Below are 72,089 nucleotides of genomic sequence, written 5' to 3'. Positions count from 1 at the left end.
TTATAACAAATACTACTCATTGGTTAGATGAGTAAAAGTATTTCTGAAAGTAACGGATAATTACATTTTTGACACTACTTGTCGCCAAGAAATTTATTTGTTAAGATTCTGTCACTTCCGATTTACTCTAACGCCTGTACTGAAGATAAACTAAAACGACTATACAGAACCACTCTATACTCGACGCGATATAACACAGACACACGTGACTGTTAAAGCTACGTGTGCTGTATTATAGGTCGCAGACAACACGCCCTTCCCTGTTCACTGGTCAATCGTCTAGGAGTGGGAGACTTTAGGTTACTTATAGTTCACGACACTATAGTATAGATACCGTGCAACCTAGACTCAGTCACTGTTCAAGCCCTGAATCTTGCTCACCTTATCACCCTTCAGTTAAGTCGTTCAGTACTATTTGTCACCGCTACCTAATTTAATTTGTTCTTACCTAAATCACTCAAAGCTGCCGTTGTCTATATGCAAGTTTCCTCGAAATTGTTCACGTCCGCTAGCAATTGCAATTTATGAAACATTTACATTCATAAATTATTAAATTTTATTTAGATTTCATCTGTATTTTTGTGTAACAAAAAAAAATATTTAAGTTTTTTTTTAATTTTCATACAAAGGTTTTACTTATACGTAATAATTACCAAATTTTCAAATTTTTCTCGTTTTATTTCTATTGTTTTAAATAAAATATTTAAAGTTTTTACAAATTTTCATACAGGGATTAATGTTTGAGTTTTGAGTTTAATATAAACAATAGATTTTTTGTAACAGTCGGGTGGACATATCTCAAAAAAGCCAATATTATGGCTAGTAATGACATGTATTTCCTTAATCTTGGTTCTACTATACCAAACGGTATAGCCTAAACAAGACTTTTTGGTGCAATATGTGTTGCGCACATATATATAAACTAACAGCACTTTAACTCAGATGGACTAAACTTACCCCACTTTGTTAAAAATAAATAAACTATTGCAAGGCTGGTTCACCACAAATAACACCTGTACTAGCTCCTTTTAAATGAACACAAATATATTAGTTTAAAATAAATAAATAAAATAAAAATAAAAATAGTTATAATTATATATTGCTGTCAAAACAAACGTTTATATTATAGAGAAATACTATAAGATTTCTTAAATAGAAACAAAAGTCACCGTCCACTGTCAGTTTCCACTGACGCACGTTTCGTCTGGTAACTACCCTGACTCATCAGAGTGGCTTGAAAATTATGTATGTATTGTCAGTTAATAAAAGTCAGTTTTAACGTAAGAAAAAATAAATAAACTTATTGTATATATGAATTATAATATTCTTCTGTTGTCTAAACTTTTTTATTTTTTAAAAAACACACACTCACATATACTATTTCACTGCACTACGTCGAAGAAAACAAGAGTTTTTCTTTTTGTTAATTCACTGCGTTTGCTTAGCGTCGAGGCAACCAAAAGAAAAATATAATTTTTTTACTGTAGCTTCTGCACTGCACTGCTTAGTGTTAACAAGAGAGCTTTTTCTTGGTGCACCCACTTTTAATACCGTCAACGATTAACGGTGCTAGCTGTAAATGACCGTTGATCGAAACTCGTTATCTGATCCCTTTGCAATGCACCATCGAACGTTCAGCTTTAGGGCGAATTTTGCTTCTTACTCATGTGGATGCTGCACGTTATTTTTTCCTAAGCTTTGCTCTAGTTCCACATCAGTTGTACGAAAGCTTTTCTCGTTTGACAGTTCGTTCTGTTGTTTTGTTTTGATCTTGCGTTTTTTTAACAAAATATGTTGTGCCCGTGAAAACATTTTTAATTATTAAATAAATTATATTATAATCACATATTTATAATTATATTTTATAAATTAATCAACAAACTATATGTTGAAAACCCTGGTGCCGAGTAAAAATGAAATGTAAATTATTATTTACTCTCTGGATTTTTCTATATTTGTGTTACACGCTGAACACCAAAGTTCTATATCATAAGTCAAAATTGGCTTTAATATTGATTTGTAAATTAACAATCTATTGTCTAGACTAAGTTTAGAGTAGCGATTTAAAAGCCTATACAATTCCTTACATTCAAGATTCAGTTGACATCTTTTGGTTTCAATATGACTTGTCCACTGCACCTTCTATCTAGATGAATTCCCAGATATTTCACAGAATGTGATTGAGCGATATCCACATTATTAATTTAAACTGCAGGGCATGTTTCTCTTCATAGAGTAAAAGTTACTTGAACGCATTTAGTTTCATTCACCTTGATTCTCCATTTTGCGAACCACTCTTCAATCAAACCAAGATGCCTGGATAAATTTTGTGATGCTATAGTGCGGTCACGGTCGGTACTGACTATAGCAGTGTTGTCAGCGAACGTTGTCAGCAAATTGTGTGGGTATTGTGGGATGTCAGCTGTATAAATTAAGTATAGAAGCGGCCCAAGGACTCCGGCCTTGATGTCGTACTCTTGCGAAGTAAAAAATTTGTGTCTAACCCTATATTTTCGGTGAGTCACGTAGGATTTTAGAAGTTTATGAACATTTTTTGGAAGCGAGTGCGTTATTTTAAATAAAAATCCTTCAAGCCACACTTTATCAAATGGCTACGCTGCGCAAAAAAAATTGCCGTACATTACTGTTTTGAATGTAAAGCTAAATGTATTTCGTTAGCTATTCTAAGTAACTGTTCAATTGTTCCATGCTCTTTGCGAAAACCAAATTGATGGTCCTTATATTTATTTTAGTTGTCGATTTATCTATAGGTTGTAGGTTGATCTTTTATTTTAATATCTTCAGTATTTAACATCACTCATAGAATATACATTTCTTGCTCTATTTTGTTCCTGTCTTCGAGCCTTAAAATTAGAATTCTGCTGAATCCCTGTCACTGCTGATTGACAAACTGCAGCAATATGACCTTGCTTTGTACATAACCGACACTTTGTTTTGTTCTTGTAATGATAACATTGATTTCTTTGATGTGCTTTCCCACAACCTGGCCACGATTGTCCTCCCTTCACTGAATTTCGGAACTTAATATTACCTCGATTCTGTTTAACTTTTTTACTTGAACTGTGATTAACTTCATTAACTCTAATTTCCTTACATGTTTTAACCGTTGCTTCATATACTGCAGCTATCTGCAGTACTTCCTCTAGCGATGGGTTTATTTTCTTCAACGCGGCACTACGGACTTTATCATGTGGTGTGTGTATCACAATCATATCTCGTATACAATTATCTATAAACGATTGCTGGCAAGTCTCACTTGTACATAGGAACATGCACTCTTTAGCCGCACCACGCAGTTCTGCCACCCACTCAGCATATGATTGATTTGCTTTCATTCGTATTGAATGAAATTTAAAACGTGCTGCTAATATATGCTGTTTTTCCGCAAAATGATTATCCAATTTTGCTAATAGTTCACCAAAAGACTTACTCTCAATATTGTTGTCACATAGCTTTTGAATAAGTTCAAAGGTCTCTGTACCTATCTACGAAAGGAAACATGCGCGTTTTAATACATCTTCTTTCACTTGACGTGCCACAAAATGCTGATGCATCTGCTGAATGTACACCGACCACTTTTCAACATTTTTCTCAAACCGTCGATAGGTTGGAGTTGAATTAGCGGATTTTTTCTCGTTAATCACGCTTCTCAATACTTCTTCATTTTTATTTAATATTTTTTCAAAAAATTCTTGATTTGCTAATGAAAATTCTTTTAGAACTGTCGCCAACCATTTTCTCGTCGGCAACTGTTAATTTGTGTTTTAATCAACTTGACATTATTCTTATCGGAAGTTAAAAGTGAATTAATTTTCTAAATTTTTACAAATGTTAAATACAATTAATCAAATAAGGATAGCCTACTATTCGATTATGATTATACATTTCCAACAATATGCATATAAATATACAATACACAAAGTATTACTATTATTTGCAATACAAACATTAAAATAAACAAATTTCTTACTGAATAAATACTTACAATATTGCAATTTTAATAGCTTCTATTTATGAACAAACCAATCAATATATATATTTAAATATATATAAGTATGTATTATACAAAATATAACTTTTTAATACTAAAGTATTAAGCACAACTTTATACAATTTTCCGTAAAAAATTCCACAAAATCTATGGATATTTAAGCAAAAGCGATACGCACAGCAAAAACACGTCTGCTCTCTACGAAAGTTCAAATGAACCACTCTAGATTGACAGTTGAACCTTGTACATTAACAAATCTTTTCACCAAAATTGTCCTTTATCATTACTAAACCCGTAGCCAAAAAAAACCTCAGTTTCAACCATTACGTTCATCACTGATGACCGAGCTGAAACCAGTGCTGACGTAGATGGCAAATCCTGAATATGTTTTTTAAAATAATAATTTAAGAAGGAATGCATTTACGTGATTAGTACTCACTGGAAATAGGATGCGCAACTGAAACTACTATATCTACAGTTTTTACTACAGTTTTTCTTTTTCTTTATTGACATAAATGTCTAAAATGTCCGGTTACGATATGTTTTATATTGATAAAAGAAGATATATTAATATATTAATCTATGATATATTAATCGCAATTAAATGCATTTCTGTCACATACAGGTTTCCAAGTTAAACCCCCAATCTTTTCTGAAATGGATTTTAATCACAAATTACTTTCAAATACATTTTAAAAGTTATCGGTCGAGACACACCTATTAAATACACAACCATATGCAAACGGTGCTATCCAATAATTTATTTGAGTACACCCATCTATAATAACAATGTTGAATTTCGATAATTTTCTTTTAGAGCCCTTGACTTAAAGAAGGACTTAGATGAAACTTAACTCCATGTTCTTTTAATAAACATTGTTGATTTAAATATTAAAAATGATCATTCGAATTTCAAATTCTGTACAATGCGGGTTCATAATAAGTGTTTTTTTATTATATGTGTGTGAAACACTGCGTGGTGGTTTTTGAAATAAAGTGACATATATTAGTTGAAAATTCAGTAATAACATTACAATCTAAATAATTTGTATGTATCGTTACTTTTGTCGAAATTCGTGTAATAATTGTAGGGAATAAAGCAGTCTCCTAACACTTTCATATAGTGTCATTATTGCATTGGTCGTGTCGGTACCAGTACCTGGTAATACTTTTGTGTCTACATTGTAGCGCCGATGCCTATTTTGCAAACTGCTTTTGAGTGATGAGGATGACATTTGAGGAGATGTGTGGGGTAGTACTGTTGACAGTTGCGATGCCGATACATCGTAGTATGCGTGCAGTAATTGCGATTGTGGTGATGCATCTATAAAGCTCCTTTGCATTTTTCGTTCTACAGTTTTATAAAGCTTTTTTCTTGCATTTTAATATCTGAAAAAAGTTCCGAATCACACACTTTGACTAACGACTAATTTTGATATATTTTTCTTCAAACTTACCATTTGTACTTAAATAACATAAATGTTAATAATTTATGGCATTGTGCTTAAAATTAGCAAATAACAGCTAGATTATAGATTTTTTTGCTTCATAATTCCATTTTACATTCAAATGTTTATATTTAAATAGGTTCGACACTGAAGCACGACATTTATAAAACCAAATTTCTTCTTTGCCACCATAACGACTTACATTTATTGTAAATATCGATACGTATTTATATAAAAATATACGACCTATTTATGTTTTGGATTGTAGTGTCACCTAAACCAATCGATATTTATTATTTAGTAATTAAAAAATTATTTGAAACATTTACATATGAATATTAATTATTTACTTATGCATTTATGCAATTACAGTAATTGAATCAATTACTGTAATTAACATACAAATCCCTCACATAAACCCTTGAATAACACAATTAATTTATTATTAATTAAAAGCGTAATAATTAAAACTATGCCATTTTAATTGTGTCTAATGTCTACCTTAATTTGAAAGAGTAAGGAAAAAAAGAGGTTAATAGTTTTAATATTCAAATACTTGTATCTAACTTTTGTAAGTTAAAAAACAAGGAATATTATATTCGTATTGAGTAAAATAATCAAAGTAGTAGCCTGGGTGGGATTTCTGACATATGTAAGAATACAATTTATCCAGAAAAACGATGACATAGAATATAAAAATTTCTTGAAACTTCAAATTAAAATCTTAAAATTATCTTTGCTTTGCATTGCTTTCATCACAGTTAATGTTATTTAAAGAAGTTGCAATGTTCATTTTTATGGAAAATTCGTCCATATTACGGTGAAAATGAAAAATATTTTTGTAATACATTAGTTAACTTTTTCAATAATTTTTGAGGAAAAAATTAATGTTATGTGTAAAGTGTTTATATTATTCTTTGAAATGGGTTTCTACATTATATATTTATTTATTTTTTTTTTTTTTCAACTTTATTTTATTATAAACAATCTATTCTATTATAAACAATCTATGAATAATAAGTACTAGTTATGGCAATAACAATATTTGATAGACTTGTACGGGACTACCCAATGGTGATCACCGCCCTATGAAGTATTACAATTTCTGCATAGCGTTGTGTTTTAATTAAGTAGAAGTAAGCAGCTAGACTGTATTAGACTACGATTATTATGTTGTATTGTGAAATCTACTCGGCAAATCAGAAGTGACGAAGCGTATTAGTCTACGAATGTAATAAGAATCCCTCATTAGTCCTGCGGCAAGGAGGTTAGAGATTTATTATTTCAACTTTAATTTGATTTATTATTTTAATTTAATTTTAATAATTTAATTTTACAATTACATTAACTTTTATTTTTTCTTACGTGTGACTTTAACTTCAACAGATTCATCAAAGTGACCGTCGAGATCTATATCAAATTTAAAGTTTGTTTTTTTTATTTTTATTTGCACGGTAATAACAAACTGCTTCTTTACGTTACGACATATCCGTATTCTCGTCATTTGATTTGATTACACCAGCTAGCAAAAGAAACTGGATTAACGCTTTTAATTCTATGTCAGTTACAATATTCCACATTCTCTTCTTTGCATTAGGGTTTCTTTCATTCCACATTTGAAAAGTTTTCCTGGATTTTTCGTTTGTTCCTATCAAAATTTGTTCAAGCATCGTAGGAGTGAATATCTGATCGAAAACGGCGGACTAAATGAGCCCTTTAGTCGCTCGAATTAGAGCAACAATAGTGCCATAAAACACATTGTGAGCACTAGTGCGTGCGATCTACTTGATAAGGTATAGTTTTGAACCAGACAGTATGTATCAAGATGCTGCACAACCACCGGCATCTTTTTGACATTCAACACACAATCAAAATTTATTTCGAATAATACAGCTTATTCTTGCTCATCGTTTTGAATCACCTACTTCAATAATTATTTCATTATCGGCGTCAAATTCTTCAAAATGGAAACCAATCGCAACACTTATAGCACCAAAAGTAACATTAGTTGAGCTGGAACTTGTATGGTCAGGTGGGACATGGTCATTAAATGATTCAACACAAAAAACATGTTCCTGTTCCTCCTCATCAACCTCGCTCAATAATTTGTCAACATGTTACTGAAGCGGTTCATCATTTAACCTACATAAAATATATCGCTATTATTCTTTCATAAGCCACTTCTAAAAAAAAGGAAATCTGAAAACACACTTACTTTTTAACAACTTCTTGTGGCTGTGTTAAAGCAATCAATCATATCTTCCAATATTCTCGTCTTATTTTACTGCTCTATTTTTCGAATAAAACTATTTCATGTCTTTATTCAAGCAGATAGTGCATAAACAGAAAACTGTTCACAGCCGTAAGAACTGCGCCATCCTAATACTCTTGCGATCTAAATAATAAACTAATGCATATAAGCACAAATATGAACGCAAGCATGTACGAATAAACATAGAATAAAATAAATTACAAAGAAACATATTTTATTCATTTTTAAAAAAACCCTTTTATTGCATCATCTTAGAACTAACTTAAAAACTAACAAAAAATAGATAAAAAAGAGAGATAATATGTACACAATATATAACAATTTACAAATTATTAAATAATAAAACAAAAAAAGAAAAAATTGAATTAAAAATTAAATTAAAAAATTACATTAAATTAAATTAAAATTAAAAAAAATAACAATTAAAGAAAAATAACAATTAAAAAAAAATAGAAAATACGGGCGGATGGTGTCAAGATCATTCATTAATCAGCAGTTTCTTAAAAGGTCCTACTCTTGCTGTATTTCTGGTTTCACATGAAAGCAAATTCCATACTCTGATAGAATGGATAAAGAAAAAACTTGCTGTGGAAGCGAAGTTAAATCTTGGAATAATAAATAAAAGAGATCTATTAGATCGTGTTTGTTGCAGACCTTTGAAAAGGTATTCAAGTGATTTAGCATTTATCAATTTAAATAGAAAATAATATGTTGAATATATCTTTTTGCATTCTTTGGCCAACATATAATATATCGTTTAAGCTATTTGTATTCCTGATTTTCGCCGAAGTATTACAGGTGTAACGACCAAAATTTTATTAATTAAAAATTTAATCGTTACAACGCCATCTGCCAAACGTACCACCAAATCTACTTTGTTGTGTTTGCCATATAAACGTTTTGCTATGCCCGGATGAATAAAACATTTACTGGCCCCTGTATCAATCATGGCTGTCATCTGTTGATCTTGGATGAGTATTTTGACAAGGAGACGATTATTTTCGATTAGTAATGGTTCTGGGCCGGTGTTGGAATTTCGGTGACGCCCCTTGCTTATAGACGGCGTGACCGCTGGAAGTGACCCCGGAACTTTTCGGCAGCAATCAATTATTCGTACATCGCGTATACCGCACTGCTAACAGAATAGAATACGAGGGTTCTGACATCCCCGCGCTTGGTGTCCTTGTCGTCCACATCAAAAACAAGCTGAAGCTAAGTTTATTGGTTCAACCGCTGCAAGTACCATCGGTTTGTCTCGTCGTTCTGGTGTAGTAAAAGATTCCCTTCCTTTTTTTGCTCTTTCCTTCATCTCGGACTGCTTCGTAGTCGTTAGCAAGTAATATAAGTTCTCGTAACGTGTTAAACTCGCGTCGCTTTATATGCATCCTGTATTCTGTTAAACTGTTGCGATAGAATCGTTCAAGTTTTTCCCCATCGTCCATTTTCAACTGTTGCATCAAGTTTTGTAATTCTAACACGTATGTTTTAAACGATTCACCAGGTTTCTGCATTCGATTTCTTAACTCGTCTTCTAAGCGCTCGAAGTAACGATGAGGTAGGAAAAATTCTAGGAAATCAGATTTAAACTCCTCCCAGTGGTCCCAGTCCCCTTTATTGTGACGAAACCATACTAAGGCCTGCCCTTTCAGTAATTCTGGCATCGCACGAGCTAGCATATCCTTAACAAGGTCACAAACGCTAATGGATCGCTATTCTCATCAAATCGGACCGCCCATTTTATAGCCTGATCGATGACTGTTGCTTGCGTGGTTCTAGGTAGTGTGTATGCTACGTGTAATGTATGTTGAGTGTACTGCTGCTGATGTAAAGGGAGAGTCAATTGTGGGATATTATCTTGGCGTCGCTCCGTTGTCTGTTCTGGAGGTTGCAATGGTATTTCACCAACGACGTAATCGTTTTCTACTTCACCTACGAACACTGCTATGTTTGTCTTCGAGTTCTTTTAATCGCGTGATTATCTGAGGTTTGTGCAATAAAGTTTGTGCAATAAAGTTTGCCAATCGCCGGCGCAACTCATCGACGGCACCAGTTGAATCTTGTTCGAACTCTTCTAAATAAGCGACTAACTCTTCTTTCCGTAGATTCCTTACCCAACTGTGACCCATATTACCTGATACGAGATGTTATGTGATATCTGAAATTAAAATGACCTAGCTGTGCTTCGACGTATTTTGTTGAACCTTAGTCGAGGGTCCCTGCGCGGGCGCCACTTGTAATGAACCTAATTTTTGTATCCGGGGTAGTTCTCAGCCCAGTCCAAGGTCTTACAAGAAATTTATATTCGCAGAGACCCAAACATTCAACCAACGTAGCTTCCCCCGTTGCGATGTAATAGGTAATAATGGGCAACAAATAAAATTCTTCTTTTCTTCTTTTCTTTTCTTCTTTTTTCTTAGTGATACTAATATCTCTTACTAGGGCTTGGTGAGATAGATAATATTTTCATTGTCTTTTTGAACTCAGTTCTTCTATATGCCCATCAGCCATTTGACGTATTCCCTTTATAATGATGAATTACCCATCCAGTAATTTTTTTTTCAAGTTCATGAATCATGCCATAGCCATTTTAAATAGCCGAGCTGATGTTTCATCTAAAAAACTTCCGCCCTCATTCGTGATAGTTATTGTAGCACAGTTTTTCATGCAATATCCGTCATCCGAAGTATTTTCATCTTCTGGAATTTCTTCCATATCCCATATTTCTGCTGTGCTCATATTCATTATTACTGTTAATGCGTTAGTATTTTGTTCTGAATTAATATGCAAAAGAGTATTATGCTATTTGCTACAATTTTGACATTTAGCTTTACTATTGGTTTTTTTTTTTGTGTAATTTTAGGCATCAGACAAATGCGTCAAATTTTTTTTATATTGTTTTTTATTTTATTAACGATTCTTAAAATATAGACAGAAATCGTTTTAGTATTGCACCTAGTACAAATAAGAAATAAGAGATTTAAGAAAGAAGTTTATTGAAATATTTAAGGTGAAAACGAAGCTATTTTGCTTCTCGCTGTCCATTAGGTCTGCCACTGTTTTTTTTAGCCGTCTTGGTAGTGTACTGCCTGGAGAAGACTAGATGGTGTGACGTTAACATGGGTTTTCGGACGCTGTTTGTGAGCAACGGCACACTTTTTAGCCACGTCTTCGACTGTTGGCATGCTCAGGTCACGGTGGAGATCACTGTTTCTAATGTGTCGTAGAACTTTATTTTGAAAGCGCTGGATAGTTTCTAAGGATGTAAATTTACACTAAATTTCCACCTACATAAACATACACTAAAGACAATAACAACACAAACTAAAATACGCCAACAGAACACCGATGTTTTATAAAACAACACATGTTTTTTTTATATTTACATTTAAATTGAAAAAAAAACACTCACTAAAGGTTGCAAACATCATGAATTTAATAAATTATTGTTAAAAAAACTAAAAAATGTACCAACATACTAAAACCCACCCCGTACGCGCATATTTGCAATACACTCACTGAATTAATTTAGTATATAAATATTGAAATGAATTAATTAAATAAATAATAGATAAACAAAATATGTGCCACATTTTCTTTATTTTCATTTTGTTTTATTAAACATATTTAAATATTTTTATATTCTAAATTAAAAAAAATTACAAAACTACACGAGATGACAAAGCACATTGATGGAAATCAAAACAAAAGACAGAAACAACCAAACCAGAATTGTCAAAGATTTCGTGGAAGCTATTCGAAGCTATTCGCCGTGGAAGCTATTCGAAAATAGAAAGAAGAGAGTACAAAGAAATAAAATATGCATTTGAGTCACGCATGCAAGATGAGACAGCAAATTACGAAACAAAGAAATAAACAAAAGATCAGCAAAATCAGCTGTAAACAAAAAAGATGCGCTACACAAAAGCTCGGTCGAACGTGTATATAAGACGCGCATTTTGTAAGGACAGAAATTTTTATGAATTTCTATCCTATATAAAACACAATGTTGAAAACTGTATATCACATGTAACACTGAAAATAAAAGAAACAATGAAGAATGTATCACTGAAATTATGAATAAATGAATTAATACCTATTCACTGGTAGCACAACAATTGAATTAATATGTTTCCTTCTGTTTATAAAATTTATATCAAATATATATTTTATTTCACTTTTTATTTAGTAATTTTCACTTTTACTCGACATGGTAAACAAATCCACGTTTACGCAAATGTCAAACGAAATCACACATGGCAACCGCAAAGAGAAAAATGCATACGCATATAAAATAGCAAATAAACGCGGCGAAAAATGCAAACCAGCTGTAAAGAAAACAAATGAGAGGAGAATGCGAATGCACACTCATATAACAGCGACAAAACACAAGTTCAAGCGGGAAATAGAACAATTGCGCTACATTGCTGGCCGGCCTGATGCGTATACCATATAAGACGACGCACTTGTTCAAGACAGGCACTTAGTGATCAACATCCCAAGTCACCGTAGGCACCCAGAGAACTTCGACAGCTAAGTTGTTTATTTTTATATTATCTTATATAAATTTTTATATAAAAATTATATATATATAGGTATATATTGCAGTCCCAACCTATTATAAGCGTGTATACGTTTATATCTGTCCCAACCTATTATAAGCGTGTATACGTTTATATCTGTCCTAACCTATTATAAGCGTGTATACGTTTATATCTGTCCAAATCTATTATAAGCGTGTATACGTTTATATCTATCCAAACCTATTATAAGCGTGTATACGTTTATAGCCAATCCCATATAAAATCTAATACACTAGCTTAAAAATATTTTTATATTCTAACCATTGTTAGCTTTAAGAAACAAAAATCGAATAAATATACTTTTGAAAATTAATAACTAAAACACTGTGTCCTCATTTTATATAAATTTATTGCAATAACCCAGGACCAACCACTGAGTTTACCCCAGCAAACAGGGACGACCGAAACGTGTCGTTACATTTTAGTTGTGCGAACAAATGGTTTATAATTTCTAAGGCACATACACCTGAGAATAACAAGTCAAACTAAAGAATTACAAAGGCACGACAGGCGGTATAACGTCGACTGAGTCTAAAGTAATTCCGTATAAATTTCTTAATTGATACCATGATGTATATCAAGCTGTATTATATATTTATATGTATATGCAGATTGGGATACAAGGTGTAGGCATTTAATAATTGGTATGGATAGTTATAGTTATATTTATTATGTGATCATTAAATTTAGAGTCAAGAATAATTATAGATAAATTAAAGAATTAAGTTTGTTTTATAAAGATATATTTAAAAATAGATAAAAAGACTATGTTATTATAAACATACAGATATTACACTAAGGTCTTATACAATTGACTAATTTTCATAATTTGTTATAGCACAAATTTGTAGAATATTTACGATGTTCAATCTGATTTATTTTATTTTTAAAAGATTTTTATATATTTATTTAAGAATTTATTTATTTATTTGTAATTTATATTATATAATTTTATTTGAATTTGATATATTTAGATATAGTAGGATGTTAATTATTAATATGTGAAATTGGAAATTTTGAGGTGTACATATGTTGTGGCCTTATCAGATTAGTGGTGGAGCCCATGAAATGATATACATAAAGGGAACAACATGTGGAATCCGTATAAATTTCTTAATTGATACCATGATGTATAACCGGCTGTATTATATTTATATGTATATGCAGATTGGGATACAAGGTGTAGGCACTTAATAATTTGTATATATAGTTACATTTATTATGCGATCATTAGTTTTAGATTCAAGAATAATTATAGAAAAAATAAAAAATTAAAAAGTTAGGTTTGTTTTATAGAGATATATTTATAAATAGATATATATATATATATAAAACTATACTATTATATACATACAGATATTACATAGGTCATATACAATTGATGAATTATTTTAATTATTTAATTATTTAATGAGTTATAGTTATTAAATTTTCTAAATTTAACAATATTTCTAGGAACAATAATTTACTTAATATTTATTACATAGAATGTATATTTAATATACTATACATTGTGACCGAAAAGTTTCCGGAAATTTTAAATAAAACGCAAAATTCTTAATCTTCATCAATATTTATTTTATCTCCTCAAAATATGCTCCATTAGAAGCGATACACAATGCCAACGTTTCTTCCAATCATCAAAACATTTTATAGGCGCTTTCCGGTATGGCTTTGAGTTCCCTCTGCGAATTCTGTTTTACGTCTTCTATGGATTCAAAACGCGTTCCTCTGAGTGGTAATTTGAGGTTGGGAAACAGGAAAAAGTCACACGGTGCAAGATCAGGTGAATACGGTGGCTGTTCGATGGTATTTATTGAATGTTTGGCCTTAAAATCGTTGATAATGTTGAACAAATTGAGGTGAATCGGAACAAGCCGGGCGTTGACACGTCGCATACACAAATTGTCCACCAAAATCAAACGAGCCATCTCACGACCGATGCCTAGCTCTCGTGCTATCTCTCTAACACTCACATGAGGATTTTTGAACACGATTTCCTTTGCCTTTTCAATGTTTTCGTCGGTGGTAGAGGTCGAAGGTCGTCCAGAACGCGGCATGTCTTCGACGGTCGTACGACAGTCCTGAAAGGCTTTGTACCACTCATAAACTTGAGTTTTCGATAAAACTGATTCCCCATAAGCCTTTTGTAGCATTCGCAACGATTCTGCACACGAAATTTCGTTCGAAAAACAAAATTTGATGCAAACTCTTTGTTCAATATTTTTTTCCATTGTTTTTTTCGCAACGCACTACTGAGGTGAACTGGTTTCAACAGCTGCCGTAAACGAACTGTCTGACAGATCGCGCTCATTTTTGGCATAGTAATTAAGGACAGTGCTGCCAAACTACATAAACTTAAAATATCGAAAAATATACAGCGCGCGAATTTTAAATGAGAATTTCCGAAAACTTTTCGGACTTAATGTATATTAGATATATCGATAGAGTTATTTGAACTTATTTACAATATATTTATATTTATATATAATTATATATAACTTTATAATTTGTAGGAATATAATAACAAGTCATAATTTTAATATTAATTGAAGATAATTCAATAAGCTAAGATTATTTATATACAATTTAATAGATTATAATTATATCTATTAGTTATTCCTTATTTATAATTTAGATATTATATTTGATCTGTGATTTACATTTAAGTTATAATTTAATGTACAACTTATTCAATATATTCGGTAGATAATTTATTTACAATATAATTCTGTTTATTTTTTTATTTATAGAATAATTTATTTATGGAATGAATTATTCATAGACTATTTGTTTTTAATTCTTTTAATTCTTATTAAATAATTTAATATATGTACTAATTAAATTTAGATCTTTTGATAATTTATCATTTATTAAGTTATGAATTAAGGATTTATATCCTGTTTATGGATATAAATTTATATGTTTAAGTATTTAAGGATTAATTTATTACGGCGTGCCCTCCGTATTTTTATAAAGGATTAATTTAGAATTAATTTAATATTTAAAATATTTAAATGATATTTAAATTATTTAATTCAGTTAATGTATGAATACAATTGTATTTATAATTAGTAATGATGTATAAAAGTTATACAATTCTCATAATGTCAATTAGTATTATGTGATATTTAGAAAGCATATGATAAATATATATTTATACATATGTTAAGATGCTTAGAAGATTTATTGTTTGTTTTGACGTTTACGTTGTTTAAGGCGTTGGATTGGTAAAGTGGTTGGTACCTTTTCAAGACATGTGCATAACCCATGCACCATAAAACGAGAAATTATATTATATCTCTGAGAAGAACTCCACTCTACTCCCATTGTTCTATATATTTGTTGGTATACATATAATTGTTCATGCACACTAATATTAGAATGAATAGGTAACTCTACATAACGAGTTAGACCTTTATGTTGATATGAATCCATATGTGCAGATATGGGTGAATTTAGATCTTGTTGTATATCTTCGATTATATCATTTGGATTCCCTTTTCCAGTACAAAAGAAGCCAATTCCACAGATCTGGCAGCTAACCATTAATATATGATGTCGAGATGTTAATTGAGAAGTTGATGAAATAGAACGTAAAGACATATTTAACATAGTGTACAAAGTCTCAGATCGAGAAAATAGTTAAATGTCATTTTGGAAGATGTTAGTTGTTTGTGTAAGGGCCTTTGATATTTCGTCACAACTATATATGATAGTCCTACGATAACGACGAGGTCGAGGTTGTATATCGTGTATTCCTGGATAGTTTAATGGACGTAGATATTTTGTCAATAGCAAAAAACGAGCATATGTAGGTTTTTGAATGTCTTTGGAATTTTGATGCATATATGTTGAGGATATATGATGCATCACTTCTTGTACCATTGAATATGGATACCCATTAACTAGAATTTGAGTGATACAATTGCACAAATCTTTTTCTAAATATTCAAAACTGGTCCTATAAATAACACGGCGCAAATAATATAACAAAGTTGATCTCTTAACTTGTTTAGAAATATGTGATGTATAATGCAGCATTCGCATTGATTGTTGATTCTTTTTATATATATATAATTGATAACCTGTTGGTGCATGAATAATGTTATAGTCCAAATATGATATACAAGGATAGTTATTATATGCGGGATTTTCAGTCTCAATTTCATAAGTGACTTCGTAGCCAATTAGCTCTTGAAATGTCTCCACGAAAGATGGAATATCATGATGTTGAAATGTCTCCACGAAAGATGGAATATCATGATGAGATATATAAATAAGAACATCATCAACATACTTCCACCATGCATGCACTTTATGGCGATGGAATAAAGCTGGAGTATGTATTTCAATTTGTGAATCGAAATAAATGGTTGCTAGCAATCCTGATGCCGCACTAACCAATTCAATTCTAATAACATTTCTCTAGATAGCCCAGAAGAAGGATCCCGGAAGAAAGCAAGCAAGCTCTTACAAAGAATTCGTATCGAAGACATCTAAGACATCTCTACCGTCATAAGTAAATTCTTTTAAATACACCTTTCTGTTCTAAATTTTCCTACATAAATATTCTGTATTAAATTGTAATTAACTATACTTAATGAACTGTACTTAATAAAGTATTTAAATAAAACCCAATTCTGGAGAGGGTGAGGATACCCCAGCAAATCAAAATGACCCCATGGAAGAGTCGTTACAAGTTGCAAAGTGTTTCTTGCTGGTACAACCCCATAATTGTATGCCATAAGTCCAAGCCGACTTCAGTATTTGTTTATAGACCATTAGTTTGTTGTAGATTGCCAGTTTTAAGCGCTTGCCGATGAGGTGGTAAAATTTGTTTAGTTTTAGGTCAAGCTCTTTTCTTTTTTTCTTAACATGTGCTTTCCATCGCTTGGGGTCAAGCGTAATGCCCTGGTATTTGGCTTTGTTGGCGTGTGGAATCCTGATATACATTGGTATATAGTTATAATTTATCAATGAGAAGACTATATGTACAGATTTTTCCTTGTTTAGCTTAATTCGCAGTTTTTCTCCCCATGAAGCAATTTTGTTCACTGTGTGCTGTAGATTAGCCGTCGCGTCTTCTATATCGTTTTCGATCGCTAGAACCGCAGTATCATCTGCAAATGTTGCTATAACCACTTGATTTGCCGAAGTAGGTCATGTGTATGCAGGACATATAGTATGAGTCCAAGAATGCTCCCTGCGGGATGCCTGCGTTTATCTGTTTAAGTGATGAATGGGCTTTTTCGTATTCAACACTAAAGTACCTGTCGTTTAGATACGATAATAGCAGTTCACAGTATTGTATAGCCAATAATGACTTAAGTTTTTGAAGTAATCCTGCATGCCAAACCTTACAGATTTAAACTGTCATACTTTTGTTTAGTTTATTTTTTTTTTTAATCGTTTCTTTCGATTTTTATTATTTTTTATTATAAAAACAAAAAATTCTCAATATTAATTTTAATCTGTTACACTTTTTATAATTTCTATCGTCTCTTTCGATTTTTTTTTAATAATTCAAATTTTTTAATACCTCTTTTACAGCTATACACAACAGTTCAACTTTTTTTTTACTTTTTACCGCTTTTGCAGGTATTCACTACACAGCATTATACTTATCAGTAGGTATAACTTGTATGTAAAATTTATTTTCAAATTATTTTAGGATCTTTTTTCTTTATGATATATATTATTACACTATTGTATTTTTTTTATTGCGCTTGATTTTTAGGTGAATCTTTCACGTTCGAACTCAAATACTGAATGTTGAACTGCTTGTTGCTTGTTGAATTGAGTTTCAGTCGGTGAGAATTGACACCTTGACTCGATTATAACGGTGAACATTTCTTGAGTATGTCCACTTGGATAATGGCGAGTGTTTATATAATTATATTTAATTAATTTAGTTTATAACAGTACGGATGTCAGCGTATCTTCCTGTAGTATGAGTTGCTTGTTGTTGTAGATTTTGTAATGCGATGTTCGTATGTGCATCTATTGTTTTGAATAGTTTGAGAGCTCTGTCTTTGATGTATAGTTTAATGGGTTAATGGGATATTTAAATCCCTTTGAATATCGGCATTCCTAATGTACCAAGGAGAGTGAAAAATTTTTTTAATGGCTAAATTTAACAGGTTTGAAGTTTCTTAAAGTTAGTTTCGGATGTTTTGGAGAAAGCAATGTAGCCATATGTTAAAACCGGACGCATTATCTGAGTGTAAAGCAACTTTTTGTTTTTGAGACTTAGAGCATTGTTGTTGTAGAGCGACCGTAAATGGTTTAGCAGCATGTTAATTTTATTTCTTTAGGTGTTAATGTGCGTGTTCCATTGGAATTTTTTGTCAAAGGTAATCCCCAGGTATTTGATGCGATTCTCCCAGTCTATTACGGTGTCATTTACTTTTAATTTTGGTTGATTTTGCTGATGTTTTCTGGTTATGAATATTGCCTTGATTTTATCGTTGTTAATTTTAATTTTCCATTTTTGGAAGTAGCAAGTCAACATGTTCCTATAAGGTGTTACTGACGTTCAATGCATTTTTGTCAGCGTAGAATATACAGGTATCATCTGCATATAGGGCTAGTTTCGACGGTTCTAGCTTTGGAATGTCGGATGTGGAGACAATGGAGAGCCTTGAGGCACCCCTGTTTCAATAAATCAGGGGGTTGATAGGTGATTATTGATTTTGAATCTGAATTTAGGAATTCCAGTTAAATTCCTGAAATAAAATTATTTTATAAATTGAATAAATGAATTTCACTTGAATATAAACTCACAACGTTCTTATTTTTATCTCGCTGTTGTTGTAAAATAAGCCGCACACAAATTGAAATAAGCCGCACAGAAATCGAAGCCGACACCAACAATTATTAATATATAGAATAGCACAACGTAAATTAGTTGCCATGAATATTTTTATAAAATTAATTTATATAGTAAATTAAATATTATTTTTAAAACCACTCGAATTATTTTTAAAATATGGAAAAAATTACAACGTGTTTGTAAACAAGTACGCGAATGTCAAAACATAATTCTCACAGCGAATTAAAAACCGGTAGCAAAAGTTGAGGAGAAGGTGAGAATAGGAAACAAGTGACACAAAGAGATAAACTAACACATGTGTGATATCAAATAAATCAGCAGGGCGAATTCTAAAACGGCAATCAAAACAAATAACAGCTGAAGCAATGTATGCGCTACAAGAAAAGCTTCGGTCGATTTAGTATAAATAAGCGTACGTGTTAGAAGAAAAATCACTTGTTGGAAAACTCTCGAAGGCAGTTATACGTCTTTGCGAAAACAAGGCATTAGAAATTTGTAGCTTTGTGTAAACGTCAAGGTAGTTCATACGTCTTGACTAGTAGTGTTGTATAAACGTCAAGGTAGTTCATACGTCTTGACTAGTAGTTTTGTATAAACGTCAAGGTAGTTCATACGTCTTGACTGGTAGTATCGTCTTGACGAGTAGTGAGTAATAAGTCAAGGTAGCTTGATGTTCTGTAATCCGAAATAAAATTCCAAGTTTGAATTCCAAGTAGAGCGGCATCTGTCCGGAAATACTATACAACGCCGAAAATTCCATAGAAGAACATTTCATTTCTTTTTCTTTCTTTTTTTTTTTGAATTATAATTATAAATAAATCAGTAAATTACATATATTAAATTGTCTTTGATTTGGAAAAAAAAATAAATTTTATTGCAACGACCCCTGGACGAAGACTGAGTATACCTCAGCATCATCAGCGACAGAAAGTGTGTCGTTACAGTTTCAGTCTGCAGTCTATTTAGGATGACTCTTTCAGCTAGTTTTCCCATAGCTGGAAGTAGGCTGATAGGGCGGTAGTTTTGCGGGAATGTGTGGTTCTTGTTAGGTTTCGGGAGCACAGTTACTATTGCTTCTTTTCATTTGTCTAGAAATTTACCCAACTGGAGCATGGCGTTGATGATATTATTAATTATGCTGATTGTTGCTTCAGGCAGAGTTTTTGATGCAACTGTTACCAATTTTATCAGCACCTGGAGCCAATTTTGTTTTGACTGAGGAGATAATAGTTTACAGTTCGTCGATGCTGCACGGCGAGATAGGTAAATCAAAGATCCTGCTCAGAATGGCTTCCACTCTTTCTGCAATTAATTCTTCTTCATCTACATCATCTAAAATATCATAGTTATCTAGGAATTGCGACTCGAGGGAGTCTGCGAATTCTTCGGCTTTATCCTCATCAGGGAATTTAAGCCCGTTGGGGCCGTGTATTGGTGGAATTTGAATCTTGCTTTTCAGTCTGAAATATTTACTGATATTCCAGAAGGCTTTATCGCCAGTTTCGCAGCTCGTTAGAAATTCGTTCCATTTGTGGTTTTTGAATTCACGCACCAGTTTTCTTACGACATTGGTTTGATGGTTTGCTGCTCTCTTTAGTGAGGGGTCGTTTGTTAGAAGGGCTCTTTTTCGTAGTCTATTTTTGTTTTTAATTAAGTTTCTAATGAACCTTGGGAGAATAAAATAGTTCTTGGCGCTGATGGTTTTTAAGAATGAGTTATTGGAAATTGTATCTTGGATTTTTGACGTGATTATTTCTATAGTGTTGTTTAGGTCTTCTATGGAATTTATTGGGAGTAGCTTTCCATTTCGTGTCGGAATTGTGTCCAGTTTGTCATAGTTATCACTGGGGGTGGAGATTCCAAAAGCGTGTTTTCAATAACGAACAATACCGGCATGTGGTCCGAGTTTAACTCCTCCAGTACTTCGATGTGACAGTTGGCATCTAAAGATTTTGAAATACCGATGTCAAGTATTCGACAGGCCCCGTGGCAAAAGTGTGTTGGCTCTGTTGGGCAATGTAATGTTTGTGCCTGTTCTGTGATCAAATGGTCTATCTCTCTTCCTGCTCTGTTTGTGCTTCTTTCTCCCCAACCTCTATTGTAAGCGTTGAGGCCGCCCACAACAAACGTCCACATCTAGTAGTAAGGTTAGATCGTTTAGGTACATGTTGTTGCTTGGTGCTTTATAAACAGAAGATAATTTTAAATGAAAGCTATCTGAAATTATCTTGATAGTGGTAGCTTCGAGAAAGTTAAGATTATAGCTTATGAGATGATGTTTGATAGAGTTTTTAATGATTATCGCGGTGCCACCACCATGCCTATTTGGTCTGTCCTCCCTGTGTGTTATTTAATTTAGGATTTTAAATCTGATTCCTGGTTTTAAAAACGTTTCTTCGACCAGGAGAACGTCGATCTTGTGCTCTGGATCATGTTTTGCATCATGTAATTAATTTGTTACTGCATATTAGCAAAAAATTTCTCGAATTGGGCAGCTGGGGGCATTGAGTTTGATGTTTTTGGTTATGAAGATTCTTTGGGCTTAGCAACGCTTGAGTATGAAGCCGCTTGAGCGGGGTGATTTGTTCCTTGATTGTGGTCTTCTTGGAGATGTTCCGAAGATTTCGAGGACAACTTTGTAATTGTTTATTTTATAATGTAATTGTTTCACTTTATAAAAATGAAAGACATGTCGTGTAGAGTGTTCTTAGGAAAACTGACTTTATTAAATTTTTATTCTTATCTCTAACATAATTTCTTACAACTAATTTCCAATAGAATCTTATGTATCGATTCTATTGGTTGATACTTAAATTTACTTACGTCTAATTGGTTAATCCAAATTAGACGTACATAATATTTTACAAATATAATTTATTTACATACTGGTCATTTTAGTCATATATATTTCACAGTGGCACACATCTGGTGACCAACTGTATTGAGGACAAATCATATTGCATGCACTATCGCTTGCAATATGATCTGTGAAATACTTAACACAAATTCATGTGTTGAGCATGCCACTATCCAAATTGTCAAATGCATATTGGAATAATTAAATATGCATACAAATGTTTTGTCATATAGAAATGACAAAACAGACGAGTCAAATTTCTGACTCCTAAATTATTTCATTACTGACAATTTTTTGGGTTTCTCGGTTATGCTTGATATTTGAGAGTTTTGGGTTGGCGTGACACATTAAATACCGCACACAACGTATTGTGTGTGGTCATGGTTAATATGCCACTACAACCCCCATAGCTGGCCGGATGGTCTCCTTTACAGTTAACGCATTTTGGAGTCGCCTCTTTTGAATTTTTGCACTGTGAATGATGGTGCGAACTATCACATTTGACACGCTTAGGGGTAGCTTTGTAATTGGCCGCCACATGACCGAATGGCTGACAATTCTGGCATTGAGGAGGGCCCTTCAGCGGGCGCTGCCCTTCAATAGTGACTCTCAAGTGGCAGATGGTACTAAGATTGAAAATTCTTGATTGTTTCTTTGGCAAATGTATTTTTATGAGTTTGTAATTGTTTTGCCTGGTTCGCGGATAGTAGCATTCGAGAATATTGTATCCTTGAAGTTCCAAATCTTCTTGGATATCTGATGGACTTATTCCTTCTAGGCCCTTTATAATTATATATAAATTTTTTTCTTCAGAGAGGAATTGCGTGTGGTATTGTGTGTCGTTATTGTTGAATAACCGTGTCATATTTCTATGGTCGTCGATGGTTTCGGGAGTAATTTGGATTCTCAGATAGATTTTGCCTCTGTGCAGTAAATTTTACGAACTTTAAGTTCCTTACGGATTGTGTTCCATTTACTGGGTTCACGTATGGTAATTGGTACTACTGTCGGGATTTTATTGTCGGACTTCTTAACTGAATCTTGTTGAAGTTGTTCTTGTTAATATTTTGGTTGATGTTGGTGTTGTTTTAGATGGGGGTTCGTCTGCTGATGAGGCTGTTGATGATATTGTTGTTATGGCAGTTTGAGTTGCTGCTGTTGTATTGAGAGTTGTTGTTGTTGTTTTAATTGTTTTATTTGACGTTTGGATTTTACGTCAGTATAGTCATCATTAATCTCTTGGTCACACTCCAAATCTGGAGAGCTGGAGTCCTCCGGAGGAAGAACTATCTCCACGTCGTTTATTGGGGTGGCAATTTCCATTTAATCAGATTCTGAAGAAGATGAAGGAGCACTTCGCATCTGTTTAACCTTTTTTACTTTTTTTCTGCGGCGTTTAACACCATACGCTCATTTTCTGCATTATGATAATTTACTAAAATGTCATTTTTTTCCTTTAATTTATTAATTTCACTTATTATAGTGTTAGTTTGACCTTTTAGCTCCTCGTTTTCTTTTTTCAGCTCATCAATTTATTTTTTGAGCTGATCCATTTTGAATTATTAATACTTCTTAATAATTAAATTTAATTCCAGTTTAGTTAAGTCTTTGTCTCGAAGGATTTAATTTCAAAATTGAGTCTTTTATCTTACACTTTTAACTTGATCACATCGATTAACTACAGAGTCACCTTTTTAGAAAAAATTTATATTAAAAACTTTCACTTTTTAGTGTTTTAATTTTGTTCACTTTTCACTGTTTTGTTATATTAATCTCTTTTTAGTTGTTAGCCGTTAGAACGACTGTGGACTGTGGTGCCGTGGCACACGTATATACATTTTTCAAACGAGACTTTTAAGCGAATTTGCTTGAAGGTTTCGCTACAACACTTTTCATTTTAACATATATTTACTTTTGCTTCTAAACGTAAAGTTGTAACAGAAAAAGGTTTGTTGTTTACTTATAGCTAGGTTTAAAAGATAAGCGATAAAAAAAAAGTTTGTAAATAGTAGGAAAATATATGTAGGTGTCGATTCACAAATTTGATTTCTTTTGTTTTTTGCACTCTCACAACGATTGACTGTCATTTTAATTCAATTTGCGCTGTTCTGTTAGTCTACTTTTGCATATATATTTAACATCGTACGTGCAATAACTTGAATTATATATAAGTTCTATCATTTTACAATCAACTTAAACTCAATGTACGCACCGCACACGTTCACTTCTTACTTACTTCTCACGCATTCGCAAACTCGGCTAGGGTTGCCTTGCGCCCCAAAAGAGATAAAACCTTGATGTTACTACTACTGCTTTTTCGTATCCTACATATATGTAACTATGAGAACAATTTCAAGGAAAAGCAAATCTTATTCGTTTATAATAAATTCGAACCAATTTCAGATAAAAATCCTTGAGCATCCTCCTCTCTGCACCTACTGTAGCGTTGAAGTCTCCACCTATTATTAAGGGAATACCAGCATATTTTTTGATTAATTCATCTATTAAAGGTTGATACGATTTTAAGGCAATAATTGTATCATATTGTGATATGATGTACAATGAACCTTAAATAAACTTGAAAACATTAATACAGTAAAAGCTAAAAATTCACAAATTTGTTTTTTCTATTTTAATACTGTTTGCTACATATTTTTAAACTAGAGATACAATACCATTAGCTTTACCAGTCAGCGCATCATAGTTGCACCAAGGACTAAGGCTAGTGTTTAAGAGTATTGTTGATCAGGTTTCATAAATAGAGATGACCTGCGAGTCAACAATTCTTGGTTCATTGAAAAGGTTTGTAATTCCGTGTACATTCCAAAATGTTATTTATAGTTTAAAAAGACTGTGTATAGATGCTGTATTTGCTAATGTTGATGGAATGTCATCTGTAATTGTTGTTAATGTGTTGTTTTTTGCTATTGGGTTGTTATGCTCTAGCTCATTGATGATGCTCAATAAGTTAAGAATAAAGTTGGTAAGTTTGTTGCCATACATAGTTTGAAGAGCACTATTTGCCTCTTTATTGCCGCAGTTTAGGATTCCGTTTTTGTTCCATAGCACTGTAATAACACGTTTTATGACGTTTTTATGATTTTTGACTTTGGCAGCATCTCCTAATTAGTACTTTACCTAAAATTTGCGCTGCAAAAACTGCAAAAGCTGTTACAGGTCAGATTGCAGGTCATCTTTGTCAGGTAACACCTCTGATAGAGTACGTTTTGCTGATGAACTAGACATTGTATCGTACACAATTTCAGAAGATTTGGATTCTTGGCAAAATCTTTTAGATTATTAGATAGATGCGATTGAGAAAACAAAAACTATATAGCTTCTGAATAAGTTTTATTTTCCAATATTTAGTTGTTATTGTTATTGAGAAGAAGCTTCATTATTTATATGAAATATTATTCATTGTTATTCTTTCATTGCATGCGTTGTTATTATTGTTCCTTTCGTTGACATTCTTTATTTTTATATTGTAATGAACCCCTTTACGTGGTGCTGTCTATAGCTGGGATAGTTTAGCAGTGTCCAGGGTTCTTACAAGACAATTTGTATTTTTGGCCTCGACTCCGATTCACAGCGTAATTTCTTATATTTCATCCGTCCCTAGTCTCTGTTCTTATTCAAAACCTTTTATATTCACTTCTTCTTTATTGTTATTATATATATTATTCTAATTCAATAGCGTTTTCAATAAATTAAATTTTCTTAAATAAAGAGAGTTTATCTTACTTTACTTTTGTTACAATTCAATTTTATAAAAATAATGTTTATCCAAAAAAAAAATACATAATTGTAGTAATAAAACACAACCGCTTCATTTAGTTTCTTATTACACACTGCTTGATTCTTTATTTGTTATTCTTTATATTCGTTAGTCATCAATAGGGTTGCCAGCCATTTATATTTATTCTTTAATTCTACTACAGCTCGGCCAACCTGACTAGATATGATCGACCTCGATCACATTAACATAATTTGAATATTTCTAACAAGTTAATTACATCTAAATTAAAATTACTTATAGTATATTTACAAGTTTACTTATGTGTATTAATTTTATTGGACAGTGTTGCCCGCATTACCAATTGCATTACCTTTAGCTTTCCATAACTTTATATTACAAGCTTCTATTATACCCTCATAAGGGATTTGTGTTATTTGGGCGTTTTCTATATCTCTTACTACGTAGCGGTCATTTTGAAGTTTCTTATGAACAACATATGGGCAGAGTTACGGATAAGTTCCAAATCCCTCCCCTCCAGGCCTGAAATGCATTCGTCTAAATATTCTGTCAGCTTATCGACAGTTTCACCCCTTTGGTTTATGCCAAATAAAGCTTGGCTTGGAGTTAGTCCTATTGATCTATTAACTGAATTATTTATTGCGAATTCAATTTTTAGAAGTTGTTTTACCCAATCAGCATGTTCTAAAGGATCGCTTAATTTTGCTAACATTCCTACGAGGCTTCTGTTAATTCTTTCAACTTGTCCATTCGCTTGTGGCGAATGCACAGCTACTTTAACATGGGTAATATTTTTGTTATTTAAATAATTTTCAAATTCTTTAGAGGTAAAACAAGTTCCTCTATCTGTTATGCATCTATTTGGTCTACTATAGTATTCAAAATATTTATTTAATGCGGCTGTAACCTCTTTTGTACTGGTTGTTAGTACTGGATATAATTTAACATACTTCGTAAAGGCATCAACAATTACCAAAATATGCTTGCGTTTTGACTGAAGTGATGGTAGTGGGCCTAAATGATCTAGATGTATGGTATGAAATGGTTTGGGGTGTTTAGGTATGTTATATAAGTTTCTATTCGTTTTTTCTGGAGCAGAATACATGATACATTTTATGCAATTTTTCTTAACATTGTCAATTTTTCTTTTCATATCTGGAAACCAATAATTTCTTCTTATTTTATGATAGCATTTTTCCACGCCTTGATGCCCTAATTGTTCATGTATAGATCTAATTATTTCTTTTTCCAATTCTTCAGGTACATATAGAAGTAAATTTTTTTTTTCTTTCCTAAAAACCACACCATTCTCCATTACGAACTTTTCTAGTTCTTCGTTTTGTAATCGGTTCTTCAAACCCATAATATCTTCATCTCTGTTTTGCATTACTTGCAACTGAAAGTCTAAGTCTTCGCTGTCAATAACAGCAACTAAATTTTCATTTACCATTTCGCTTCTGCTAAGAGCATCTACGTGTGGCATTTTCTTGCCAGCACGGTGAGCTATTGAATAATTATAGTTTTCTAACTCTAAGGCCCATCTAACAATTCTATTATTTACTAATTTCTTATTTAATGTTAGTGTTAATGAATTGCAGTCGGTTATAATCTTAAATTCTGTTCCTTCTAGATATACATGGAACCTACGGAGTGCGTAAATCACTGCTAAAGTTTCTAATTCAAAGCTATGGTACCTGCTTTCTGCGTCAGAAGTTCGTTTTGAGAAGTATGCAACTGGATGAAACTGTTTATCATCTTGTTTTTGAAATAAAATGGCACCAAAGCCATGAGAGCTGGCATCGCAATGTAACTGTGTCTCTCTATTGCTGTTGTAAATTGATAGTACCGGACTTGTTATTAATTCTTTCTTTAAGTTATTAAACGATTGCCTACATTCCTCATTAAAATCAAATTTGGAATTTTTCTTAAGCAGGTCATATAGTGGTCGAGCTATTATTGAAAAGGATTGCACAAATTTTCTGAAATATGAACATAAACCGACAAATGACTGAAGTTGTCGTTGATTTTTTGGGTCAGGAAAATTTCTTATAGCTTCGACATGGCTCTCTGAGGGTTTGATTCCTTGTGATGAAACAATATACCCGAGGTATTCTATTTTGCTGTGCACAAATTTACATTTACTTAGTTTTATCTGAAGTCCGAATTCTGCTAATCTGTTTAAAACTTTGCTTACAATTATGAAATGTTCCTCTATTGTTTTGCTTCCAATTACAATATCGTCTAAATAAACTATAATTTCTGAATTCTCAATAAAATCTCTTAGGATTTTTGTAATAAATCTTTTGAAAAACAGCTGGGCCATTTTTTAGACCGAAAGGCATTTTTAAATATTCATATTGGCCATTAGGTACCACAAACGAGGTATATTTTATGGATTCTTTTGCCATTTTTACATGGAAAAATCCCGATTTTAAATCCATTAATGTAAATATGTTCTTACCCCTTAAGTATTCTAAACAATCTTCAATTAGTGGCAGTGGGTGATTATCTCTAAAAATATGTTTGTTCAGGTTTCTGTAATCTATACACATTCTAGTTTCTCCCGATTTTTTCTTAACAAGAACTATTGGTGATGCATACGGAGTCGCTATGTCTAATGATTTTCTTATCGAGCCAGTCTTTAATTATATCATTTACTTCATTCTTTTCGGCAAAAGACAACCGTCGTGGTGAACAGAAAATTGGTGTGTCTGTTTTTATTTCTATTTTTGCCTCATAATCAGTGTCCAAAAAATTTGCTAACGGTTTTTGTATGTAATTATTTTTTATCATTGTTTCCCATTTTGTTATCCAATCGCGGGATAAGTTTGGGTTAATATCTAAGGAATCACCATCACTTTTTGTGATATTACACATTTCTCTAAATGCTCTACCTACAATGTCATCTGCCTTTGTCTTTTCCAATATATTTAAATTATGCCTGTTTTTTAATTGACTTTCTGAAAAGTCATTTTTATTTGTGTGTTTAATACACAGAGAAATATTGAATTTTTGTAAAAAATCTCTGCCAAATATAATTGAATATGATAAGTAATTGTCTGGTACAATTAAAAAATTTAAGGTAATTATCTTATTTTTATATTGAACTTTTGCATTTGTAGTTCCGCAATACATTATATTTTTACGTCCCAGAGTTACATACTGCGACATTTTATTATCATGTAATTGGATCTTAGGATTAGCAGATAATATTGCCGACCGCTTTACAAAATTAATAAGGCTACCCGTATCCAGCAGACATAGAAAACAGTCAAATTTAAGTTCAGGTTCGCAATCGGTATTAAAAGCAACACTTACCTTTTCTTCAAATTCTACTTTTTCATAATCGTCATCATTATTAGCAGCAAAGTTTACAGATTTTTTCGGACAGTCACTGTGCACGTGATCGAATTTGCCGCAGGTGAAACAGGACCCTCTTCCACGTTTTTCCTTTTTACAGTCAACAGCATAGTGGCCATATCCCGAACAATTGAAACAGCGTACAGGCTTGTTTTGCACGTTTGAATGATTTTCATTAGTAGCATTATTGTTAACCACAGGAAAATCTCGTTTAGCCTGTGATTTCTGAAACGGTCGACTTATCATGTTTTTTGCATTAGTAACTTCCGTAATTTTTTCATATTTTAGTAGCAGTTTTTTAAGCTCTACTATTGATGTAGCTCCATAAAGCATAACTACATTTGTTGATCTGTCTTTAAGGCCATTTATGATGTATTCAATTAGTTCTTCCTCCGACACAGGTGCTTTGCTCGCAATGTTCTGCATCGTTATCACATAACGCAGTAGCGATTCATTTCCTTTATCCCAGGCGCGTGTTTATGTTAATTGATATGTGATTTTGCATCTCCATGATTCTTATTTGATTTTCCAGCAGTTTAACACGTAACTTAAGTTCATCTGTGTCAACTGAAGTGTCTACATTGCCGGTGTTTACAGCATGTTTGATTTTAGCTGTGGTTTCACTGCACTGATTTTCATTGGCATCACTTTTATCGAGTTTTGTATATGTCACAATAGCGGCATTATTATTGTATGTATTGGTGGCGTCACTTTTGTCATCTGAAGTCGCATTTGCTATTACTATTTCTGAAGTTGCATTTGCTAATATTGTTGAATCGGACCGCTCGTCCACTTCATCAATAACACCAGCAACTAATTTTTTAAGTTGACTTAATGTTGCCGTGTCTGGAAATGAAATATTCATATTTCGCAATGTCTCGATTATTGCAGCTCTTGAGCCATCAGCCATTATTTTATTATTATTTTTTTTTTTTTTTTTTTTAAACTGATTAATATATATATTGTAGATTTGCGCAATTTAACGCGAACTTAATTCTTATTTGTACGCACGCTATTGTCGCTAGAATAATTTATTTATCTCCACGTGAATTTTACCCCACACCTGATATTGTAGTAATAAAACACAACCGCTTCATTTAGTTTCTTATTACACACTGCTTGATTCTTTATTTGTTATTCTTTATATTCGTTAGTCATCAATAGGGTTGCCAGCCATTTATATTTATTCTTTAATTCTACTACATAATTCAATTTTCTAAATAAAATAGAATTTATCTGGTTCGCTATATGCAAATACCGGATTTAATACTCGTAGACTATGGTTTTTTTTTGAATGAAGCGAAGCACAGACCTTTTCAATTACCGCGGACTACGCAGTAGACGCAGGAATATGGAGTATTAATTACGATCCCCCAGCGTATTTAATTTACTAAAAAGCAAGCCGCAGACGCAGGAATATGGAGTATTAATTATGATTCCCCAGCGTATTTAATTTACTAAAACACAAGCCGCAGACGCAGGAATATGGAGTATTAATTATGATTCCCAGCGTATTTAATTTACTAAAACACAAGCCGCAGACGCAGGAATATGGAGTATTAATTATGATTCCCCAACGTATTTAATTTACTAAAACACAAGCCGCAGACGCAGGAATATGGAGTATTAATTACGATTCCCCAGCGTATTTAATTTACTAAAACACAAGCCGCAGACGCAGGAATATGGAGTATTAATTATGATACGAACTTACCAATATTTTATTACTTCCTCTGTTACTCAGGTCTTCAGTGTTTCCGCTCCTACTAGTATCCGTCAAAGCCACGTGCCAGTTAATACCTTCGACGGAGATTTCTCATAGGGTACTTTTGAAGCCTTCTATGAGATGTCTCTATCTGGCAACTTTTAAAGCTCCCAGACCGGTATCCTGTGCGTGCAATGGCTCCACAACTGTTATCAATTATCGGCTGCAAGTCTGCTCTAACCTCGGTCGCTTCAGCAAAAAAACTCGTCCACTCTGCTCGCAGGTGATATTCAAAAAGAGGCCGATTTCACATTTTTGTCCCCTTTTATTCGATCTTGTCGACGCTTTTAGTCCCGCTAACTGGCTTGTTTATTTCACTTGTGTATTTTTCATCTAAGAATTGTTTTTGCATGTTTTGCAAAATTGCATTAAGTTCTCGGTTGCTTGCTGGTTTACTCCCATTGTGTGTTTTTTCATTAGATTTATTTTTGCATGTCTACGTGACCATTCCATGCTTGTAAAAAAAATATGTTAGTTTTGTCTTTACTTGTTTACTTCACTTGTGTATTTTCTTCATCTAAGAATTGTTTTTGGGTCGTCTAAGAAAATTGGGTCGTTACAATATTAATAATACACACTTTTGCGTCTATTACTTCTAAATTTGCGTGCTAGGTACTTCGTCATTTTGAGCAATTGATTCGAAACGTCACAGTACTCTTTCTTTCACGGCTCCTACTTCGTTAGTATTCACATTAATATTTCGTTGAAAACGCGCATTGAAAAATATTGCTTCTCTTAAGAATAGCATTAAAAATGTAATATTCTATAATCTAAATACAGCAATTTCCCTATTTATTTAGCTTTTGTAATTATCCTGACATCTTTTCGTCTTTTTATTTTCGTTTACATACATTAAGACCGAAAAGCTTTCGGAAATTCTCATTTAAAATTCGCGCGCTGTATATTTTCCGATATTTTAAGTTTATGTAGTTTGGCAGCACTGTCCTTAATTACTATGCCAAAAATGAGCGCGATCTGTCAGACAGTTCGTTTACGGCAGCTGTTGAAACCAGTTCACCTCAGTAGGGCGTTGCGAAAAAAACAATGGAAAAAAATATTGAACAAAGAGTTTGCATCAAATTTTGTGTTTCGAACGAAATTTCGTGTGCAGAATCGTTGCGAATGCTACAAAAGGCTTATGGGGAATCAGTTTTATCGAAAACTCAAGTTTATGAGTGGTACAAAGCCTTCCAGGACGGTCGTACGACCGTCGAAGACATTTCGCAACGCACTACTGAGGTGAACTGGTTTCAACAGCTGCCGTAAACGAACTGTCTGACAGATCGAGCTCATTTTTGGCATAGTAATTAAGGACAGTGCTGCCAAACTACATAAACTTAAAATATCGAAAAATATACAGCGCGCGAATTTTAAATGAGAATTTCCGAAAAACTTTTCAGTCTTAATGTATATATATGATATATAATAAATCTTAAGATCTGATAAACCACCGTTAAATTAAATATATAAGTATGTTTTGTATTAGAAAGGTAATAACATCCATTTAAGTTTCTGGTAGATACACACTTTTCCCATTTTCAAAACATTTTGCTTAAAAAACGTTTAGTATATTTGAAAATGCATCACTAATGGTAAATGAATGATATATATACCTATTCACTCACTTAAGAAAGTGTGTTTACTTGAGGTCAATGACTCTAGAATCAAGAGCATATAAGACTGGACAAGAGAGAAAAAAATGGCTTTTTGGATGTGAATGACAGTTTCTAAAAAATTTAGCCAAGTTAAGATAAAATTCCAAATGAGATAAAAGCAAACTTTTTGGAGATGAGATGATATACATATTTCATACTAATATGAATACGAATCTAGAAACAATTCATAATATATATACGCGTCAAAATATATTGTTAACCTTATACGAGTATATAATTCAAGCCTCGATGAAAATACATCTCACCAAATTAGAATCTATATTTCGACTTGAATGTATATGTATAGGCATGGACTCTTTGTAAGGGCTATAAGGCTTTTAAATTACATACATTGAGTTCTTATATATGAAACATATAAATAAGTGTGACTAAATCGTATTTCTATTTTTTATTTGACCGATAGATTGACTTTATCGTCATTAATTGAGTTTTTTGTTTATATATCTCCTGAGGTGTCATAAACGCTTTCATGATAAAATGGGTTTGTCTTCAAATAATATATTTTTTATCTCTGTACCGATGTGGTACGAAATATTAATAAATAAATAATGTTTAGAATAATATATTATGTATTTTTACAAATTAGTACATACCTTACATGAGTTTTGTGAATGTTACAATATTTCCAATATCCAATGTAATCGTATCATTTTCAAATCGTATCATAGTCATCATTTCTTAAGAATTCTTTATTAATTCCATTGAATAGACTGATTTGAAATAAATGTCACAAAATAATGTGTATGAAAAGTTACATCTGAAGTTAAATTCGAGAGTAGATAAATAGAATATCTGATGGAAAGGGATCATTTTCACGTATAGTTTTTTTAATACATGATCTTTTGTAAGAAACAAAAATGTATAAAGCAACAATCGATGTGTTTCTACCTCTTTTAATGTCAGCCATTAATCACTTTCTTTACCCAACGAATTTAGAAGATGACTGTAAGGTGTTTACACCGATTATCATAAACCAATTTGTATTGCAGTTATGGATGCATTTGCTATACGAGTGGGAAGAATTTAAGTCTGTTGTAATTATTTTTTTATTAGCAGTTGAAATTGGTTTTATGGAAGAATAATTGGTGAGTATCTTGTCGATAAAAAAGCACTATATTGTAGAAAAGGTTCAAACTTCTCCTGCAGGCTTTACTCTCGTTTAAGGTAAGGTCTTAAAAAAAATTTTTATCATGATCAGATACATTCAGTTTTTTATCTTTATATTTAACTTCTCATGTGAAATATATGTGCATAACTTTTAATTCTAATGTTTTATTCTAGTTTTGTTGTACATCTACTGAGTTCTATTTAATTTTTTTAGAAACACTAGTGTAGTGTCTCTCACAAGGTAATATTTATCCAAGGACTATCCTCAAAAAAAATATTTGTTATCTCTTTCATATTTTAAGATAATAAGAAAGAGAAGATATTGAGAATTTTTTTTCCCTGTTTTTATGTAGTTATTGGGAAATTATTGGTTTGTCTTTGTCACTTGTTTTTTGGTCCTTTTAGCTAGAATGAGGACTTTTGCATATATCGTACTTACAGCTATATAAAAACTATAATCAACATTCCCGAAATCAGTACAATTAAAAGGCTTAGGAACTCTTATATTTATATATATATATATATACATATACTCAAGAAAAAACTTATTAATACTAATGAGGGTTTGCATTGCAGAACCTACTTTTAAGAAAAAATTTTGTCTAACTGATTGTAATTAAGAATACAAATTTAATTGAATTATTGAATGGAGTTCAAAATCAGGAATTAAGTCTTGGGGTTCATCTGATAGGCAGTTTATAAAGAAGATGTCTTTCGGATTACTTTTAAATTTATTTTCTGCCATAATCATGTTTTACTTGTAAAAATGAAAAATTTTGTCCGATTCCAATTGAAACTTCTTCCTAATAAGTATTTGTATAAGTATTTCTTTGAAAGAAGAATTGATATGTATCAGATGGAACACTATCTGAAGCATTCGTTGGATGAGAAAACATGTTAATTGATTGTGATTGTGTTGTTTAGATAAAAGAAACGTTGTTCGACAGATTGTTTTCATGTGGTGATTATGTATAAAACATATCATTCAACCTCGAGTTAACGAAGTCGCAATCAAACTCGTTACAATTATGTTTGGGTTTTGCAATTTCAAGAAATTGGTTTTCACCACCCGAAACTGGTAGGGGGATGCACTTTTGTTTTGATAATCCATATCGAATATCGTGATGAATAGTTATAAGTTTCGCAAGTTAAGTTTTGTTGTTTACCGAAAACAACTTTGAAGTCACCAAAAAGTCAACTCGAACACATATCGATTTGAAATAGCAAAACGTGTTGTGTAGTACCTTTTAAAATAACTAAAAAGATTATTTAATGAAAAAAAAAATTGAATAATTATTTTTAAACACAAAGCAAACATAGCTTAAAAACAAAAAGGAAAATTTGATCAACAAAATGTAATAATGAAATCGTTCTATTCTTTGGCAAAACAATTACCATTTTCCATTTTCGTTCCAAAAGATATTTGCAAAATTATGCCGTTGCACAAATTATAGTGAATATAATCAATAACTGAACGAAAATCAATTAGGAAATAAGTCTGGAAAGATGCCAAGGGACATTAGCGCCAAATCACTTACTAAAAAGGAGTTGCCGAAGAAGGTAGGGAATAATGTTTATAGCACTGAGTGAAGATAACTTCAACTAATTTCGTTTAAAATTTATATTCTTCAAAGACTCCATCACCAACAGGTTTAGTAACTAACAAAACCACATTGAAAGCTAATAAAACCATTAGTAAGAGAAAAACATCAAGGAAAGACATTGATGGCGCGAGTACTACTCATCACGGCAATACTGGAAGTAATAAAAACGTCATTCGAAAACTTCAGATTGCAACACCAAATTTAAAAGATATTGGATATAAAATAGAAAATATACAGAGTCGTCTGCATCAAGCAGGGGAAGAGATGTTGGAAATAAGAAAAGTTCAGCAATTCGCAATAAACGAAGTAAGATTTTACAACAACAGACTTAAACGTCTTGCGTCCTATGAAAAAGAGAAACACCGAAACATCGTAGAAGATAATGGAATTGTAGTACAATCTAATACCAATTGCTCTGAACTCCCAGCATCATCAAACAAATTACTTGAAAATGTGATTAAGTCATCCAAATCCAACTCCTCAACTAAAATTTAAGAGAAAGCATAGTGAAAAAGTTGTATCGTAAGTGAACTCAGACAATACATGGGTTGTGTGAGTATTGTGATTACCTCAGTCTGTTTCTATAACACTACAGAAATTATCCATATGTTTGTCTGTTGAGAGGAATTCGAGGTTTAGCCATGGATAGACAGCTACATTTCGATGGTTGATGGTTAGATTCTGATGATTATACTGATTATGTCAGTAGCTTCAGTATTCGACACACTTTTTTCCGAGATTCAGATTTTTACAAGACGTTTTAAACCTCTCTGAATATCAAGAAAATTATCACCTGGGTCTAGATTAAGTGAGTTACGTTCATAGTCTAATAGTACGAAAGAAACTTCAATTAACTGTCAGTTGAAAAATATCAAATATTTCTTTACCAACCGCTTCATTTGAAAGAGTAAATCATTTGGCTTTATCTAGACAAACATTTAATTTATTGTTCATTCGATCCAATTCATGATATAGTTTTTGGGTAAATTTTTCTAAAATATCCGGAACTACTAAAATAAATAACAATAATACTTTTATTTGAAAATAACAAATTTGCGTATGGGAAACATTTATTTTCAGGAACAGTGTAATAAGCGATTTAAAAAGTACCTTCTATATATCAGAAAAAGATATATTCGCTGACCAAACGATAAGAGTGTTCTGAATCACAAACTTTACATGGTTTTTTAGTGTAAATTTAAATCTGTTCAACAAAATCTGTAATTCAGTTTATTTTATTTTCTAATAAAACTGTAGCAAAATTATGATGTTAGACAAATTTTGATAAAACGATAAATAAATCGAACCTAAGTACATTTGTTATATGGTTGTCTTGATATGTGTAAGAATATTCTCAGAATACTGTTATCGAAAAAGGTAAGCAGTGAAATTCAAACTGATAGAAGTTCAGTTTAAAACGTATATTCGTAATGCATAGAACTTCTCAGAGGGCTTCATATTGATAAGTTTCAAAAATACTGTATTGTCAAAAATTTATTCTACTATTAGTGCATCTGAACCACCAGAGAAGAAGGTTGATGCTGTCTCATGTTTTCATTTGCATAAAAATATCTGTGGTGTTAGTATAAGTACGTGTTTATCCATTGATGAGGATTAAAGGAAAAATGAAGTCCTAGAAAAATTTTAATATATAAATTGACGGGTATTCAGAACATTCAGGATATTCAAATAAATGTTCAAAAGTTGTGTTTAATAAAATAGAAGAAGGAATAATGAGGATGGAAGTAGTGCAACAAAATGAACTTGAAAAAGAAGACTGCCTAAAGTACAAACCGAATAATATCCGTGTGGAACTATTTCACTAAACTTTCGGGAAAACAAAACAATAGGTGCTAAAGATATATAATACTACATAAAACAAATTTATTAGTCTCTTTTTGATTTTTTAGAAGGTCTGTGGTTTTTACCTAAATACCTATAACAATTCGCATTCAAAATTTAAAATAAAAACGGACAAAGACAATCTGATGGCTTGATTGATGATGCCTGTAAGTAAGGTGCACACTTTAGGACCATACACTTTGCTTAGATTAGCGAATGACTCATTTATTGGAATGCAAATTCCTTTATTGGATTGCAAATTCCTTCACTTTAAATTTATATTAAATGTGGTCTGAACCTCTACTTATTAATATGTACTTAAAAAGAATTTAATAAGCCAACTTTGTAAGAATCGCATACGTTTTATGTACCAAATATATTTTTTTTTCGCATTTCGTTGAGTAGGAAGTATCCGAAACTTGTAATATGAAAAATCAGTGTTAATCATACCTCGCTATGCAATAATTATTGGCAAAAACTTAATCGAATGGCATAGACTAAGTACTATACTAACCAGCTATACTTTATGTAATATTTTTCTGTACGCGAAATAAAAACAATCATTTCACGATACATGTTTTGAGTCAACTTTGGTCATTAGATAAAACCTATTGACTACTGACAATACCTCTATCAGTCTTCTAACAATTTGATCAAATGATCAAGACACCCGTGCTAAGTGGAGTCTGTCAGTAGCACAAATGTTTAAATATTTCAATGAAAAAAACCGCAGTTATATTTTTTTTATTTCTGTGTGAAGATGAAGTCTATTACTAAATAATTTCAGTTAAAACTAAGTCTATGGATCTCTCTTTTATATGCTTGATACATGTATTTGTTAAAGAAAAGAACATTGAGTAATAATAAAAATAAAAAAACAACAATATATATCGTGATAAGGGCATGTCAAGTATATATATAAATCGTTTAGGTACATAAATTTGCATAAACTTTATTCATAATACGAAGAGAATCGTTTCAAATTTTTTTTTCTATATGTCTTTAAAAAAAATCTATTTTTAACTCAAACGATATTACCTAACGATACCATAGCGTCCCACATTACTATGTGTATATACTATTACATAGTATATAGTGTATCAATATGTTATATTCCAAATATACGAAATAGGCACAGAAAGAGATGACTCATTACACAGTGAGTCATTATTGATGTCTGAAAAGAGTTTCTAACTTACGAAACCAAGAACAGTTACCAAAGAACCGATTTAGTATGCAGGGTTATTAATCTATTCGATCAAAAGTAACTTCATTTACGGTCATCCGACTGACCAACGGTGAAATGCCGTTGCAACCGCTTTATTTGGAAGACCAGATCATTTGCAGTTATCAGTATCTGAAATATTTAAACTATTCTTATTTAACTTGATTTAATACTATTCTTGTCTTTCAAAAGAAAAAAATTTCTAAAGCATCAATAATGTTTACATAAAAAGGACCATAATGGAAAAGTTAATACCTGGGAATAGCGAAAGGAGCTGTTTCAAAAGCACCTTCTGTACGCCGGTGAAAATGTATTACAAATGGTCTAATAATAAATTTACTATGTACGAGTGATAAAAACACAATCACTTAATTAACAAAGTAAACATAGTTTATTAATGTGAGTTTATGTGTGATTATCAAAATCTGTAATTCAGTTTATTTTATTTTCCAACAAAATTGTTCACATTTTGGTCCCGTAAAATTTAATCAAAATTATGACGTTGCAAAAATTTTGGTGAAACTATAAATAAATTGAACTGAAATTCATTGGTTAAATCCAGATTGTAAAAATGTCAAAGGAAATTTCAAAAATGCGATTGCCGAAAAAAGTAAGTGATCATATTAAACTAAATACTACTAAAGTTTAAATCTTATATTCGCAATACATAGAGCTTCTCAGATAGCTTCATATTGGTAAATTCCAAGAAAACTGGAATGGCGAACGTTTATCCAACTATTAATACCTCTGAAACACCAAAGAAGGGCAATGATGCTTGCTCATCAGTTCAATTGCATAAGAATATCTGTGGTGATGGTTTAAATACGTGTTCATCTATTTATGAATATGATGAAGAAAGTGATGTCCTAGACAAACTAATAATATCGAAATTGATGGTTTTTCAAATTCAAATAAAAAATTTAATAAAGCTTTCGAAAAAAATAGAGAAGGGAATATTGAGGATGGAAGCGATGCAATGCAATGAATCCAGTACGTAAACAATATGTCCTGAGAAGAAGAGGAGTACCGAAAGACCAAAACAGATTCAGTCTAGCAAGTGGTCGTGTTGAACTCTTCAATTAAAATTTTGGAGAAAGTATATTGAGAGGTATTTTAGATACAAAATATATTAGCAAATATGTTTAATATTCTTAATCTTTAAGGAGGTCTATTGCTTGTAAGAGCAGATGAAGGGAAACCATTTACAAGATTGTCAGATGATTAACCCTTTGATTGTTCATGTGCTGGTAATCATAAGAAAGCAAATAATATAACTTTGTGGACTGTATACTTTACTTGGGGACACTACTTATTTCCTTATTGGAAATACGGAGTTGAGGTCATTGGTTTGTATTGATGGCATGATTTTTAAAATGACAGAAGAATGTTTTTCTGCGAGGTGTTGACGAAACTAGTGATGAAACACAACATATGACAAGTTCACACATAATTGTTAGTTTTGGCAGTTTAAAATCTCAGTTTATTTTGTTTATTTTAAAATTAAAACGTTTAACTTACAACTTACCACATTCTAGTTTATTTGTTTATTTTGCACAATTTCTGATGATGGTGATGAGGATGTCTATTTTTTTAGATTTATTCACAATTCAATCTTCATCTTTCGAGTGATATATAGTTTAGAAATATATTTTTATATTTTGTTTTTAGTGATAGTATGTTTGATTGTTTATAGAACAAAACTTCTGGATATTTTGTTAAAATATGTCGTACGCCTTAGTTGGTACCCAATTTATCTCTGACCTAATACTGTAGTCAGAATTATATCACTTCTTTTAAATGACAATAGCCGTAAATTATTCTTTCAGACTTGCAAGAAAATAGCTTTTAGTCTGGTTGATATAAATAGGCATCTCTTTTAAAATATATTAAATGCATTTTTTGATATATGTTTTTTGTTGTGTTAAGTATAATATAACATATAAAATCTTAAGTAGTTATCGATGTTGAGACTAACTCAATTGTGAAATTTTGGACTTTTAATATAAGTAAAAAGTTCATTGCTTGAGACTATAAGGTCCATAAGATTGATTAACTGGTTTGTGAAATTGTACGAACAAAAGGGAATTTTTAAAAAAACAACATAATATACATAAAATTTTATAAAATAGAAAGAATATAAAGAAAGAAAGAATATGAAAGAATATAAAATTAAATCAAATAATATTCAATAAAATAATAAGAAGGTTTCGAATAGTATTAAATTGCAACAGCAAAAGTTTTAATTATTTTTTATTAATTGAGTTTTTGGATGACCATACAGTTGTTTCGAGTATTGCCAAATACCTACAATCAGATGTTTTATGGAATTAATTCCTATATATAATTATTGGTAAATAATTTTTTGAAGACTGCAAGTACCACAGGTTGGAAGCTCAAATATATAGATTACTGAGTTTCTAGATATATTTTTCTTTTAAAAACATCTTGGTGCTCTATGACTTACAAGGCAATTTTAACAAAGATCGTTAAAAGTTTTTTGAAAGATTTTTGAAAGATCAGTCTTGTTTCAAAAAACGATTCGTGATTCGTAATGAGATCTACTACTTTCCTGGTGAAATGGAAAGCAGCTAATCGCTACCGCAAGCAAGTAATAAATTGAATATTAAATCAAATTAAAATATGATGAAGAGCCGCCAGATGTATGTTCCATTATATTATTATTTATACATGAATAATTATTTACTGAATTTAAATCATATCACGAAAGAAATGGTAGCAGCTATTACTCCATTAGGCACAGCAGTAGCAAAAAAAAAAATTAATTCATTTTAAAAATATAGCTTAAATATATATAAATTTATAATTAAATTAATTAATCAACGTTAAATAAATATTAATAAATACCAACATTTAGATATAAAATATATTTAAACATAAGTATATGAAATATGTATTTCAATACTTTTTCGATGGCGTCGTGTTAAAAATGAAATTAAAAATTGTTCTTCTTTCACAAATTTTAATTAATTATTTAATCAATAGTTTTTATTTTAATTTATTATAATTTTATTTTATACGAAAGAAGTTTCAAACACGAAAAACACAAAAAAAACTTTGCTGACAATTAAAATATGTGCGCAATAGCAAAAAACACCCTTCTGTCTTTCAAAAGACAGCTACCAGAATACCAGAGAGAAATGTCTCTCAAACGATCTTTCGAAAAATTTTTTAGTGTGTTGGACTAAAAGATCGTTGGCATAATTTTCCTGTTAACATCACAATTATGCTAGATAGTACTTAATACGCCTTACTTGTTCGTATCACCGCCATGTCGATTATTAACATAAGACAACCTTCTTAAAAATGCGCTCTTCTTTACACTCAACAGCCGTGTTTTTCATGTAGCGCACAAATATTCTTTTCCAATTGTGCTGAGGAGCTTTTGTTTACTTTGTTGGTTAAAAATTTGTACAAATTTTCGTCCTTACAACTTGAATGATAACCGCTTATGTTCATTTTGTTTAAGAGACATCTGCACCATAAAACATTTTCTCAGTTTCTTCCTTGCCCTCTGAAAGCTCAGAATTAAGATTCTCATATATTGTAAGTAATTTAAGTATGATATTCTAACCTTCTTCAAATATTACTCGCTCCTCAAGAGGAACCGAAAACATGTATACAATTTTCGGAAAGTTACTCACAGTATAATTGACTAGGCAGGAATGGAGTAGCAGTACTCCTTGTTTGGTGTTAAATGTGATGGTTGCAAAACTATTGAGAGTGTGTGGACAGAAGTCTTTGGGTCTAACACAAAAATCTCTGACGAGCTACTACAGCCTACTTCATAGTCTTAGAAAGATGGACCTAACTCAGAAAATAAGATTCCGGAGCTTCATTTAAAATGAACGGCATTTAAATTCTTTATGACTCCTCGAATTGAATTTATTCCAAAAAATAAGTGATAGATCGAGAGCACCAACCATCAACTAATACTAAAAAATTCTGAACTGATCTTGAGATATTTCGATATTCATTTGAAAAACTGAGTAGTAAAACCAGTAAAAAAGAGCAATGATTCATTCCCTTCGGAGGCTACAATTCCGAACATTTCAGTTATATTTTACCTGTCGAAATTATACACAAACTCTTCAGCTAGGATTTGTTTAGTAAACCTAATATATATAAATAAGACTGCCATAACACCAAATAGAAGGCCAAAGAACATTAAACGGAATATCAAAAGTGAAGTCCATAGTAAAAAGTAGTTTTTAATAAGAGAAGCTTATAGTACAGAAAGTAAATAAAACAGTCGAGGTGGATTCTCTGTTGACGTTCTACCACAATAGTCGAATATAAGCATATGATATGGTTGGGCTTTAAGAAGTGCATAAAATACTAGATATTGATTTAAATGAGTTTGAGTTTAAATGAGTAAATAAAAAATATTTTCCTTGCGAGGATACCAATAAATTCTTATGTGCCCCAAAATTTCATATAATGCACTGAACTGAAAGCACAATGAGGAGTTATTGGATATTAATCATTTATTACATGATAATTTAATTATCATATTTTCTATAAAAAATCTATTTAAATCATATTTTCATAGAAATATTTAAAAAAATGTGACGTTCAGAAAAAAAATTCAATTGAAGCTAGATTTCTGTAAGAAAAAAAAATTACACCATATATATCGTTTGGAGTTTTATCCGCAAAACTTTAAGCTGACTAAACAACATGACTTTTGGTATATAAATCACTAACATATATTCAGGTAGTTAAAAAAAAAAAAAAGATACAATGTCACATATAAGGTATGTTTTATTTGGACTGGCCGCGTATACAACTATTATAGTGGTAAATTGTTCAATATATACGAGTTAATTACTTTATAAATGCTCAATACTCTCATTTCACTTCACTAGTTAGGGGAGCGTCTAGTGGATTATTATGATAGAAGAAACGCTTGTAGAGAAGCGATTTACATGAGGTTACTTCAGAGGGCGATAACTAACCGTACGGAGCGGGCAGTCGAAGAGGCCAGGATCGTTCGTGGCTGGATCCGCCATCCTCCATCACGCCGGTAGATGTTTGTTGATGTAGAAGAGCCGTGACTAGTACCAATCTTCAAAATTATTTTTGTTTAAAACAAGTAAAATGCATTTTATTTACGAATAGACTTATTAAAACAAAATTTTCAAATTTAATAGAAGTAAGTGATGTTTTAAATTTTATTGTATATCATATAAATAGTATAGGACCTAAAAGCCTAAATCAAATGCGAATATAAAGAAAAATCATTTGGATTTCACCAAAATTGCAGTGCGAGTATTTAGTGGTATTCTCTGCCATTAAGAAGGCACACATATAGCTCATTATAACATATAAATACACTGTCAATAATGCAATTTCGTGTTCGACGTTAAACTTTTATACAAAATGCAATGATTTTTCTGTCTTATTAATAAAAATCACTACTTTGGGCAAATATAGAAAAGGGCGAATAACTTCTGAAATTTTTATTCGATTTTTATATTCAGCCACTTAAAATGTTTTTATTAAAATAATCCCAATCATTAATTAAGAAAACCTTTTTTTTAAATGTTTTTGTGGGAGTCCTATCACATTGAAAAGCGAAAAAATTCAAAAAAACCGTCAAAAAAACATTTTTCATCTGTATATTTATAACTATAGCAGCTAAACCAATTAAGTTACATTAACGATGTGTGACTTAAAATATTTGTATAAGTTTCATCTTTATTTTAATATACAGTACTCTTAGAGGTTAACTTCACAAAAAAAGTTATAGCGGTACTTGTAGGGTGATGTTTTGAGAAAAGTCAAAATAACAACAATCTTAGAACAGAAAGTTGATCTACAGCCATATAATTAGACCAGCACTACTTTATGGGTGTGTCGCTACAGAAGCTATAAGTTGCTCAAAGTCAGGCTCTCCGAAAGCTCTTCAAAGAGCCATAGTACATCCGCACGAATAACATGCTAACAGACCTTAATATAGATCTGGTCAAAAAGCATAGACAGAGCTCTGAAGCTATATGCGAAAACCGATAGATTGTCCTACTTAGCACTATCTAATCTCAGAGTAATCACTAAATGATCGGGGCGGTACGCAGATCTTAGATCAGTCACTGTATAATCACGAAGACTATGAGGAATACTCCAATTAGTCAGTGAGATGGGAGGGACTCTGCAAATGCAGAAACTCCCCAGCTATCAAAGAGTATAAGTGCCCAGATGCACTAACTCGGAAAAGGCGCAACATTACCATTACAATACATTACTATGATAATCGACTTAACTTGATATAATGTAATTTTAAAGTGCTAATTAATTTTTTACTAAAGTTGGGACAATTCAATGTTAATCGTAGATTATTTCAACTTGTCATTTCTTCGAGCAAAAAATAAAATTCTATGTGTTTATGTTTGGTTTTTATAGTTTTATTCATTTAAAAATTATAACAAAATATCTTAAATTAAATTAAATATCTAAATTAAATGTAATTGTAACATTTTTATTTGACGATGTAATTTTAAGCAAAATTACTTTTTATATTCCGGCTTCTCTTTCCATACAAGTGGATCCGGTTCCGCTCAACCCACGCATGTTAAGCAAGTGTAAGGGAATGAACATGAGAATAAACAAATTGAAAACTTTTTAACCTATTAAACTTATAGTGTTTCTCATTATAAAACATAACAATTATTTAAAAACTTTTTACATAATCGCAGCGAAGCCATTTTGTGCACTTTCTTCCTTAAGCTCATTTATTCCAGTCGAGTTTTATATCATTCGAAAACGGAAATATTTTTATGCTTTAAGCAGGCGACCAGAGCAATTTCTGTCAAGTTCCCCTCCATAAACAAATGGAATTTTATAAAAATAATTCTAAATAGAGTCAAAACACAGAATATCAAACAGAGAGCACAGAATATAAAACACGAAATACGAAAGACAAGAGAAAGTCAGCAACAATAACAAAACAGGAAAAGCACAGCAAAATCCTAGTGGCAAGGACTAACAAATGCTAAGGAAGAACATTTCCAGTTTGAACTTTATGCAAACTTAACTCAACCAAGTCAATGCAGAACTGCAAATGGAGATAAACTAAATGAAATTACAAGTAAACCAAGTCAAGACAAGTTGTTTGTTGTTTGCGTACAACAACAATTAACAAACAACCGTCAAATGTGCTGCGCACTCAAATAGAAAAACGAAACAAACATTGCTTCAAATATCGATTTGGAGATTAAATTTTCAAGATTTCTCATAATACGACCTGAACAATGTACGAGGGTAGCGATATTATCACTACATTTAGCATCAATTTATGATGCAGCTACGAAGACCAATCAAACTTACTTCCTTGCTTTTGAAAATATGGTTTATGTCTATAATGCTTTCAAGGTCTGACTTTCACTTCCCAACTATGAATATTTAGAATAATTCAAGATTCTTTTCTAGGGTGCACCCTAATACAACTATCACCACTTTCACGCTGCGACATCTGTTGACTAATGTTAACCCTTATAGTTGCTGGGAGAGACAAGTTATGTTAACTGCAGTTACTTTCATGTGTGACATTGAAGCCTAGAACAAAGACATTAATAAATTCCATCTCTTTTTCATCGTAGCAACTCCAGCACAGTCCAAATGTCGGCATACGCCAACATTAATACTCATGTGCTGCGTAAGTACTCCAGTAAGAAATGCATAATTATTTCTATCTAATTTAGACCATAAGATTCTAGTAACCTTGCAGTCATTGCGATTAGTCCACGATTCATTTGTCACCATATTAGTTATTTCTTTTATGCTCCTAAATAGTTCACACATCAGGTTTTATGCTAGGCTTTCGGTATTACTAATGTACATTTCCGAACCTCTGCAACCACGAAAGTCCATGGGAAATCATGCCTTAATCCAAAAGATTACAAAAGACGTTTTGTGGCGTATGTGCGTATAAGTGTGCATATGCAGCAAATAAATTGGGTGATGAAAAGGTAACTGGCTTACCTTTCTTAAAACCATACTTCTTTCTTTATAGATCCGCTCTTGTATAGAAAAGAAATAAAGTAGACGTTGCCGGATCTTGTATAGTGACACAAAATATTATAGCGCTGTCCTTCAATCCGCTCGACGTCGATTGAGACGTGTTTAGTTTTTTGCCTTTCCATTTCTTGTATAGGCACATGGCTGGCGGCACTTGCAAGCTTGCGCCCCCAATCTGGTATGAAACCAGGACCAATCGGAATGACTTGAAGTCTGCGATCGCGTTCGGCTCCTTCTAGCTTATAATTGATGAGTTCTCGACGACTGGAGTCTGTCCTAATTCAATCGGCTTAGTTTACGGAGTAAATTACAACAGTAATCGACTTTTTGAAACAGATATTTAAGAAGTCCAACAGTCAAAAAGAAAGAGTAAAATTTTTTATTTCAGCATTAATTTCCTGAAAGTGTTTTGAACCGGTGCTGGTGCTGGCTGGTGCTGCCACATGATCTAATAAAACTTTTAACCTTATGTATTAGAGTAACAACCTGCTAATAATTTATTATTTTGACATGGTCTTCTTTTTCCAACACTTAATACTCAAACGGCTGGTAAATAATCTGTTAGCTAACATTATTTATTTTATAAAAAATATATGCAAGGTTATTACGTTCTATATGTTGTCTCATTCGTTTTGATCTGGCAGTCTTGATAAGCTCACAACAGCTTATGTCGCTTTTGTTTGGTGGACATTGATACTTTGTCTCACTCTTTCAACCCTCAGACCTAAAGTTTTGAAATTTAGTTCTTTAAGTAGCTCAAATATCAGCTTCTTAGCGTCTCCAAACCTTTTCCGATTATTCAAAGGAGCTAGAAATAGTTTTAAAATGTCATTATAAAGTTCACTGTACAATGGGTATCTGAGTGCACTGATCATTATATGATCGGTAACGAAACGAACATAAATAGCGTTAATGGACAATCAACGAAAACCATTGCAAAAGCGACACTTAACATACTATCTACTTCATGTATGATCCGAAAGACATTTATGCATTTGAGGCTGTAGTAATGCAATCACTTACATCCACATTATCCAATATGCAGATCCAGTACAAATGATCTCATTTAAATATTTTTAAAGTCGTTATGTTTTGTGTATCTCTACGCGTGTTTCGGTAAATTCGCTTTAACCTTTACATTCACAAATTATTTATACCATTTACATGTGTTATTATTTAATTATAATTTTGATGGGGTTTTTATGATTGAGGGTGGCAGGGAAGAAATGGTGGCGGGATCGGTTTGGTTTTGTTTTTTTGTTGTTCAGAATTCATTATATACAGAAACTATTTTTATCGGGAATCAAACTACCATTAAAGTAACCTCGATCGATGCCAGGCGAATCCAAGAGAGCAGCAACGACAAGATTTCTACCTCTTAAAGGACAAATAGCCAAGAATCACGAACTTCGACTGGAATATACCGAGCTTATAGAGAAATATTTAGAATTGGGTCACACGGAAGAAGTTTAGACAACGGCTTCCAAAGAAGTTTGTTATCTTTCACACCACGAAGTTATGAAAAACGAAAGTTCATCAACAAAACTGTGTATGGTATTTGATGCCTCTACAAAAACTAGTTCAGGGAAATCACTTAATGATATATTGATGGTTGGGCCAACAATCCAAAACGATATCTTTCAACTCTTTTACATTGGCGCAGGTTTTCAATTGTCTTACCCGCAGATATAGAAAAAATGTTCCGGCAGATATTGGTGCACTTCAATGATAAAGATCTTCAACGCGGATTTTGGAGAAAAGATGTGCCAATACCAGTTAAGGAATATGTTCTAAATACAGTAACCTATGAAATATCATCAGCTCCATACTTGGCTAATAGAACATTAAACTAGTTGACAGATGATTATGAGAGTGAATTTCCAATCCGAAGTAGAACCATACGATAATGATGTTATGTAGATGATTGTTTAGGCGAAGCAGACATGATAGAAGAATGCAAAACAATCCGAAAACAACTTATCGGAGTACTTGAAAAATGAGGCTTTACATTAAAAACACTGAAATTAAACAATCCAGAATTACTTCAGCAGGTACTGGAAGAAAATAGAGAAGAGATGCTAAAACTCAACTTGGATGACCGAAACCATATAAAAATATTAGGTTTAAGATGGTACAACTGACGAATTCGAGTTTACTCTCGACATGAACTCATTTAAAATATAATAAAAGAGCATTGTTGAGTGATGCATCAAAGTTATTTGATCCTTTAGGACGGTTAACGCAAATAACAATAAAGGCAAAAATAATGATTCGAAAGCTATGGTTATTAGGCATGGGTTTTGTTGATTTTGTTCCATCATCACTTCGGCAAGGATGGAAAGAACATAAAACACGATTACCAGCCACACTAAAATATTTGTTCGAGTAGTCGCGAAGTTTACACAGAATTCTTAACAGACTACAGATGAAAACTTTACCAACGTCAGGTAGACAGAAAAGGGGTATGCTTGGTACAATACTCACATCCATATTTGGCGTAAACGATGAAGTATACCGCGACATTGAAACATTAGATAATAACCAAAAGCTTTAATTAAAACCGAGAAATCAAAATTAAAAAATATGATACCAACATTGGGTACCGTGAACAGTGCTAAGAGAAAAATCACCAACAAAATTAATAGTTTTGCGAAAAGGCTAAACGAAGGTGCGCAAGCCATCCAGCAATTACAAGGATGGCACGAGGCTAATGAAAAAAATAAATTAAACTTTTATATTTTGAATTATTTTTCAATGGCATTGAACTATTCGCAAGAGGTCAAATCAAAATATAGCAATTTGATGAACGTAAGGAATACGAATTCGTTACACATGAAGAAATTTTTGAAATGACGTCAAAATGCTCCAAAAAAATCCGTCTAGATTTGGAAGTAGTAGCAAAACCATTAAGTCGGTTAGGCATTGTTCGAAATTCTATGAACATCATCATCCATGGATACTTCACAATCAGCAATAGGGAGGAGTATGAAATTATCAAATTTAATACCACTCTAGAGAGATAGGAAAACGGTCTTTTAAGAGAAGTTCTGCTGTCAACAGTAACTTACGGAGTAAACTACGACTACAATCGATTTTTTGAAACAGATATTAAAGAAAAACAAAAAATTGAGGAGTGAATTTTTTTACTTCATCCCACGACATTTCACAACATTGACAAATTTCAAGTTGCACAATAGACCATTTATATAAAAAATTGGCCAACGGTGGCCTCTTAAAGAGGCAACTTATAAATCCGAGTATTTTTTAGTTGTGCTCTTCATCTACCACATTTTCTCAAGACATGAAGCTATGTCAGTCGTTTTTTTGAGTGTTAATTATCAACAAAATTCAGATGGTTTAGTATGTCCTTGAGTCACAGTCTTTTAAGTCCAAATTATTATAAAAAATTGAAGCTTTAGAAAATGCAAATAATAGTTTCCGAGATATTTCTGGTTTGGTTAATTGACCACCGCTCCAGAAGTCATTTTTCATGATTAACGCCATTTGTGAGGGTTACTTCTTTATTGAGAGTATTGGCAACTCTATGTTATTTAGATCAATCAATTATTTGGAATAAGTATTTACGCGATAATTTTTTACAGTTTTAAAAGTAAATTATCTGAACAACAATGCATTGGCCGACTTACATCCATTCTTGCCGATGAAGATCCTTCTTTTGCGATTGCTCATAAAACTCACTCAAAAATATTGATGATTTTCAAAACTTCACAACGCAAGCTTATCATGCGTTATACTCTGATATTCAGATTTCCACTGCGAACTAATTATACATAAACTACTGCATAATTTTTTAATCGTCACTGAAAAATTGTTCTCATTGATTCCTACAGAGATCGTGTTAGATCTCGTGTTTATGTGTTAGATAATGTAATGTATTAGAGTGTGAAAATTGTCGAATCACGGATATTTGTGTATGACAGTCGATGATATGGGCGTTTAACTCAAAGCGTTTCAATGGAAATGGTCGTATACTGTTTCAAAAATCGTTTTCTATGGCAACTGGTCTATAAAATCAATTAAATTTTAATGATATATTAACATTTATTTACCAGAATAATTTGCAGAAATAAGAAGAACTAATCGCGATGTATGGCAACCTTTCACAATGGCAACGTAAACTCTTTCAGAATAGCTGAAGCAAGTCACATCTTGAGCACTTAATACGTTGAATGGGTGGGTCTTTCACTTTATAAACCCGTGTTTATATCCAATGACATTTTCTTGTTTTCGTTACTTTAAGAAAAGTTGAGATTTTCGTTAGCAGAAGGAATCACTTTTGCGTTCCAGAAAAATGTCTTGAAAGTGTCACTTTCTTATGAAGGATAAACAAAATAAAAAAATTCTCTAACTCGAAGTCTCCATAAGTCGAACCTTTTCTTTGCAAAATAATACTTCGAGTTATGGAAGTGACTGTATTTATATTTTGCTTTTCATTTGAATCAATTTTATTTGCTCGATAATAATTAATTAGTTTTGATAACCTAAACGAAGTGGATACACAGTCGTGGACAGTCGTGGATTATATTCATCGACAATTCATATGTTATTGTGTAAACTAATCGTTTATTTCAAAAACTTTTCTCAGAGTTATTCTTTTTAGTCTTTGTAAGTGTTCTAATGTGACATCAGATTATTTCGGTAAAGTTGTGAATTTACAAAATTTTAGAAATAATATTTACAATTCTCATTTAGTATGTAGAAGTAGCAACTATAAAAACAAAGGTATTTGCATTAAAAAGGTGGCAAAATGTGGCTTAAGTTTAATATATAAAATACCAAATTATGTCCTTTCAATTTATCCATCTTATTGATTTTAAGAAAATTTTTCTAATTTATGAAAAAAGGAATATTGAAAATATAAAATTTCGCTGATAGAACTAGTTCAATTTGACAGTTGTGTCTCAGCAACTCAAATTTCTGATGTATACTGCCCTCAGTAAGATGTCAAAGACTAAATACCGCCGATATGAAATAAAATATATTTATATCTTATTAGTATTATATCTTATTAAAGAGAGGTTTCGGAAAGCAGTGAACTGCAATAAAAAAATTTATTATTTTTTATTAATTGAATTTTTGACTGACCATACAGCTGTTTCGAGTATTGCCAAATTCTCATTCAGTATTCAATTATTCGTAAATAATTTTGGCAACCCTGCAATTATCAAGGGTTGAACTCTGCCCAATTTGCTCAGAATCAGTGTACATAACCCAAATGACCCGAAGCCGTACTTGACTTGTATGTTCAAAATTGTAGTTTCGTTAATTTGCTATGAAAGTTCATTAACATATTCACTTGCTATGTTATATTAGAACAAAATCATAAACCAGCTGTAAGTTAATTGAATTAATTAGTTGTATATATTTTCTTACTTGTTGAATTTCAAGAATTTGCTTCTGTAAGGGCTTTATTTATTGCATGATATTATTTATTTTTTGTGCATACGACCCAATCTAGGTATGATATACGAAATAACACCATTATATCTTATTTTTTTTATAATATTACGCTGGCTTAGATAAGGCTTAAGAAACCAGAACTGATGCGAACATCAACATTTACATTGCTCATTCTAATATCTTTACAGTTGTCAGACTTTAAGTGTTACCGTTGTCAAGCCATTTGGTTTTTTAGATAAAGTTGAGAATATCCGATAAGCTAGAAAATTATGTCCTAGACGTTGCAGACGCTTTTTTTGTAATCTCTGGCAGATACACAGATGGTGATTGCTGAATTCCATATATACTAAGGCTTGTTTTACCTAAGAATTAGCATATACTGATTTAAAATAAACCTGTCTTTGATGGCAACTAAAATCCAGTAGTCACCACCCGATACTGTTTGGAGTAAATGGTAATAAGTGTGTTTAATTAGCGGCATTCGACAGGAAGTGTTAATCTGGTACCATAGGGATCAACACACACAGCTTCAGGTGCCCTAACCAGTTGTGACTGGCGTCTTAAGCGGGTAAAATGAATATATTCATAACTTTCGTTCAATATGGATTTATAATTTTTGATCAGGTGCTGTAATCCAAAAAAACCGCAGTGGTTGTAAATGGGACTCACTCTCTCTCAAATAGAAAACTATATTCCAACGTACAGCTTAAATTGGTACTTACGGAATTGCTTGGAATATCAAAACCAATTTTTTGTCGGAGCATTAAACTGATACAAGCATTAAGAGCATCGTGGTTTTAAGCCTTAATGACAGATAATTACGTTAAAAAACTACAGATCCTCGGGTGCTCTATTTCATGGCAACTTGTATGTATTTCACTTATTGGAATGTCCCAACATCAATGGCTAAAATCCAGGTTTACTGAAATTCAGAAGATATTTCATTTTTCTTTTATCTAATTAAAGGATCCTAGTGATCTCACAGTTTATACGATTAGTTCATAATGTATTTGTCAATGCAATAATGAGTTAATGTAAAGTACTAAACAGTTTATACATTGGGACTTATAGTAAGATATCGAAACTTTCTGTTTATTTCATCTCCTAGTTCATTCCCCTCTATACCTTTTCGTTTAAGAATTCCACGAACAGACATCTAGCACTATATAATTTAAATGCAATCAACTTTTAAAAACTCACACTGTTATAATGATTATCGAACCTCATTAGCACATTTTTGTATGAGTTTTGTATGAATTTTGTATGAACTTTATTTAAAAAATGTCCCTAATTGCTGTATACATATGGATTTTACAACGATAGTGTAAATTTACTACATAGATTTTATTCTGGTACTAGAAAACTCTTTGCAATAAAAATGCCTTTAAACAATCGCAAAACATCTTTGTGGTCTGTTTAGCACATATATAAACCAGTTGTAACTTTCTGTGTCACCCTCGTACATTTCCACACTGAAATTGTATTTCAATTTTAGACGAAGACGTCAACATCAACACATCAACTGAATTGAAAAAACAGCATTTAAATCTGAAATAAAATTCGGTGAAACGAATGCTTATTAAAGCAGAAATATTGACGGCGTCTTCAGGGGGAGTGACAGCCAATTTTAATGCACCCCAGCGCAGCGCTCCGGTTTTATTTCTCGGAAAGCAACAACAATGGAGTAATGGATGGCGGTAGCACCATCCAGTAGTGCAAACGGTAGTTAAAGTAGCAGCTGAAAAATTGATAATGAAGTTATTACGCTGATTTGGCAGTCGATAATGAGGCTAATGTACTTTCCAAATTTCCTTGATAATATTTCGTGTGCAGTGAGGCGAAAGTGAGTGATGATTTTATTTGGTCTTTAGCACAGAAATACGAGTAAAAAGTATTGGAATTTAATTTAATAAAAAGAGATGAATTATTTTATTCTCAAATGCGAATAAAACAGTATTTCTTATTTAATTTATTGCATTTTAATTGGAAATAGTTGAAAATCTGCAAAATAAGTAGCTTAAGTTACTGAAATTGTGAAATAAGAAGAATTTTTATTAAAAATATAATATACATATATATGCTTGCTTGTACGTATACATATATGTTTATATCTAATGTGTGCGTTGTAGATACTTTGCTGATACTACATATCTCGTTTCATATTGATTTGCTATTCTTAGCAAAGTATCAACAATTTTTTTATTATTTTATATATATTTGATTTTTAATAAAAACAAAAACAGTCATTCATATATAAACACCCAAGGACTCCCGTACATTGGAATCCTTAAGCAAACAAGCACAATAAAGTACATGCATAACATATTAGGCGCTTAAACGACGTCGTCTACATGTCTCGTCTACTGAATATTTATTTAATATTTATAGAAAAATATAAACTGAAGTCTGAATCTGAATCACTCACAAAGAAATACATTTTGGTATTCCTTTAAATAAATACTTGAAGTGCGTAAAGAAATTCGTAAGAAATTAAAGCTGATCCTTGGGGTATTTTCTTCTTAAAGTTGTGCACAAAATTTTATTTCAGAAATTTAATTTCCATTTAAGTAAAATGGACTTGGTTTCGTGCGAAAATTGAATCATCCTCTGAAGAAATGAATTTGTGCTCATTGCTTTCGCATGATGGCCATAGGCTGTAATTAAGGCTGAATTGCATTTGCAGCTGCCGGTTCTCTCAGCAATTCCTGCCAATATAAGGCTGAATATAAGCTTTGTAATTATTTTTTCAATTTTTTATGTGGACTCATAAACACAGTATTTTTGGAGTTAAATTTATTTCTAGCACTTACTTCTGTTATTGGTTAGAGGTTTTTTTCTACCTTAAAGGCTGTTTTAGCAATTATTATTTTATTTTTATTGCTTGAAAGGTAAATAAACTAATTTATTTTTAAGACTTTGCAGTTCAACTAACCAATGTTATGAAAAGTGTTTTATGTTTATTACGTCAAGTATAGAATCAGAGATAATACCTATGGGTTCAAGATAGGATGTTGAGTGGGTGCTGGAAATTATCTGGTTCCAAATAATCAAAGCGTTTTGTTATCTTGATACTTCTGTTGTGTCTTTAATATCAAAGCACTCATTTTCATGGAAACCTGTCACTTTATTTAGGAAGAAGCTCAAAAATTTAACAAGTTGTAATGAACCTTTTTCTTGGTTTGTTTAGAGCTGCGATAAACTCAGCATTATGCAAGGTCCTCATAAGAAAATTTATTTATTCAGACACTATCACTTCCGTTTTACTATGATGCCTGAACCGAAGATAAACTGAACCGCAGATAAACGGAACCACTGGTAAACAACCTTCCCCGTTCACTGTTAAAGCGTTCAGGACGTCGGAGACGTTAGGTTACTGTTCAAGCCACTTTCTCTTTCCGACGTTATCGTATAGGAAAAATTTTGGTATTGGAAAACGCGGAAAATTTTAAAACTATTATATATAATGTGTGTGAAATAGTTTACAATAAGACACTATTTGAGTACAAAAAATTTTGTGCAATGCACAAAAAAAAGTTATTTCAAATAAAAAAAGAACTGTACTTTCGTCAATATTTACTAGGAATCAGAAAAAGTACTAGACTTCGGTTAGTACGGCTTGTAATGATTATTAAATAAGATTTAAAATTATCATTTCAAAGAAGTTTTTAAATGAAAAAAATATTGTGGTGAAAAAAAGTTGGGTACGCGCTCTGAAAAAACAACAGATTATTTCGGAACGACAACAACCAGAAGAAGTTTTATTATTATATGACGGCGATGTAAATATAAGGAAAATAACATAAGGCGATGTATAACTTATATGACGGCGATGTAAATATAAGGAAAATAACATAAGACGATGTATAACTACATTTTTTTAGTAAGTTTTAATAGGAATGCATCAGTGCAATCCTGCAGCTCGATGTGACGGTTTCTCCAAATCCATCAGATTCTGAATCTATTCCAAAATAGTTTCATTTTTTTATCTTTTTTCTTTATTTTACAATCATCCAACGCAAATATTGGATCTGCCGATGTACGTGAAGGTGATATTAAATCTACAGATGGACGTAGAGCTGAACGTAATTGTAACAACGATGCATACTAATTTTGTAATGTTATTTATAAATAAATTGGTTACAAAAATCTTTTTAATATATGGATATACTTCTAGTCGGATGGCGCTCCTCCCGAAACTCCAACACACTGCTGTTTTTTCCTCACTTAAAAATAAACAAGCAAATTAAAGTGATTAACATCAATTTAATAAAAATAAATAAAAAAAATTAACAAAATTACATTCAAATCTTTTTTTATTATATGAAAACAAAACAGTTTCAATGAACAAATTATTATTGTGATTTTCAAGTTATTTATGAAATACTTACTTAAACCTTTGTGTGAAGTTGCGGACTTTCCAACTACGCGTTTTTACGACCCACGAGAAAAAAGTTCTTTTAAGAACTAAAGTAAAGTAATTGAATAAATAAAAACTGATAATTTAAATAAAATTTGTTTTTGCAACATTTGTTACTAATTTTATGACATCATCACAATCCCGATAACGGTGCCTGAACAAACCTCGCGTGATACCTGCCGATTGGGTATTAAAAGACTATAATCATGTGGTTTGTAGCCTTAACAGTGCTACACATAAAAACATGTCAGATATTATTCGAAGTCCTTCAATATTTGGAAAATATGAAGCAATAAAAAAACGTCTAGTCCAAGATTATGCCGATTCAGAAAACCGAAATATGAGACACTTGATGCAAGAATGTCAATTAGGCGACTTAAAATTTTCGCAGCTACTCAGAACAGTGCGCAATTTGGCTAGCGGTGAAATGAAAGTCGGCGCTAAAAAAAATTGTGGCTTGATCGGTTATCTGAAGCTGTCTGGGCTGTTTTCTCAATCACAGATGTCGACCTAGATAATTACGCTCAGCAGGTGGATTTGATGGTAGAAGCAAAAAGAAACAATACAGTGTGCAGTACGCCATTTGACCTTATCTCATCGATTGCAGCAGTCGAGAAGTTAAACAAAAGACTAAATGCAATGCAATGGGATAAAATTTAGAGCTGGTCACGATGACGAGCAGTTACACCTACGATCGGTTATCAAACCCCCTCTAGATCTTCCATTCGAGTTGCAGCATACTACTATCATTTCAAATTTGGTGCTAACGTACGGAAGTGTGCGCAACCATGTAATTTTAGAACAGCGGAAAACCAAAAATCGCTTCCCCACCGGCAGTTGACGAGGCGTCTGAACCACAAAAATGCTGCCGACTTTTTATAACCGATGGTCTCACACGATTAAAGTTTTTAATAGACACAGGGGCAGACTTTTTCATTTTACCGGTTTCGTTCATTAGCAACAAGTTACTAGCCTTAGACCTACGCAGGACAATAAATTAGGAGTTTGTCGTTGCCGAAATTGAAAACTAATACTGGCTGTAGACTTTCTCGAACAGTATGATCTTATAGCAGATATCAAATGGAAATGTCTCATCGATAACACAACTGGATGGAAAGTGCTTTGCACATTAGTTTACCAGCAACACAGATCACAAGTTCATAAAATTGCTAAAGTAATTCAAATATCTGGTGATTTCAACATCATACAAGACAATTAAGGGAAATCATACCTCTGTCCAGCATCATATTTTCACAACTGGTCAGACGGATTATTCACGTTCAAAACGACTTAAACCACAGAAGCTCCAAACAGTAAATCCCGAATTTGAACACATGCTGGAACAAGGCATATACGTATCACCGCAGACTGAGTGGGCCACCGATGGTCGAAAAATAGAATGTGACTTGGCGACATTGTCGTGACGTCTTAATGTGCAGCTAACACCCGATCAGTATCTAATACGGCACGTGCAAGATTTCATGCAGACATTAAACGGCAAGTGTATCTATACAAAACTGGATTTAGAAAGACGTATTATAATATACCAATAGCGGCTGAGAATAGGAAAAGAAGACAGCCATCACCAATCTATTGAATTTAACGTCCTTTGGATTCTGCAATGCTGTTCAAACCTTCCAACGTCACATGGACCAAGCACTTAGAGTACTGGACTTTGCAATTTGTTACATTGATGACATCTGTATTGCTTCAGCAAACGAATCAGAACATGACCAACACGTGCCTCTAGTATTCGAGCGACTTCAGCAGTACGAACTTAAGCTGAACATTTCGAAATGCGTCTTTCTCCAACGGAAAGTAACGTTTCTCGGTCATACCATCAACCAACAAGACATAAGTCTACTAAAGGAGAAAGTAGAAGCAATACTTAACTTCCCAAAATAAAACACGGTTCCGGAGTTAACACTATTTCTAGCTACGGTTTATATCTATCGACATTAAATATACCTGGTGCACTGGCAATTCAAAATAAAATGCAGAAACTTATAAAAACCAATAAAAAAGATGTCAAAACTAAGTAGGAACGGACAAAATATGCAGAATTGGCTTTCGTCACGCACACAAAAGTACTCGCAGATGCAATCACGTTGGCGCATTCATATAGTGTTTATAAGCCTATCGAAAACTGTTTTATAGTTAACAAAAAGGAGTGTCGATGCTATGTTCGTGGGCTTTTTCCAGGATCTGTCGCAGTGTGAATGGTGGAACGGCGAAAGCCGCACGGATAAGGCCCAATCAGTGAGTTGGCATGTGGCTTCAACCTTTCACACAGTACAATTAATAAGATCTTGTAGGCGACAGGTATTAGGCTGATCCTGTGATTTGCGTTAAAATCTCCAACAACAAGTTTAACGTCAATTTGTCTTTTTAACCTATCGGCGCGGAGCACAAATTACCACAAAACCGCCTATTCGCATGGCAGCCTTGTGCTGCCCATCGCATTTCCTGGATGGTGGTACATTGGCCTTACATTTATAGAAGGCTTCTGTCAGTTAGATAGAGGTACCTTCGCTATAGAGGGTCCCGACATTCCAGGTGCATATCCGTAGATCATTGTCTTTTGTTCGTTTGCGAAGGTTTTGTTCGTTTGCGAGGGTAGTAAACATTAAGTGGTTTCTAATTCCGACCCATCCTTACATTTTTCATTGGCAACTGATTTTCACACGACGGGTGTCAAACCCTATGCGCAACTCAGATTTAAGGTCCTGGGGATAGGACACGCTGTACACACTATTAGTTCATTACCTATAAGTGCCATGTAACTATCCAGGGCTGGCACCTGGAGATTATGCTACAATTTGGATTGAGGATGACAAGGATTGCACTGACATTACCCATGTTAAGTGCAATCAGACATGTTGCCTTGCGTACTCGCTCCCAGGAGCACACTTTCCCTCAGCTTCCTAGAGTGACGTTACCCAAACATTTGTAAACTTTTTGAAACTTTTTTAAACTGTTTAGCTCGAAAAACATTTTTTTTTAACAAATTAATCGAAACAGGAGTCCCGTAATATTCTTAACTTTTTCCTGTACTTTAATCAATTTATACCGCTACGTGTCTAATTGTTATTATTATTATTATTATGGAAAGTCTGTGTATGCAGTGCGACCTAAAAGATTTTTGTGCAGCCTTTCGTCTTTCCCTTTCGCTTACTCATCTGGTTTTGAAGCCTACGAACGTTGTTTTTGCTCCCTTTTTGGCTAGAATATACGCCTTATCATTACCTTCGTGGCCTTTGTGCACTTTATTCCCGATATCCATAGCAGAGTCACAGAATTCTTTATCACAAAAATATTGAGAAGATTGAAACAATCCCAAACTATCCTTTAATTGGAGTGTGAATGACATTAGTGATTTCAAAGGTGTTTGACTGTCTGATAGGATGCATATGCTGGAACCGCGAGTGCCCTACGTATGCATTGTCTAACAGTTTAGGGCGTGAATCTCTGCCTGAAAAACTAAAGCTACTTAGACCATTGGTATTGCTTTCTAGAAATTTGGCCTTACAATTCCCGATCCACCGTTGCCGTTTTCTAATTTTGACTCGTCGGTCTACCATAACTATGAGCCCTCTATAAAATCTACTTTGCTATTTCTGCATTAAGTGCACTCCCTTATATCCACTTTGACGTGTTTGAAGAAACAAAATGTTCTAACTACATTATCGAAGTTCGTGAGACACGGTGTGTTCCAGAAGATTTCCAGGATCTTTAGGTATATGTCCCTTTGGGTTACCTTTTTTAAATTGGTGAAAATTGGATAGCCTTAATGACGCACAGACTACCGTTCTCCTAACCGCAAGGTAAGGAGGATGGACTCCTGTAATCATTCCTACGCCTGCTCAGAACTCTAATAATTGAACCCAATTTATTATTCTTGTAACTTGAACTTTGAACACTCTGTAGGTTAACATTGAACAGCTGGTTAATTGTTCTTAGAAATGGAAATGTTTTAAAGAATCGAGCTGATTAATTGTTCTTAGAAATGGAAAATTAAATTTTACAGAGATAAAAAGGAGCAAATTTTTTGCTTAGGATCTCCTCTCACCTTTATGCTGTAAGTATAAGTGCAAAAATCAGCAGAAATTGATATTATAGTATAATAGGTAATTGTTCTTCATTGCACTGTACTATACATACTCGTACAAATAATGTTATACTAAAATATATGCTGTCATCTTAGTGTCCTGTCAACAAATTTTCTACGTTTTCTAAGATATTTGCAAAAACGCTTTTAGGAAGAAGATTTACGACGAAGAGCGATTTCGCCATCACATCGAAATATCCGACTATCAGGAGCTTTTAAAAACATATCAGCTCAGTTGTTTAAAAGGATTGAACGCAATTAAAAATCTTTTTAATTTGAGTTTGCTGAGCTCAAACTTGCAACTAGTTTTTCTCCTAGATATTTAGGTCTCCGGCAATATTGAGTTAAAATATGAATATTGGGGTTAAAAATTAATTTTTATTTCAAAATAATTGAATTTCATAAATTAGGGTTTCGTTTCTCTAAAACCCTAATAAAATTATTTGAACCTACCAATATTCATGGAATAAACTTCTCACCTGTTGGAGTGAACTACCTCGCTACAAAACCCTAACAAAACTCTTTGACGCTACCAGTTTTGATGGACAAAACTTCTCTGATGTTGGAAAGAACTCGTATGTACCTAGATAGGATTAGTGAATATTTTAATAACTTAAGCAAAATGAAATCTAGGTGTAGTTGTCTTGCATTTGGTACCTATTTAGATGATGAAGTTTACCCTATAGAAGATATGATTAACTTGCTATCTCATCAATAAACTTTACATTCTAATGAAGCAGTAGCGAGGCGTCAGCTTTTTGGCAATGTGTTCACAATTTGATCAAAACTGAATTCCAACTATAACGTATTACCCTTACTCCTGAGTTTTATCCTTTCCACAAGCAAATAGCATACAAGACCAACAAAAGAATTTATTTAAATATTCGCAGCCTGTGATCCACTGGTTTTTATGTACCATAAAGCCGACTTACCATAGATTTCGACATTTTTACATCAGGTACCAAATTCTTCATATCTGGAGTTGGTCTATTCATTTTATGAATTAAAATCTTTTTTTCAGAAGATCGTTTAAAAAAAGATATTTAAATCAATCCTTAATCACATATTTATCCATTTCTAAATATTATTTTTCACTTCAAATTTCTTTAATTTTTTTCTTTACTTTTACCATTTGCTAGTATAAAATTGCAATTATGCCTTTGTTTTTGATTTATTTCCAACCTCTACATAAGAGTAAGAAACTCTCATACATTCATTTACTCTTTTACTTTATATTTACTATGTGTAGTTCAGTTTTTTACTGAACCATTTGCCCATATAAAACAGCAACCGTAACTTTGATTGTATTTGCACGCTTTGTATGAACTTATGGTTCAGTTTAGTCGACTGAACCTCTAGTCAAATGTAAAGCGATTTTCGCTCAGTCATTTCTTTTCTCTTTTGTATTTACTTTGCATAACATTGGAAGTTCACTTTTTTTATTGAACCGCTTGCACGCAGTAATGTGAGAGTTATAATTATTTTACGTACTTATTTTGCGAGGCTTGTTTTCTCTATTATTTTTATATTTGTTTGTATGTTTTGTGTTTATTCAATACTGAACATAGTCCCAATGTGGATGTTATTTCATTGGCAGCGCAGTGTATTTTTTATTCTGAACCTTAGTATATTTTAAGAGGAATTTATTTGAAATAAATTATTTCTCTTTTATTAATTATAAGTAATGTTGGGTGTAACTAACATATGTATGTGTGGTTTTGTTTGTATTATACGTTTTGTGTTTATATTAATATGTTTGGAAAAGCTATTATAAAAAATGTTAAATAGCAAAATAGCGAGATTATTTACCTAATAAAAAAAAGATCTAAAAAGGAAGCTTTGTTAAGGTGTTCACTGAACCATTCGACGCCTCGCCTCTGTAATGAAGCATAATCCAGATTATTTGTGCATAACTAAATGTCAGGAAATTGGGTTATTGTCACAGATTACTTTAATCAAAAATAATGTATATACATGTATGTATATATATAGACATTCAAAGTTAAATTTTAAGCTTTTAACCCACAAAAAAAAAAAGAAAAAAAAAATTAAATTAAATAAAATGGCAAAGGTACAGAATGCCACTTAAAATCTCATTTGCTGCAAACAAATCACGTGTGCATGGTGCACATGCTAACGTCGGCAATTAGCGGGGAAAATCACACAAACAAATCTTTTTGTTAGAGCGCGTACCTGTTAATATGTACCGCAGTGTCTGCGTGTCGGCTTGTATGTGCGCTTGCAAAACAATAAAAACATAGAACCAGAACAAAACACAACATAAAAATGAAAGCAAGCAAAATAGGAGAGCACGTATATTTTCACATCGAGTCCCCCTCCCACACTGCACAGCACCACACGACAAAACAACACAAAAACACTTGTTGTTTCGTTGTTTTTAGCCCAAATGAAAGGAATTAAGGCCCTCGAAACCCACGGAAACTATTAAAAAAAAGATCTCTCTGGTTTATTTTTTTATTCTCTTATTTATTATTAAATTTAATAATAAATTCATGTTGACGTATGTCTTCATAGCCCTAATATGCGACCATTACTGCCCTCGATTAGCCAACTCAAAAGTGGAACTACTGCTTAGTTAAAAGGTCTCACTTACTTATCTTACTTATCCAATGTGTGTCCCGTATTTGAAAGCATTTTTTTGGATTTACTGCCAAACCTCACACCATGCTTAAACTTCCACCTTTAAGCGTGGGTTCAATGCGAAAGCCACGCTTTAAATTATAACCACAGGTCTATCATAATAACACCACACACTTTCCTGTCTTCAGTTTGACATAACTGAAAGTTCCTTTTTGCACAAATGCCTTCAATATCCAGAAATTGTGCAGGAGACGAGACTCATTGGGAAGTTCAAATTAATTCTCCAACACAAAGAAAATATCACAACAATTAAAAAAAAACTGCATGAGGCAATTACATTCAAAAGGCATATGATGCATGTCATGCAGTGTGTCCTTGCGTGCGTATGTGTATTTATTATTGCTGTTAACGGTACGACACAAAAGCTACTGTCAATTACATTTTCCGTTGGGAACCTAAAAACAAAACGTTTCATTTCGTTCCACCGCCTGTGCTAATGTCAGCCTGTTTTTGTTTAAGATTCGCCTTCATTCCTGACTCTGCTCAACTTAATATGTGTGTCACTAAAAACAAAGGGTTTCAGCCATAAATTACCACAAAATTTACACTTTATTTAAAATTACTGGGAGCATTTCTGTGTCAACGCTCCGAAGTCCTGGAAAATTGCATCGTTTGACGTGTACACAAGTTTGACTTTATATGTGTAGCAAACATAATGGCAACATACAAGCAATTCTGTTATGGTTGACCAATTTGGGCTATCCCAGTTGAAAGTAAAAAGATATAACACAATTTTAAGAATCTGCATACTAACAAAGCTCTGGGTTAACGCTATTTTTTCTTTATGAAGTCGTGAACATTTTCCTCAAGTATTTATAAACATTTTTATGATATAAATTAAAGCCATCAATTTCCATAAAATGGAAATTAAAAAAAGATTCCGTCTTACAAACTAAAAGCGTTTTATGCGGTTTGCACATTAATCGTGTTCAATCCTTTTAAAACATTAAACACATTCAATGTTTTTTAAACATAAATATTCAATGTTTTTTAAACATTGAAAATATCAAATTCGTTTAATGCACTATTTACATTAACTCGTTTAATGCACTATTTACATTAACTCGTTTAATGCATTATAAACATTAAACTCGTTTAATGCACTATTAACATTAAACTCGTTTAATGCATTATTAACATAAAACTCGTTTAATGTACTATTAACATTAAACTCGTTTAATGTACTATTAACATTAAACTCGTTTAATGCACTATTAACATTAAACTCGTTTAATGCACTATTAACATTAAACTCGTTTAATGCACTATTAACATTAAACTCGTTTAATGCACTATTAACATTAAACTCGTTTAATGCACTATTTACATTAAACTCGGTTAATGCACTATTAACGTTTAACTCGTTTAATGCACTATTAACATTAAACTCGTTTAATGCACTATTAACATTAAACTCGTTTAATGCACTATTAACATTAAACTCGTTTGATGCACTATTAACATTAAACTGGTTTAATGCACTATTTACATTAAACTCGTTTAATGCACTATTAACGTTTAACTCGTTTAATGCACTATTAACATTTAACTAATTTAATTCACTATTAACATTAAACTCGTTTAATGTACTATTAACATTAAACTCGTTTAATGCACTATTAACATTAAACTCGTTTAATGCACTATTAACATTAAACTCGTTTAATGCATTATTAACATTAAACTCGTTTAATGCACTATTAACATTAAACTCGTTTAATGCACTATTAACATTAAACTGGTTTAATGCACTATTAACATTAAACTCGTTTAATGCACTATTAACATTAAACTCGTTTAATGCACTATTAACATTAAACTCGTTTGATGCACTATTAACATTAAACTCGTTTAATGCACTAATTAACATTAAACTGGTTTAATGCACTATTAACATTAAACCCGTTTAATGCACTATTAACATTTAACTAATTTAATGCACTATTAACATTAAACTCGTTTAATGCACTATTAACATTAAACTCGTTTAATGCACTATTAACATTAAACTCGTTTAATGCACTATTAACATTAAACTCGTTTAATGCACTATTAACATTAAACTCGTTTAATGCATTATAAACATTAAACACGTTTAATGCACTATAACCGTGAACTCGTTTATTGCGTCGTGTTTTATATATTAAGCGCGTTGAATGTGTTTTATACAATTAATACGTTACATTGTTTTATACATTAAGTGTGTAAACAGATCCACATTAAATGCGTTAATTGTTTTTTTGAATTATAATAGCTTAATGTTTATTGAAATTAAACTCTTTAAAAAATTTTTTAAATTGAACTGATTAAATATGCTTTAAATATTGAATCCGTGTTAATCATTAACATCGTTTAATATATTTCATGCATGACACTTGATTAATGTAATTTAGCAACGAAATTTGATTTCGAAACGCATTCTTAATAACACGTTAAAATACGTAAAGAGAGCATGTAAATTCTACATATTCTTAGGTTTATATCAATCAAACTTAGTATAATTTTATGCAATTCAGATTAAATAACTTAAACATTTTAAAAATATATATGTTCGAACTTTAGTATTCAGTACACTATAACAGTTTTATCTAAACTTCTTCCCCATGTGGTGGTGGGACAAAAACACTACCTCAGGAGGTATGTGCTTGTTGTTAAGAGCGCAAATCAAAGTAGCTTGCTACGATTCCTGATAAAACGATCTCTTTGCTAGCAGGCTAAATCTAGACTCTAGGGATTTAGGTGGGTGCTTACGCACATCTGCTCAGGTCCTGCTAAGTTAACCAGCCTTCGGGGAGTTCGACTATCTATTTGGACAACTGTTAAGTGATAAAAACGGTCATATCTGTTATTATCGCTTGACGCAAATAGTCGCGCAGGGGAGAAGGTAAACACCGTTTTAGTGAATGATTAGAGAGATTGATGGAATATTTTTAAGTTTAAAACTTTAACTTAAATGTCATATACAACAACATTTAACGGCTTAATACTGTGTTTCCACTATTGACTTAGTAAGTTGCTTAAATAACTTTAAGATTTTGTCGTTTCCATTGACACGAGTTACTTATTGCATGTCAAAGATCTTTTATATGTTAGAAAGTTCTTAGAAAATTTCAAGAGAATTTCTATTTATGTTAATTAATAATTGTACATTTTTAATTAATTAGAACAAAGATTTCGTTAAATACTAACTTTCTGAACCCGTCTGTTTACAGTTCAGCTATCGTTTGTTTACATTTTGCATATACAACAGATGACAAATATTTCAAATTTTGGAATTTTCCCTTGTGGGAAATTTATTTTTATGGGTTGCGTAGGACATTTTTTGCCTTTAATGAGTTGATTTATTTATAGTGGGCTTATTTCTATGAAAGTTCTGATAAATTATCCTCATTAGCGGCTCTAATGAGCGAAACTGCCTAAATGAGATCACTAGAAACATGGTATTAGCAATACAGCTGTGGAAAGCATTATAAGCACTAATTTTTTCTTTCAGAGCAGCAAAACATTATTTACAACTTACGAAAGAGAGCATGTGAAGCAACAAAAATTCTCTTAAAACTTTCAGATTTGGTCAAAAATCAGGCTATTGTGAATATTCACTGGAAATAACTTACAAAACTCCAGTCATCCTTTTAAATCATATGAGCATTTCCTTTACTAATAAATTCAAATATATAAATAAATAAATTAATTTAAATATATGAGATAAAAGTTCATACGATTGTCCTTTTATTATTCCTTTTTTTTCTATTGTTTATTTTAATTAATTTTTAGTTAAATTAAATCATATTATACACACAACAAAAAAGACATTTAATGTATTTTAAAAGTGATGCCAATTTGCTTTAACCCATTTTGGCCGGGATGGGTAGTTAACTACCTCTTGGGCCAATGTGTTAATACTTTTTGGTTGAGTTTGACATTTAGTAAAATGACACAAAATTATTCCGCGATCGTTCTGTTTTAATATTTCTCGACGTTCCACGACTTTTAAAGGAGTATAATTTGGGTATGGGAGGAGGGGACCTTCACGACAATGCATTAGCAAATTATCATGTTGGAATTCGTGGAAAAAAATGGTGGTGACCTCTTTTTACAAACACTTTATCCAATATGTTGGTCAACGCATGGAAATTGATTTACTTTGTTGCAAAGTTTGAAAACACCACACCCTTGTCACAATTACATTTTCGATCTCAAGTAGCTCGGCAATTCTTTTTGGCAGATAAACTTGCTGATACACAAAGTAATACTTGTAGAAGTAATACCAAATACTGTGAAAATACGGATACTAAACATATTCCCAGTAAAAGAATGGATGGCACTCCACCAAGGCGATGCAAAGTATGTGCATCAAAAACGCTACATATTTGCAAAAAATGTGACATTAATTTACATCCAAAATGTTTCGAGAAATATGTAAAACATAAATAAATTTTCAATCTTTAAATACTTCTTTTAAAAAAACGTCATTTGCTTTAACTAAATATAATTTTTACCAAAACTTATTTTTGTTCAGAAATACTGTACACATTGACCCAAGGGGTAGAAAACTACCCCAATCATAACTCCAAAACCATTATAGGTAGACATAAAATTCAAACGAATATTTCTTAATTAGGTCTAAATTAACTAATGTTAAAAATTTGAACAAAAAATATTAACAGGATCTGGTACCGGGCCAAAATGGGTTAACCAGACTTACTACCATTTTTTTACAACTCTGAAAGAATAAATTACGGCTTATAATATTCTAGTTAACAATCTAAATATATATAACAATCAAATGCAATCCCATACCAAAAATAGCTGTTTAAACGCATTTGCAATAGCAGTTTGAAAGTATGTTCACAATAGTTACACATTGCAAAAATGCATTTGAAACAACGCACCAAGATTGTGAACTGGCCTTGTGCATTTTTGTTATGTTTATTTGTTTTTTATTAACAAATAATTTATGTTTTTGAAGTTTATTTACCATTACTTAAACTTTAGCAGACATATGTATAAGTAAATTCAAATATCTTACATTATTTCTTCAAGGCATGAAATGCCTGCATTTGAAGAATATAAAGAACGCAAAAAAATTCACACATTTTTACTTACAAAAAATTGTTTTTAAAACTTACATTAAATATATTTATTTTCAGCTTCAACCTATTTCATCTTTCAATATTGGAAAAAGTATTATTTACACGCTATAAGTGGTTGAAGCCCCATGGTCACATTTTTCCGGATATTGGAAGGCTGTAGATAACCACAATTGAGGCTTTTAAAAACAAAGCTTATAAGATTGATTGGTGGAACAAGGTGTATGGTTTTTATATGAGTTGTGTGCGTAGAGACGCAATCAAGGAGCCGTCTATTTCTGTTGTCAATGCAAATCATTTAGTTACAAAGTCTTGCTTAATAAAAGAAGTGGATTTCTATACAATACAAAAGTCCGATTTAGAAGTCGCTTCAAATTTCCGCTTGAAAGTAGAGCGTGATGACTATCTTCACGCTTTTGTTACTTATTCTGATATAGAGTTCAGTGAGTGCTTTTTTCCAATTAAGTTCTTGTGAAATGTCTGACAAAAGAGTTTTCATGTGTTGAAAAGATAATGATGTACAGCGAATATTTAAAACTTTGAAACATAACTTTGAGAGCGATACTACAACACATTCACACATTGTCCATCCGATGAGCTGTATCGCACTATTCACATAGTTAAAATTTAAGTTCAGAAATTTTGTTCTCATTTCGTGAAAATAGATAAAAATGCTTCTGCTTGCAAGGTGTTTAATCCATTTGGGATATTTTTTAATATTCAAAGAATATTTTACATTTTTTTGGTAAAAATAAAGTAAGAGTAATCTTTCAAATAAATATTAAACTTTTCTCATGTACTTAAACTTGTGTTATTTTACTATTTACTATGGAAATTTTGCCGTAAAATTTCAAGTCTGTAATTACCTGGTACTTAATGAGTTAATTCGGTAGTCGTTTCTTGAAAACACTTTAAAAAAAGTCCACATTTTCAATGAGAGAATTAGGATCATATGAGACAGAAGGATTTTCGGTTCTAACAATTGGCGGTAGAAAGCCGTTGATCGAGGTGGCTGACAGAAGTTGTAGAGTTTTGCAAGAGATAACACACATCTGTAAATACTGACTAAATAATCAATTTCTTGAAATGAATTTAATTATTTTATTATTCTCGTTATTTTGCATTCTCTTTAGGTCGAACCTCTTTGGGTAAATAATATAGATTTGAGTTATGTGTGTGGAAATTTTAATGAAATCGAGATATTTACAATATGAAGTATCTTTAAGAATGCAATGATTTCCACATCAAAACTTCTTCGAAACTCTTTCCACAGATAAGATGAATCAAAGGCATTCTTTTAGTCTGTACCTTTGCACCTTTGCTCTGCATAAATACGAGCACTTTTAGTTACACTGCTTATTCCTAATAAATAGAACGTAAGCATTAACGAACACACAACACAGCACAGAGCACAAGAGCATGAGAGCACAAGAGCTTGAGAGCACAAAGGCGCACTAATACAACAAAACTGCATCATATTGCACACTTGCTTAATTAAAGTGAAATACGAAGCTAAATTAATTTACAAAATAAAGAAGAGCAAATCAAAAGAGAAGACTTCATACACTGTGGGGTGTGCATAACAAAACAAGAAAAAAAAAACAAAAAAAAAAAGAAAAAGCAAATATAAAGAAGCGCATAAATAGAAAAAGTAAAATTTAAAACAAATAAATAAATAAATTAATAAAAGAGGAACCGAAAAGCAAAAGCTAACAAGTTAAATTGCAAATATACAAAATGGGTTATATTTCAAATGAAAACTTTTCGTTTTCGTTTTCGTTTCATTTTCATTTTAATTTACTTTTATTTTAGTTGTTTTTCATTTATTTTTGTTTGCTAAAAATTTTTATATGAGCCTGTAATTGGGACACATGATTCACGGGGTGGGCTCCGTTCCGAAAAACACAATCACATCAATGTGTGCAATGTGTGTAATGTGTGTAACGTGTGTAATGTGTGTGCCATGCGTGAGTTTTGTGTAATGTTCGGCTGTGTCTTCATGTTCGCTTCGTATAGGCCCAACTTTTCATTTGTAAGTCGTCAAGAAACTTTGATATTGTGTGAGGCTGTTAATTTGTGCAAGTTGTCATTTAATGAATTTACTTTCCATTTAATATTATCATTTCCACTTCTTTTTTCCTTTTAATCCAAATAACACTGACAAAAAGTGTCACCTGTCTTTCATTTTAACATATTTTATTTAATTTTAACTTCTTTGATTTAATTTGATTTATTCCTTATTTGACAAACATTTTTATTTTCTACTTGACGCAGACGTTAGCTTTAGTATTTTAGTAATATTTCAGCACTTCAAAAAACCATTGAATAATTTTTGCACTTAAACCTCTTATAAGAAATTAGCAAAGAAGCAAAATCATATTGAGAGCATAAAATAATATATCATATAAGTTCAAAACAACGATGTAGTCAGGAGGTGTAATTAAATATAAGAATCTCTCTTTTGATAATATAATCCCAAAATAATAAGTGAGCTATATATCGCTAGTAGACAATACCGTCAGCTCGGATTTTGTAAATAAAACACACAAACTTAAATTTTATTCCAAATTAATTTTATCTCCTTCAAAATATGCTCCTTCTGAAGCGATATACATATGCCAACGCTTAACCCAATCTTCCATACACTTTTCGTAGGCCCGTGCAGGTATGGCTTTTAGTTCCTTCGGCGAGTTCTCTGTTATCGATTCAATCGACTCGAAACGCTTACCACGAAGGGGCAATTTGAGTTTCGAGAAGAGGAAAAAGTCGCACGGATCCAGATCGCACGGATCAAGATCTGGCGATTATGGTGCCTGAGCGATGACAGTGGTGTTGACAGCCGTGTTTGGTCAAAAAACCGCATACAAGAAGAATTTTTATAATAAAAATCGCTAAATGCACTTGAGATAGTTTCACATTAACAGCTGATGTAAACAAACTAATTGACAGATGGTGCTCAAATTTGTACCATATGTCAAGAAAGGTTATAATTTTCTGAAAAAGGTCTATTACTTAAGGAGTAGTTAACAAACAACAAAAGCCTCTTATCGGTCTTGGCCTAATCAAACAGTGACCGACAGCATGTCATCATATTTTATCATCGTTGTGTGTCCTAAACAAATAACGAATTCTTTTATCAGGATTCGATACTTCGATTCCTTCCTACATATATAAGTTAAATTGTTAGATATAAGTTAGTCTTAAGATTTATCTAGTATAATAAAGTCCAATGGTTATAAAAAGAAGTTGTTTTTTTATTATTACATAAAAACATAATTCAAGCAACTCAACATAATGGTAGAGTTGAAAAAGGTGTGTTATACTTTTTCACCATTTTGTATGTTAGAATTAAGTAAAGAAAATAATAAAGTGTCAGTCACAAATCCCACCTAGACTCGTGTGTTTCACTCGAACAAAACATTCAAGTGACAATTTTGAAAAAAAATACTACAGGAGCAACAACAGCAATTTGTAAAAAGCATGTTGGGGCAACAAACAAATGCTATTGATTCAAGCCGTGTAGTGAATGAGATCACTATTTGTCCATCTTTCTGCAATTTTACAAAAGACCAGCAAACCTGGGAAATATGCCTGCAACAACTGTCGCAATATTTTGAAGCATACACGGTCGTCTCCCCAGGAAAGAGAAAAGCATGTTTTTATCATGGATTGACGCGGACATATGCAAATTGTTGAACAATTTTTTCGGTAGTAATAGTGCGTTCACTCACATTCAACTGACCGAAAAACTAACGGGACACATTTAGTCAAAGCGTCATATAGTTGCCGCCCGGTATGAATTTTCACAAGCGCGGAATAACGCATGCCCAAGCATACAGAGAATGGGTCAGCGACCTTCGTGGAATTGCGTGTGAATGTGAATTTGTGTGTGTAGTAAACGGGTGCGAAGCAAATTACGTAGATGACATGATTCGCGATCAGATTATCCTACATACTATGCCCTTCGACGCAGTGCCCGCAACAGCAATTCAGAAGCTCTAAAAGAGGTAGTACTCTT

At 32.2% G+C, this 72,089-nt stretch overlaps 3 protein-coding genes across 3 annotated transcripts; 2 read left to right on the top strand and 1 right to left on the bottom strand.

Moving 5' to 3' along the window:
* The first annotated feature begins 35,010 nt into the window (after nucleotides 1-35,010).
* On the top strand, nucleotides 35,011-36,589 carry LOC119684910. The gene is made up of 2 exons (XM_038099047.1): nucleotides 35,011-35,229; nucleotides 35,304-36,589. Exons 1-2 carry the CDS (start codon nucleotides 35,176-35,178, stop codon nucleotides 35,766-35,768), a joined length of 519 nt encoding a protein of 172 aa, XP_037954975.1. The 5' UTR covers nucleotides 35,011-35,175; the 3' UTR covers nucleotides 35,769-36,589.
* A 2,173-nt stretch (nucleotides 36,590-38,762) lies between these two features.
* On the top strand, nucleotides 38,763-39,864 carry LOC119682404. The gene is made up of 3 exons (XM_038095836.1): nucleotides 38,763-38,950; nucleotides 39,012-39,448; nucleotides 39,504-39,864. Exons 1-2 carry the CDS (start codon nucleotides 38,912-38,914, stop codon nucleotides 39,336-39,338), a joined length of 366 nt encoding a protein of 121 aa, XP_037951764.1. The 5' UTR covers nucleotides 38,763-38,911; the 3' UTR covers nucleotides 39,339-39,448; nucleotides 39,504-39,864.
* Nucleotides 39,865-64,035: 24,171 nt separating this feature from the next.
* Nucleotides 64,036-64,851, bottom strand: LOC119675974 (dr1-associated corepressor homolog). The gene is made up of 2 exons (XM_038087195.1): nucleotides 64,559-64,851; nucleotides 64,036-64,516 (listed from the first exon to the last, which is right to left on the bottom strand). The coding sequence occupies exons 1-2, from the start codon at nucleotides 64,849-64,851 to the stop codon at nucleotides 64,036-64,038; spliced, it is 774 nt and encodes a 257-aa protein (XP_037943123.1).
* Nucleotides 64,852-72,089: the final 7,238 nt, after the last annotated feature.

The sequence above is a fragment of the Teleopsis dalmanni genome, chromosome 2 (assembly GCF_002237135.1).
Source record: "Teleopsis dalmanni isolate 2A chromosome 2, ASM223713v2, whole genome shotgun sequence".
NCBI lineage: Eukaryota > Metazoa > Arthropoda > Insecta > Diptera > Diopsidae > Teleopsis > Teleopsis dalmanni.
The sequence above is the reverse complement of the archived record's forward strand: the minus strand, read 5'-3'. Positions and strand labels throughout refer to the sequence as shown.

Excerpts from the sequence above, each read along its gene's own strand:
- LOC119684910 (XM_038099047.1), top strand. The coding sequence starts at position 35,176 with ATGCCAAGGGACATTAGCGCCAAATCACTTACTAAAAAGGAGTTGCCG. Across the intron at positions 35,230-35,303 it reads AAAAGGAGTTGCCGAAGAAG|ACTCCATCACCAACAGGTTT; the intron begins GTAGGGAATAAT and ends TATTCTTCAAAG.
- LOC119682404 (XM_038095836.1), top strand. The coding sequence starts at position 38,912 with ATGTCAAAGGAAATTTCAAAAATGCGATTGCCGAAAAAA. Across the intron at positions 38,951-39,011 it reads AAATGCGATTGCCGAAAAAA|AGCTTCTCAGATAGCTTCAT; the intron begins GTAAGTGATCAT and ends CGCAATACATAG.
- LOC119675974 (XM_038087195.1), bottom strand. The coding sequence starts at position 64,851 with ATGTTAATTAGTGCATTAAACGAGTTTAATGTTAATAGTGCATCAAAC. Across the intron at positions 64,517-64,558 it reads GTTAATAGTACATTAAACGA|TGCATTAAACGAGTTAAACG; the intron begins GTTTAATGTTAA and ends AAATGTTAATAG.